The 62701-nt window shown below is 43.2% G+C and overlaps 7 non-coding genes and 1 pseudogene across 7 annotated transcripts; 4 read left to right on the top strand and 4 right to left on the bottom strand.

Annotated features, from left to right (window-relative positions):
* Positions 1-2638: 2638 nt before the first annotated feature.
* TRNAI-AAU (transfer RNA isoleucine (anticodon AAU)) lies at positions 2639-2712 on the bottom strand. Its single transcript has one exon. It is a non-coding gene; the product is annotated as a tRNA-Ile (tRNA).
* Positions 2713-26426: 23714 nt separating this feature from the next.
* Positions 26427-26499, bottom strand: TRNAV-CAC (transfer RNA valine (anticodon CAC)). The gene has a single exon. It is a non-coding gene; the product is annotated as a tRNA-Val (tRNA).
* Positions 26500-30882: 4383 nt separating this feature from the next.
* Positions 30883-30964, top strand: TRNAS-CGA (transfer RNA serine (anticodon CGA)). The gene has a single exon. It is a non-coding gene; the product is annotated as a tRNA-Ser (tRNA).
* A 69-nt stretch (positions 30965-31033) lies between these two features.
* LOC701936 (large ribosomal subunit protein uL16-like) lies at positions 31034-31484 on the top strand (annotated as a pseudogene).
* A 2665-nt stretch (positions 31485-34149) lies between these two features.
* On the bottom strand, positions 34150-34222 carry TRNAR-ACG (transfer RNA arginine (anticodon ACG)). The gene has a single exon. It is a non-coding gene; the product is annotated as a tRNA-Arg (tRNA).
* Positions 34223-35583: 1361 nt separating this feature from the next.
* Positions 35584-35656, top strand: TRNAR-ACG (transfer RNA arginine (anticodon ACG)). The gene has a single exon. It is a non-coding gene; the product is annotated as a tRNA-Arg (tRNA).
* Positions 35657-51221: 15565 nt separating this feature from the next.
* On the bottom strand, positions 51222-51294 carry TRNAV-AAC (transfer RNA valine (anticodon AAC)). The gene has a single exon. It is a non-coding gene; the product is annotated as a tRNA-Val (tRNA).
* Positions 51295-55834: 4540 nt separating this feature from the next.
* On the top strand, positions 55835-55917 carry TRNAL-UAA (transfer RNA leucine (anticodon UAA)). Its single transcript has one exon. It is a non-coding gene; the product is annotated as a tRNA-Leu (tRNA).
* Positions 55918-62701: the final 6784 nt, after the last annotated feature.

The following is a 62701-nucleotide window of genomic DNA, read 5'->3' as shown; positions in this document are numbered from 1 at the left end:
TAAAAATACAAAAATTAGTAGGGCATGGTGGCGGATGCCTGTAATTCCAGCTGTTCGGGAGGCTGAGGCAGGAGAATCACTTGAGCCCAGGAGGTGGAAGATGCAGTGAGCCGAGATCACACCACTGTACTCCAGACTGGGCGACAAGATGGAAACTCCATATAAAAAAAAAAAAAAAGAAAGAAAGAAAGAAGTTTTATTTCTGTACAGTATATAATGCTGTTTGAAAGCATTACAAGTGTTGCTAAATTAGACACCTCCAAGACATATCAAGTGAAAAAAGCACAATGTAAAATAGTATGTATAATGTTACATTTTCCATAACTAGAAAGGAAAAGTAAAATGTATTATGTATATCTGCACCTATTGCACAAAGAACACTGAGGAGAATACATAGGAAACTAAGAATTGTCATCATATATGGGAGGTAGTTCTGAGAATGCCAAGAACTGGGCAGATGTGGGCTATGAGGAAGAAGAAATTTTTCACTTTTAGTTACTGTTTATGTGAATGTATTAACTTATCATATATATGTATATATATCCTTAATTTTTAAGATCAAAAGAAGCTTTATTTTTCTTTTCATTCTTACTGTGTTGATGTTGAAAATTATTGTCTCTCATTTTAAAACCATATTTCATCTTACAATGCACTGAAGAGAGGAAGATAACCCAGGATAGACAGTAGGAAGTGTGGGTGGGTTAACAATTTCTTGTTTTGTTAGTTTTTCTATTACTTCTTTAACGAACTACCACAAATTCAATAGCTTAAAACAACATCCATTTATTATCACACAGTTCTGTGCATTATAAGTCTGGCAGGGTGTCATCAAACTAATACCAAAATGTCAGCAGGCCCTGCCATGTCCCTTATGGAGGCTCTAGGGGAGAATTCATTTTCAAACTCACTCAGGTCGTCAGCAGCATTCAGTTCCCTGCAGCTGTAGGACTGAGATATCGGTTTACAGGTTGTTCGCAGTTTCTAGCAGATGCCTGAGTTCTCTGGCTGGTGGCTCCCTTCGTTTTCAAAGTCAGCAACTGCCTGTGGAATCCTTCTTATACTTAAATCTGTATATATCATCTAATATACAATGGACTAAGTAGTAGGTACTGTTTATTAATTCATTCTAAATTAACCTTTTTCAGTCGCTGACTTTGAGCTACTTACTGTTCTTGACGTGAAAAATGCAGCACTGAGCAAAACAGAGGGAGCCCCTTCTCTTTGTGGTTCACCCACTACGTCCTTGGCGCTGTTTTTGAGCCATTATTTACCTCATTATTTATCAATATTGTTAATGTCATTTTCATAGCAACCCATGTTTTAAAATAAGAGAAGGGTAAAAATATGTTGGGAGGATGAGGAGTGAAGGAAGAAATGTAAATGAGACACGTGCCAGGCACATGGGGACCCAGTGACCAGACTCCAAGAAAAGCACAGGACAGGAAGAGCGAGATGCTAAGCCTTAGAGTGGCCCCAGAGGCTCTGGCCTTCCTATCTCCCACCATGTACTCCATTTTCGTCAAATTTCAAACCTATCGCTTTTATGATATATGTTCAAAAATTGTTTAATGAATTGTAAATGACTTGGTAAGGGCCACATCATAAATGGCTTGGTATGGTCCACATCGAGAACGGCTGTCAAATATAAGCCAAAGGCTAACCACAGATCCATTTTAATGCTGAGCAGTTCTGGTTGCAAGCCTGGAGCTTGGCAGAAAGCAATGTCACAAGTCTGGCTTTTTCCCGCATAGACTGAACCCTCACCCTCAAAGCTACAAACACAACAATTTAACCAACTAAGCGATCAACTAGGGGAAGAATCAATATGATCTCTTTCAAAAGCTTAAAATATGTCAAAATAGTATCATCTCAGAAAGTCTTTTTTGCAAAATAATACAAGATATTATTGAATTCTTATTTTCCCCATTCCTAAAATCACCCACGCACCTCACTGAATTTCCTTTAAAAACTCTCCATCCTGGCCTGGCACGGTGGCTCATGCCTGTGATCTCAGTACTTTGGGAGGCCAAGGCAGGAGGATGACCTGAGGTCAGGAGTTCAAGACCAGCCTGGTCAACATGGCGAAACCCCGTCTCTACTAAGATACAAAAATTAACCGGGCATGGTGGCACACTCCTGTAATCCCAGCTACTTGGGAGGCTGAGGCAGGAGAATTGCTTGAACCTGGGAGGTGGAGGTTGCAGTGAGCCAAGATTGTGCCACTGCACTCCAGTCTGGGCGTCAGAGCAAGAATCTGTCTCAAAAACAAACAAAACAAACAAAAAAAACCCTCTTCATCCTAACTGGTATCTTATTTCTTCAAAAGAACAGAAAACATACAAATCTAATGCTTGTCTAGCTATTGCAACCACATTTACAAATGTATAGGCAGAACTCCGGAGTTGGATGTAAGACCATAGTATACAAGCTAGGTGGGGTCGATTTAAAAAAAAAAAAAAAAAAAAAAAAAAAGTGAAGTAAAGAAAAAAATTCCTGTCTAGTTAGTGCAACTACATTTATAAATGGATAGGCGAGGCTCTGGAGTTTGATGTAAAACCGAACTTTACAAGGGACATGTGGTCGGTTTAAAGTAAAAACGAAAAAGGAAGGGAGGGGAAAAAAAGAAAAAACAACTAAGTGGCCCGTACGGGGATCGAACCCGCGACCTTGGCGTTATTAGCACCACGCTCTAACCAGCTGAGCTAACCGGCCGCCTTGACGTGATGATTTCTTCTTATGTTTACTTAAATCATATCCGATCCATGTCCTCTGATTTTTTTTTTTCTTTGTAACAGAAATGTTACTTTCCCTTTTATTAATAAAATATATTTTTTTAAGAAAAGGAGAACTCCTCCCTGTAGGCACAGGTAAACCATTCTTTTTCAGGGAAAACAATCTCAAACCACTGATTCTGACTGGAGAAAACTCAGATTCAACGACCCCAAGCAGGGCTTCCTTCCCCTCACCAGGTGAAGGACTCAGAACAAACCAAAAAGCAACTCCAAGCTTGCGATCGCTGCCAGTTCCTCACGGAACCGACTGCAGAGCCGCCGCAGGTTCGGAGGACTCGGAGGGTGCTGATTCCTCTCTGCTCCTTGAGACCGTTCCAGCCAGGTGGGCTCCTCGGCCTCGGAACCTAGGAAAGTGCACTCTCGCCTCCTGGCCTCGCTGTGGTTCCGCAGTCACCAGGACCCGAAATTCACAGCTGTGCTTCCTAAGCTTGAAGCTCCACAAACGATAAAATCAGACTTGGCCCTGCAGTCCCGGGCGCCGGGCACTTGGTGAGTGGCGGGCTGGGATCGGCGTAAATGAAAAGACCAGCGGGACGGCTCTTTTATTCAAGAGTCTCTGACTCCTTACGTCCCGGGAAGATCAAGGACCCCAAATCTAAGACAAGGGAAGTCACCATTATCTACACCCATGATAAACGCCGGTATCTGGGAGGAACTGAGCCCAGGGCTGGGTCAGGCAACTCAGCGTGTTTTCACAACTAAGTTCCTTTTCAATGACTCAACTTTCTGGTCATAAACTGTAAAAGTTGTACATCAATCCTACCCCCTCCCCCCCACACCTTCTTCTTTTTTTTTTCGCAAATCCAGTTTTTACCGTATTTGCAAAAGTTTAAGTCTTAGCCAGTCGAGATCAGCTTAGATTGTGTGGTCCAACCCCAGCCAATAGGGGAAGGACACAGAAACGGGAACTGCGTTAGGATTAAAAACTCCTTCCCTCCTTTGTTTGGTGTTCTCTTGCAATTGTAACAGGCAAGGAGCACCCTTCCGCAGAAGTAAAGGTGCCTTGCTGAGGAATCTTCCTTCTAAGTGCGAGTTTCTTATGGCTACACCGAGCACTTGTTTCCAGCAGATCTTAGGGACTCGTCCGGGATCCCATTCTCCTTCAAGAGGGGCTAGCGATTATCTTTCATGGGAAGACTGTCCCACTGCCTCGTTGTGGTGGCCCCGGGAGCGGAGGATCGAGTCCCACCCGAAGTGACGAATAAATCCAGACTCTTAGCAACGCGGGCAGTAGGGAGGATCCTTAAGAATTCTGTGAGACCAGTCTGGCCAATATGGTGAAACCCCATCTTTACTGAAAATACAAAAATTAGCCGGGCGTGGTGGTACGCGCCGGTAGTCCCAGCTACTTGAGAGGCTGAGGCAGGAAAATCACTTGAACCCGGGAGGCAGAGGTTGCAGTGAGCCGAGATCATGCCACTGGACTCCAATCTAGGCAACAGAGCGAGACTCCGTCTCAAAATAAATAAATAAATAAATAAATAAATAAATAAATAAAATAAAATCAAAAGGATTCCATGGCAACCACAGGTAACACTGTGCACAGACCAAGGTAAGAAAAGTCACTATTGGGGCGGCAAAGTATTCCTTGGTGGTCGGGGTCTCTGGAGGTTGAAAGTGTGTGAGTGAGACGCACCACTGGGCGAGTGTGGAGTCCAGACTTGGTTCTGTGGTCACCTCATACGGCTTAGAGCGGTTTTCCAATCAGGGGATTCTACCTACCTGCCAAGAGGACCTAAAATTCCCACAAGGGAAGCAGCCAATAAGGACGAAGTGAGTGCTCAGGTGAGTGCAAGAAACCCCCAGTGGGAAACGGGGAGGTTGAGCCTCTAAGACACTGGAGTGCAAGAGATCTCTACCCTAATATTATAGATTAAGCCTCACCAACCTCCAGGATGGGAAATACCCCAAGTAAGACAGAGACTCTAAAAGGCCAAGCAGACAATAAAATTCCCCTGACAGTCCCCTAGGCATTATGTTAAAATACTGGAAGGATAATGAAAGGACCAAACACGAGAAAAGACAGAAAATGATAAAGTACTGCTGTTTTATTTGGACTAAGGAACCCATCCTCAGACCTTCAGTCTTTTGGCCAAAGTTTGGGTCGGGCGAGGACTGGACATGCCAACTCCTGAGCCAGTATGTCAATGATAAAAGCCCAGTTTCTCAAGAGGAGATAGATTATGCTCTATGTTGGAGACAGGACCTGTCCTTCTCTACCCTCTAAAGGATGAAAAAGCAAAGCCAAACTCAAAACCCTCCAAAGACGACCTAGCTAAGTCATATTCTATATCCAAAGATACATGGGATCCTCTAGGCCACCTTGCCCCACCTACCCCTCCCCCCAAAACTCAACATCAGCCCTTCCTCCAGCTACCCCTCTGCCCCAAGCTGAAAACTCGGTCCCTCCCCCATATAACCCTTCCCCATGGGCCTTGACACCCCACACCCTGGCTGGACAGCCACTTGAACATGCCCCTCCCTTAGGAAAGCTCCAAGGGGAAATAAAACAATGCCAAAGGGATATTCAAAACTTTCCTTTTCTCTCTTCTTCAAAGAAGTCTGCTCCAACCTTTTTTCCCTTAAGGGAAGTACCACTAGGAGGAGTGAATATTGGCTTCGTAAATGCCCCCTTATCTGGTTCAGAGGTTAAAAATCTAAAAAGGGAATTCAAACCACTGTTAGATGACCCTTTTGGAGTCTCTGATCAAATTGACCAATTTCTGGGGTCACAACTGTATACCTGGGCTGAATTTAATGTCTATTCTAGGTATTCTCATCTCAGGAGAGGAAAGAACCATGATCCGCAAGGCCGCTATGATAGTCTGGGAGTGCAAGCACCCCCCTGGTCAGAATGTCCTTGCAGCAGAGCATAAATTCCTGGCCCAGAACCCTCAATGGGATAACAACAGTTCAGCTCACAGGGGAAACATGAGAGATCTCAGGGATATGATAATTAAGGGGATTCAGGAATCAGTTCTTCGAACCCAAAATATTTCTTGACCATTTAATGTACAGCAAGAGAAAGATGAAGGGCCCATGGGATTCTTAAACAGACTTAAGGAACAGATAAGAAAATATGCAGGTTTGGACATAGAGGACCCACTAGGACAAAGGATGTTAAAGCTCCACTTTGTCACCAATAGTTGGCCAGACACTATAAAGAAATTACAAAAGACAGAAAATTGGAAAGACCGTCCCATAGAGCAACTTTTAAGAGAGGTCCAAAAGGTATATGTACAGAGGGATGAGGAAAGGCAGAAGCAAAAGGCAAAAATTATACTGTCCACCCTACAACAGGGAACTTTTCAACAGGCATCCCAGGAAAATAGAACTTGTAAACCTTCTGAGTACTAGGCTGCCAGACCCTATAAAGGAAGCAAAGGGATGAAACTTGAGAATCAGGGAACCAGGAGGGAGAGAAGGAAAAACAGATGTTTCAGGTGTGGAAAGCCAGGACATTTTAAGAGGGAATGTCCTGAATGGGAGAGGGAAAAGAAAGTCCTTTCACTCATGACATTTGAAGAACAGTGGGCTCAGGGGCTCTACATCTTCCATCTTGAGTCCCACCAAGAGCCCTTGATAAATTTAACAGTGGGACCCAAATTGGAAATAGTCAGTTTTCTAGTCAATTAGGGAGCAGCTGGCTCCTGCCTGTTTTCTCCCATCAGGTTTATCCTGTTCAGCAGAATACCTTCTGTCTCAGGAGTTAAAGGGGAAGGATTCAGAGCAAATATTCTAGAGGAAACCAAAGTCAAATATAAGAATAAGTTGGTTGCTACTAAGTTCTTGTTAATTCCTGAAGCAGGAACTAATTTATTAGGAAGGGACTTAACGTTAAAGTTAAGCATAGGCCTATATGTTAATCAAGGAAAACACCTTACTTCCTTAAACCTACTCACCACTTCAGAAGAAAGCCGGATCCATCCCAACATATGGTCGAAGGAAGGGAATCGAGGAAAGCTATGGGTTCCTCCAATTCATGTCAAATTAAAAACTCCTGGGGAAGTAGTGAAAAGAAAACAATACCCTATTCCCTTGGAAGCCAGGATAGGTTTAAAACCTGTAATTGAAAGCTTTGTCCACTATGGGCTCCTTGAACCCTGTATGCCCCCTTATAACACTCCAATATTGCCTGTAAGGAAGTGAGATGGGTCATACCAGCTAGTGCAAGACCTCCGGGCTATTTACCAAATAGTTCAGACCACCCACCCTGTTGTTCCCAATCCTTACACCATTTTCAGTAGAATCCCGCACAACCACCAATGGTTCACGGTGATAGATTTAAAAGATGCCTTTTGGGCTCGCCCTTTAGCAGAGGACAGCTGGGACATATTTGCCTTTGAGTGGGAGGACCCTCACTCTGGTCGAAAACAGCAGTACCGATGGACAGTCTTGCCCCAAGGCTTCCCCAAATCAATATGATCAAATTTTAGAGCAAGTCCTAGAAAACTTCTCCCTGCCTTCATCCATATGCCTACTCAAATACGTAGATGTCCTGCTCATTTCAGGAGATAACAAGGATAAAGTAACAGCAATTTCAGTTAACTTCCTAAATTTCCTAAGGGGACAAGGATTATGGGTCTCAAAGAATAAACTCCAATTCATAGAACCTGAGGTAAAATATCTAGGACACCTAATCAGTAAAGGTGAACGAAAGATAGGACCCGAATGAATTGAAGGTATCGTATCTTTGCCTTTATCTGAAACAAAGCAGGAACTTGGGAAATTCTTAGGATTGGTTGGATATTGTCATCTGTGGATTGACTCTTATGCCTTAAAAACAAAGTCCCTATATCAAAAACTCACTCAAGAAGGACCAGACCCCCTCCTTTGGACCCCATCAGAGATCCAACAAGTAAAAGAATTAAAACACCTACTTGTAACTGCCCCTGTTCTAACCTTGCCCTCCTTAGAACAGCCATTCCACCTTTTTGTTAATGTAAGCAAAGGAGTGGCCTTAGGGGTACTCACCCAAAAACACGGAGGCCACCGGCAGCCCGCAGTCTTTCTGTCAAAAATCTTTGACCCGGGGATGGCCCGCATGTGTCTAATTCATAGCAGCAACTGCCTTGCTAACAGAAGAAAGCAGGAAAATTACCTTTGGGGAAAACCTCATCATAAATGCCCCTCATCAAGTCAGAACCATTCCTTTTTTTTTTTTTTTTTTTTTTTTTTTTTGAGACGGAGTCCGGCTCTGTCGCCAGGCTGGAGTGCAGTGGCTGGATCTCAGCTCACTGCAAGCTCCGCCTCCCGGGTTCACGCCATTCTCCTGCCTCAGCCTCCCGAGTAGCTGGGACTACAGGAGGCCGCCACGTCGCCCGGCTAGTTTTTTGTATTTTTTTTTAAGTAGAGGCGGGTTTTCACCGTGTTAGCCAGGGTGGTCTCGATCTCCTGACCTCGTGATCCACCCGTCTCGGCCTCCCAAAGTGCTGGGATTACAGGCTTGAGCCACTGCGCCCGGCCGAGTCAGAACCATTCTTAATCAGAAGTCAGGGAGATGGCTTACTGACTCAAGGATTTTGAAATATGAAGCTATCTTATTAGAGGGAGATAACCTAACACTAACCACTGACAATTCACTCAACCCCGCTGCTTTCCTAACAGGAAATCCAAACCAGGAGGAACATGAGCATAATTGCTTAGATCCAATCAGTTTTCAAACTACAGTCAGACCACATCCAGGTGCAAAACCCCCTTCCAAACAGGGTGTTACCTCTTTATAGACATCTCCCGGGTCATTGAAGGAAAAAGGCCCAACGGGTACTCCGTAGTTGATAGGGAAACCCTCACAGTGGCAGAGTCAGAAAGACTGCCAAATAAGTAGTCTGCCCAAACGTGTGAACTCTTTGCATTAAACCAAGCCTTAAAATCCCTGCAGAATCAGGAAGGAACTATTTACACTTACTCCAAGTATTCCTTAGGAGTAGTCCATACCTTTAGAAAAGATCTGGACTGAACAAGGCCTCATCAATAGTAAGGGCCAAGATTTGGTCCACAAAGAATTAATTATGCAAGTACTAGAAAATCTTCAGCTGCTGGAAGAGATTGCAGTTGTCCATGTCCCAGGACACCAAAATAACCCATCTTTTGAAAGCTGGGGAAATAACCTCACAGATTAAGTAGCTAAGCAAGCTGCCTCTTCCCAAGAGGCACCCATTTTCCATCTAACCCCTTGTCTTCCCCCTCCAGTTGTGATCTCCATCTTCTCCCCGACAGACCAAGAGAAACTTAAGAAAATAGGAGCTAAGGAAAGCCCAGAGGGGAAGTGGGTGTGAAAAGATGGAAGGGAAATGCTGTCTAAACCCCTCATGAGGGAAGTACTGTCACAGCTTCACCAAGGAACTCAATGGGATCCTCAAGCTATGTGCAATGCAGTCCTTAGAGTCTATGGATGTGTAGGGACATATACCCTCACTAGGCAAGTGGCGAATGGTTGCAAGTGGTGGATGGTGCAGAAAAACTAATAAGCAAACCCTAAAGAGGCAACCTCCTGGGGGAAGAAACCCAGGGATGAGGCCGTTCCAAAGCATCCAAGCTGACTACACGGAAATGCTCCCAATAGGCTATCTTAAGTATTTACTAGTAATAGTTGACTATCTCACCCACTGTTCCCAAGCACAACAACCAGTAATGCAGTCAAAGCCCTGTTGGAACATATCATACCCAGGTTTGGACTAATAAAGAACACTGATCTGGACAATGAAACCCACTTCACTGCACACATCATTAAAGGACTAACCCGAGTACTAGGAATAAAATGGGAATATCATACTCCCTGGCACTCGCCCTCATCAGGGAGGGTTGAAAGAATGAATCAAACTCTAAAAAAATCACCTAACCAAATTAATCTTGGAAACTCAGTTACCATGGACAAAATGCCTTTCCATTGCCTTACTAAGAATCTGAACTGCCCCTTGAAAAGATGTTGGCCTATCCCCTTATGAAATGGTCTATAGGCTGCCTTATCTAAATTCCACTACTGACTACATTTGAAACAAAAGATCAGTTTCTCCATTTGAAACAAAAGATCAGTTTCTCAAAAACTATATATTTGGTCTGTCTTCCACCCTTTCCTCCCTCAGGACTCAAGGCCTCCTAGCATAAATTCCACCCCTCGAATTCCCAGTTCACCATCACCAGCCTTATCAAAAGTTGGAAAGAGGGAAAGCTCGAACCAACCTGGGAGGGACCTTATCTAGTACTCCTAATGACTGAAACAGCAATCTGAATGGCCGAAAAGGGATGGACCCACCACACTCGAGTAAAAAAGACCCCACCCCTTGCAAAGGGGTCGTTCAACTGTCCCCAAACTAACATTCAAAAGGGTTTAATCTGTCTTTTTCTTCTTCCCTTAGCTACCCAAGGACGTCTTATCATCAATGTAACCCAATTACCCTCCCCCAAAACGATTACATTTGATGCCTGTCTTGTCATGCCCAGCAGGGATCTCCAAAGTAAAAGACAGCTAGCCTCTTCTGAAAAGTACCTTTGTCCCTCCAAGATAGACTGTACTGCCTACAAAACTGACACTTGCACGAACGGGCATGAACCTGGCATTGGTGGCTTTGCTATACTTGGGGAGATGTTATATGGACTAGCAAGTGTCAGGGCTGGACCTCCTCAGAGGGTTGCACCACCCTAAAACCCTACCTCCACTTCACCAAAGGAACCACCCCCTCTAATTGCCAATCTCACCATTGCAACCCAGTACTTATCTCTATTAAGACCCCTACCTCCACCAACCCTACACCCACTTTAGAGCGCTTTTACGGCCTAGGAGCAGATGTCATTGGAAAGGACCCTATAGGCTTCTTTGAAATGTGCTTTGCTCCTCCTTCTCCATCTTCCACCGTTACCCCCTCCCACACATTCGAACCATTTCTCCCTTCATGCCGAATGACAAAACCAAAGTAGCTATAGTAGACATCAAGGACTTGAAGCAAACCCTAGCCATAGAAACCAGGTATCAAGATATGAATGCCTGGCTGGAATGGATTAAATATTCCATTTGCATTCTAAATAAAAGTGATTGTTACACTTGTGCAACGGGCAGGCCATGAAACCCAAATTGTTCCCTTCCCACTCGGATGGGCCAACCAACCAGGAATGGATTGTATGGTAGGTCTCTTCCAGCACCCCACAGCCTGGGGAAACAAGTCATGCACCATCTTTCACTACTTTTCCCAAAGGTAAAGAGCCCTATGGAACAGCCCCCAAGGGCCCTTCAATCTCCAGCTCTCGATGCCAATTTTACCTTGTGTCTCTCACGGCAAGGGAAACATTTGACATTCCTTGGAAACCTGACGGGATGCAGTGGGCCTAAACTTTTTCAAGAACTAACCACTCAGTCAGCCCCAGTCTATCCCTGAGCAGATGTGTAGGACCTAGTCTATCCCTGAGCAGTATTGTGGGGGACCAACATTGGGTACACTGCCAAGCAACTGGAGCAGCACTTGTGCTCTGATCCAATTAGCCATTCCTTTCACCTTGGCATTTCATCAACCAGACAGGAAGCAAGTAACCCGAAGAAAAAGAGAAGCCCCTTTTTATTCTTTGACCTGCACGTTACATAGAGAGTATCGGGGTCCCACAGGGGGTACCAAATGAATTCAAAGCTTAAAACCAAATAGCCACCAGATTTGAGCCTATCTTATTCTGGTGGTCCACTATTAACAAAAATGTAAAGTGGATAAATTATATATACTGCAATCAACAGCAATTTGTCAATTATACCAGAGATGACGTAAAAGAAATAGCTGAACAGTTAGGCCCTAAAAGCCAGATGGCCTGGGAAACTAGAATAGCCCTTGACATGATATTACCTGAAAAGGGCAGAGTCCGTGTCATGATCGGGGTCCAGTGTTGTACTTTTATTCCTAATAATACAGCCCCCAGCGGGACAATCACAGAAGCCTTGCAAGGCCTTACCACCCTAGCAAGTGAATTAGCAGAAAACTCTGGAATAGATGACCCCTTTATGGGCCTGATGGAAAGGTGGTTTGGAAAATGGAAGGGACTCATGACCTCAATCTTTACCTTCCTCGCAATTGTTACAGATGTTCTCATCCTTGTGGACTGCTGTATCATACCTTGTATTCATGGGTTAACCCAAAGGCTCATAGAAGCAGCTCTCACAAAAACCTCCCCCACCTCTCCCCCTCTGTACTCAGTTAAGCTCTTGCTCCTAGATAATCAAGAAGAACAAAAAAATCCTGCTGAAGAAATTCGAAGAGGAAGAACTGTAAAACGGAAGAGGGGAAATGGTTGGGACAAACAAGTTCCTCTTCAAAGACTCAACTTTCTGGTCATAAGTTGCAAAAGTTGTAAATCAGTTCTACCCACTGCCGCCCCCCCCACACACACCCCCCATACCCCTGCCCCCCCGCACCTCTTCTTTTCATAAATTGCGGGTTTACCCTATTTGGAAAAGTTTAAGTTTTAGCCAATCAGGATCAGCTTTGATTGTGCAGTCCAACCCCAGCCAATAGGGGAAGGACACAGAAACAGGAACTGCATTAGCATTACAAACTCCTTCCCTCCCTTGTTCAGTGTGCTCTTGTGATTGTAACAGGCACAAGCAGCACCCTTCTACAGAAGTAAAGGTGCCTTGCTAAGGAATTTTCTGTCTAAGCGTGGGTTTCTTTGGGCTACAATGAGCACTTGTTTCCAACGATAGGGAGGAGGTGGTAAATATCTGACCTTGCAAGGGTTCTCCTCAGGCAAGGGCCTGATCCACCCGCCCACAGTGGTAAACCCAGAGAGGGGCCAGTAGAGCCCCTGAGTCACCCCGTGCCTGCTGTCTTGTGGACCCTACAACTCTCCCATTTCTTTTCTACTTTTCTACTCCCTTGATTCATCTGAAGTTATTGACTCATTTACTCTCCCTCTCTTTCTGTTTATATACACCTATGCGTCTCAGACTTGAAGGATATTTTTGTTTTGTTTTTGAGAAAGGAGAGCTATATCTTTCAATGAGCCAGGTCAACTATTTACTTATTTTTGTTATGTAACTTGTAAATTTTGTTTTTAATTTAAGGATAGGCACAAGATTGACTGGGCGCAGTGGCTTACGCCTGTAATCCCAGCACTTTGGGAGTCTGCGGCAGGCAGATCACGAGGTCAGGAGATTGAGACCATCCTGGCCAACATTGTGAAACCCTGTCTCTACTAAAATACAAAAAAAATTAGCCAAGCGTGGTGGCACGCGCTCATAGTCCCAGCTACTCAAGAGGCTGAGGCAGGAGAACGGTGTGAACCTGAGAAGCCGAGGTTGCAGTGAACTGAGATCGCACCACTGCATTCCAGCCTGGGCAACAGAGCAAGACTCCATCTCAAACAAACAAACGAAAACAAAAACAAAAAGACAGGCACAAGATCATGTTTCTTATCTTTAGCACACTTCATTAACTTTGTTTCTGCATCTACCATGTGAAATAGTAGTTGTCTTTATTTGCTTTGTTGACTAGTAGAAATCTGATGGAAGGTGAGTGGTAAAACCAAAATTATTATTTTTTTACTACAGTACTTCTCAGTAGTATCTTCTCTTCTCTTTGTGCTTTACTGCCCCTCCTCCAGCTTTCTAAACCCTGAGAGATCGAGCTCTGCTTACCCACCAGAGTGTCAGCTGTTTGGGTTGCTGGACAATCTCTTGAAGGTCTGTTGGGAAAAAACTTATGGGGTACCTGCATAAACTGGCAATAAAAATATGGGACAATAAGTTATGGAAAGTCACAAGAGGCCTCTGAAGAGGAAAGCCTTCCTATCACCATTAAGTTCCCATGCTCTGAGCACAACCTGCTCTCTTATCTATAAACACTGTGTTGAAGGAGAAAGACACTCCTCTGAAGCACTGGAATGTAGACAGACGTGCAGGCTCCTAGTTAAGCCTGCTCCCACTAGCTACTCTCTGATAAGTTAAAGATATGCTGTTTGAGCACAAAGGAGATTCATTTAAACCGTTATTGCTATAGGTTACGCTTATAACACACTGCCTCCCTTTCGCCATTTCACCCTAAATGTCTGCTTTTTAGATCTAAGTGATTGTACTCAATAAATAAGTGTAGAGACCAGAGCCTGGTGCCTTTTGCGGCCTCCATTTTGCAGTTGGTCCCCTGGCCCCCACTCTTTACCTGTCTCTTCTCATTCCTTTGTCACCACCAGACTTTAGGTACCCTACGGGTGGTATTAAGGCAGGTCCCCAACATTCTGGTGCCCAACATGGGGCTCGAAAGCGTCTGGTGAAGGAATGCTCCAGCACGTGAAACAGAGGGCTAATGGACAAAGGACTCCCGAGGACAAAAAAGTTTTTAAGCTCTGCAGGTAAGCAGGGCACTTGGAGAAAGCCAGGGACACAATGGGGAAAACTGAAAGTAAGTACACCATGTATATGAGCTTGCTAGGGCAGCTCTTGAAGCATGGTGGGGTAAAAGTTGGTACAAAAAATCTTATGAATTTATTTCATGTTGTGGAACAATTTTGCCCTTGGTTCCCTAAACAGGGAACTTTGAAATTAAAAGACTGGGAAAGAGTTGGAAAGGACTTTTAAAATGCACATAGAGAAGGAAAGGAAATTCCTTTGCCTGTTTGGTCAGTTTGGTCATTGGTACGTGCAGTACTGGAGACTTTTCAGAAAAATTATGAGGCTGAGTCAGAGAAAGAGAGAGAGGAGTTTGATTATCAGGATTCTGAAACGCCTCTACCAAGTACTAGCCAAAAGGAGTGTCCAGAAGTAATTTATGGCAATCCCCACGGTCTTCCTAAACCTATTCAGCAATTCATTCAGCCCACGGTTCCTCTAGAGGAATGTTCGGAATGGCCACCTCCTCCTCAGCTGAGTGAGCACTGGGAGAGGGAGCCCGAGACTCGGCTCGCCATGCCCATTATTGCCCGACTCACAGTTCATTATGGAGAGGGGGCAATTCAGGTTCACCCTGCAGTTCATTACGATGAAGGAGCAATTTCCCTTAAAATGGATGACCCAGCACCCTGTCTGGGTCGAACAGTGGCCTCTCCCTAAGGAAAAGTTGGGGGTGCTTTATGAAATAGTTAAAAAACTACTAGAAAAAGGATGTATTTCACCCACTTTCTCTCTTTAGAATTCCCCAGTATTTGTAATAAGAAAAAGTCTGGTAGATGGCACATGCTGACCGACTTGCGAGTGGTCAATGCTGTAATTCAACCAATGAGAGCCTTACATCCCCCACTATGGGCTCCCATCCCCCACTATGGTCCCTAAAGACTCACCGCTCATTATTACAGATTTAAAAGACTGCTTTTTTACAATTCCTTTAGCAGAGGCAGATTTCGAAAAATTTGCCTTTACCATCCCTGCCATTAATAACAAAGAACCAACCTGCAGCCAGGTATCATTAGAAGTTTCTACTCCAGGGTATGTTAAACAGTCCCACAATTTGTCAAACTTTTGTAGGCAGAACTATCCAGTTCTGGAATTGAGAGATCAATTTCCAGATGTGTACAGCAAAAAAAATACAGACCAACTTATTCGATGTTATTCATCTTTACAAAAGGCAATTACAAACACTGAATTGCTTATAGCACCTGACAAAATTCAAACAACCACTCCTTTTCAGTATTTGGGGATGCAAGTAAAGGATAGAGCCATTAAGCCTCAAAAGGTTCAAATTAAAACAGATTATTTAAAAACCTTAAATGATTTTCAAAAATTGTTAGGAGATATTAATTGTATTCGGCCCACCTTAGGAATTCCTACTTATGCTATGTCTAATCTCTTCTCAATATTCAGGGGAGATTCCAACTTACACAGTAAAAGAGAACTAACACCCAAGGCCATAAAGAGTTAAAAATAATTGAAGAAAAAAATTCAACAAGCCCAGGTCAGTAGGATTGACTCAGACTTGCCTTTACAATTCATTGTGTTCCCTACTTCACATTCCCCAATGGGGGTTATTGTTCAAAATAATGATTTAGTTAAATGGTCTTTTTTGCCACATAATACCATAAAAACACTTAGAGTATATTTAGATCAGATGGTAATTCTAATTGGAGAGGCTTGTATACACATTGTTAAACTTTGTGGCACTGAACCCAATAAGATTATAGTTCCATTAAATAAAAATCAGGTTAAACAGGCATTTATTAACTCAGTTACATGGCAAGTTAATTTAACAGAATTTGTTGGACGTATTGATAATCATTATCCTAAAAATAAAATTTTCCAGTTCTTAAAATTAACTGCATGGGTTCTTCCAAAAATTACTTGTGATGCTCCCTTGGAAGGAGCCGTGACTGTTTTACTGTTGGGTCTAGTAAGCACAAAAAAGGGACAGTCTGGTGGAGACCACATAATCCAATCACTAGATCTGAACTTACTAACATTCAAAAAGCTAAGGTTATTCTGTTTATTTATTAAAGAACTTTTACAGCCTTAAGTTCGCTCTGGAGCCCACTGTGTGTGCTCTTTTTCTTCAACTTCAGCAATTGCTAGACGAAGGTATACCTCCTATTTTCATTACACACATTCGAGCCCACAGCTCTCTGCCTGGCCCATTGGCTTATGGCAATAATCAAGCAGACCTTCAGGTTATGACATCACTGCTTGACCAAGCCACCCAATCACATCAATTTTTCCACCAAAACTGAAAAACTTATCTAAATAATTTCAACTTACACAGAGGCTGGCTAAGCAAATTATCCTACAATGCCCAGAGTACCAGCTCACAGGCATATCTCCTCCTTCAATAGGTGTTAACCCTAGAGGATTAGAACCTAATCCATTGTGGCAAACAGGTGTTAAACACATCCCTAAATTTTGGAAACTAAGATACGTACATATAGCCATTGTTACCAACACTCATCTAATTATTACACGTTAAAAAAAAGAAAAAAGTAAAGAAAAAAGACTAAAAGAGACAAAGATCAAAACAAGATGCAAAAAAAAAGACTATGAAAAAAATTAAGTAGAAAAAAGAAAAAAAAATTGGCTGGGTGCGGTGGCTCATGCCTGTAATCACAGCACTTTGGGAGGCTGAGGCGGGCGGATCGTGAGGTCAGAAAATCAAGACCATCCTGGCCAACATGGTGAAACCCCATCTCTACCAAAAACACAAAAAATTAGCCAGGCACGGTGGTGGGCGCCTGTAGTCCCAGCAACTCAGGAGGCTGAGGCAGGAGAATGGCGTGAACTCAGGAGGCAGAGGTTGCAGTGAGCCAATATAGTGCCACTGCACTCCAGACTGGGTGACAGAGTGAGACTCCGTCTCAAAAAAAAAAAAAAAAAAAAAAATTAAGAAAGTTATAAAAATGTACCTTTAGTTAAAAGAAAAAAAAGTTATAAAACACAAAATTTAAGATGTTAAAAATTGTCTGTGAAAATCATGAAAAATGTTGTTAAAAAATTTATACAAAAAAGGTTGTATAATTTTTGTTTCAAAGGTCTAAGCAGGCCGGGCGCAGTGGCTCATGCCTGTAATCCCAGCACTTTGGGAGGCCGAGGCAGGCAGATCACGAGGTCAGGAGATCGAGACTATCCTGGCTAACACGGTGAAACCCCATCTCTACTAAAAATAAAAAATATATATTAGCCGGGTGTGGTGGTGGTCGCCTGTAGTCCCAGCTACTCGGGAGGCTGAGGCAGGAGAATGGCATGAACCCAGGAGGTGGAGCTTGCAGTGAGCCAAGATTATGCCACTGCACCTCCAACCTGGGTAACAGAGCAAGATTCCATCTCAAAAAAATAATAATAATAAAATAAAAATAAAGGTCTAAGCAAATTTTAAACTGATAATTGTAAAAAATTCTGTGTGTAAACACATTTGCTAAAGTTAAAAAGGTATCATCCAGTTTTTCTATAAACTAAACATTAAAATAAAACACAAGTCTTTCTTTTTTTTTTTTTGAGACGGAGTCACGCTCCCTTGCCCAGGCTGGAGTGCAGTGGCGCGGTCTTGGCTCACTGTGAGCTCCGCCTCCCGGGTTCACACCATTCTCCTGCCTCAGTCTCCCGAGTAGCTGGGACTACAGGTGCCTGCCACCATGCCCGGCTAATTTTTTTTGTATTTTTAGTACAGACGGGGTTTCACCATGTTAGCCAGGATGGTCTCAATCTCCTGACCTCGTGATCCACCCACCTTGGCCTCTCAAAGTGCTGGGATTACCAGTATGAGCCACTGCGCCCGGCCCACAAGTTTTTCTTAAAACACTAACCTGCTCTTTAAAGACTGTAAAAAGTCTGTTAGCACAAGCACCACCCCTAAAACTTCCACTACCAGCTTAAAAACTATGTCTTCATCAAAGGATAAAAAGAGGAAAAAAAATTCGAGCCAGCTTAAAAAAGACCCTACAGAAACTGCAGCCTCAACAATGTGGCTTCTGCAAACAACACAGGCCCCAGACATTAAGCTGAAAAAATGGAAGACTAAGCCAAATAATTTATTCATTTTTAATCTTCTCATTTTGCCTACTACCTATACCTGCTACACTCTATTAAGCTCATACCTTAAATCTGCCTTTCTTCTGCCCTGTTACTTTAACAAACACCCCCTTCTCAGATTCTAATAACATAACTGCTTGGCTAAAATAAATTAACATACCCCCAATGGGGTTCCTCATTAATAACATATAGTAAATTAAGATGCCAAGTAACTCTACAGGTCACTTTTTGACTGGAAAAAAATGTTGCTAATTATACTCATGTTTGTTTTCTGTTATTTACTAATTCTAGGATGCAAAGCTCAAATAAGAGCAGTGACCTCCTCACCTGACAAACTTGTGGCTACAACAGACCAAAATTATACCTATTGGGCATATGTCACATTTCCGCCTTTAATTAGGCCTGTCACTCGGTTGGAACCCCCAGTTGAGGTTTATGTTAATGATAGTGTTTGGATGTCTAAGCCTACAGATACTCATAGGCCCTCTCACACAAAAGAGAAAAAAATGTTAATAAATGTGTCCATAGGTTATCAATTCCCCCCTCTTTGCATAGGGCTGGCTATTGGTTGCCTAAAAGGCTACCGACAACATTGGCTAGTTAAAATTCCACGTCATAATCAAAGACCAGTATCTTATTATTTATTTTCTGGCTAGAGCCTGGATCATTCACAGAGTTTGGTTCAATTGAAACAGTTTAAGCCCAAAAAAAAAGAGGTGTCAACAACTTCAACAATGGTCAAAAGATTTAGAAATATTAATTTTTTTTTTTTTTGAGACAGAGTCTCGCTCTGTCTCCCAGGCTGGAGTGCAGTGGCACGATCTCGGCTCACTGCAAGCTCCGCCTCACGGGTTTACGCCATTCTCCTGCCTCAACCTCCCGAGTAGCTGGGACTACAGGCGCCTGCTACCTCGCCCGGCTAGGGGTTTTTTTTGTATTTTTTAGTAGAGACGGGATTTCACCGTGTTAGCCAGGATAGTCTCAATCTCCTGCCTCGTGATCCGCCCGTCTCAGCCTCCCAAAGTGCTGGGATTACAGGCTTAAGCCACCGTGCCCGGCCAGAAATATTGATTTTAAAGAATTTGCATCACTAATCACACTGAGCTACTGCAAAATAATTCCTATGGAATCGTCATTAATTGGCCCCCTAAGGGGACATTTACAGTTAATTGTACCAATCAAATTAATAGATGCAAAACAAAACTAAAACAAATTTTATACTATCAAAGAAATGACACTACTTACACTAAAAATCGTGCTCATTTTCCCATAATTTGGACCAATTTTAGTATGGCCGGCCCACATTCAAAAATGATTAATCCAATAATAGGCCCTAAACATCCCAAATTATAAAAGTTAATAATGGCCCAATCTCATATTCCGGTTTAAAAAGAAAAATATTATCTTGATAGAGAAGGTGAGAGACTTCAATTTGTGTATCAGTTTTCTTCCAACCGAATGGTGCCCATTCAGAGTTGTGTCAAGCCTCCTTTTACATTGATGATCGAAAATATTAATATTCAACCTAATTCTCTAACTATTACTTGTCAAAACTGTCGCATTTCACCTGTATTGATTCCACATTTGGTGTGAAGACATCTGTGTTGCTGATGAGGGCTAGAGAAGAAGTTTGGATACATATCTGTGTCAATAGATGTTAGGAAGCCTCTCCTTCCATTCATATCGTCACAAGAATGTTAAGAGGAGTGTTTACCAAAACAAAAAGATTTATTTTTACCCTTATAGCAGTAATTATGGGCCCTATTGCAGTCACAGCTACTGCTGCGGCTGCTGAAATTGCTTTACACTCCTTTGTTCAAACTACAAAATATGTAAATAATTGACAAAAAAATTCCTCAAAATTGTGGAATTCTCAGACCCGGATAGACCAACGAGTAACAAATCACATAAATGATCTTAGACAGACTGTTATTTAGATAGAAGATCATACAATGAGCTTAGAGCATTGATTACAAATACAATGTGATTAAAATGCTTCTAATTTCTACATAACTCCCTGTTCATATAATACTACTAAACATCATTTAAAAAAATGTTAGACGCCATCTAGAAAAAAAGAAATAAAAATTTAACATTAGATTGTAGATCCAGCCCTACAGGGCCTGTGGGTGTTTTCTTCGTGTGCGGAGATGAGAGATCATAGAAAAATAGACACGAGACAAAGAGATAGAAGAAAAGACAGCTGGGCCCAGGAGACCACTACCACCAATGTGTGGAGTCCAGTAGTGGCCCTGAACACACTGAGAGAGAAATTCTCATTGGGTGCCAGATGTAGGGTCCAGCTCTACAGAGCCTGTGGGTTTTGTCTTTGTGTGTGGAGACAAGAGATACTAGAAAAATGAAGACACAAGATAAAGAGATAGAAGAAAAGACATTTGGGCCCAGGGAACCACCTACCACCAATGCATGGAGTCCGTTAGTGGCCCCGAATGCCTGGACGAACTGCTATTTATTGTATACAAGGCAAGGGGGCAGGGTAAGGAGTGTGAGTCATCTCAAATGATTGATAAAGTCAAGCAAGTCATGTGTTCATGTGACAGGGGGCCTTTCCCTTTGTGGTAGCCAAAGCAGAGAGGGAGGACAGCATATGCCAGCATTTCTTCTTTGCACTTATCAGAGAGATGAAAGACTTTAATACTTTCACTAATTCTGCTACTGCTGTCTTCTAAGAACTTAAAAGGAGGAGCCAGGTGTACAGGCAGAACATAAAAGTGGACAAGGAGTGTGACCTTTGAAGCACAGCACCCCAGGGAGATGTTTAAGCCTCGGATGACTGCAGGCAGGCCTGGCTAATGTCAGGCCTCCAACAAGAGCTGGTGGAGCAGAGTGTTCTCTAACTCCCCCAGGGAAAGAGAGACTCCGTTTCCTGGTCTGCTAAGTGATGGATGCCTTCCCAGGCACTGGCGCTACCACTAGACCAAGGAATCCCCAAGTGGCCCTTATCCGCGTGTGATAGAGGGCTCACACTCTTGTCTTCCAGTCACTTCTCACAATGTCCCTTCAGCTCCTAACTCTGTATGACCTGGTTTTTCTTTGGTAATAATAATAATACAAAGATTAACACTAAAAACTAATGATTGATAATATCTGTATATAATCATCTCTGTATTATATTTCTAATATAACTTTGTCTTGTCTTATCCTAACTATTTTCTTTATTATATTGGAACAGGTTGTGCCTTCAATCTCTTTTCTCAGCACCTGGGTGGCTTTCTGCCCACATTAGATATAGGCAAATTAAAAGAACAGGTTTTTAAAGCATCTCAGGCTCATTTAACTCTCCTGCCTGGGACTGACATTCTTACTGAAGCTACTGATGGACTTTCAAACATAAACCCTCTTAAATGGATTAAGAACATTAGAGGATCAACTATTGCAAATTTTGCTTTAATGTGTATCTGTTTATACTGTTTACTTTTAGTCTACAAATACAGAAGACGCCTCTGGAGAGAGACCAGACACTATGAACAAGCCTTAACAACAATGGTGGCGGTTTAAAAAAAAAAGTGCGGCATGTTGGGAAAAGGGCTTGTGGGGTGCCTGCATAAACTGGCAATAAAAATATGGGACAATAAGTTGTGGAAAGCCACAAGAGACCTCTGAAGAGGAAAGCCTTCCTATCACCATTATGTTCCCATGCTCTGAGCGCAACATGCTCTCTTACCCATAAACACTGTGTTGAAGGAGAAAGACACTCCTTTGAAGCATTGGAATGTAGGCAGACGTGCAGGCTCCTAATTAAGCCTGCTCCCACTAGCTACTCTCCGATAAGTTAAAGATATGCTGTTTGAACACAAAGGAGATTCATTTAAATCACGATTGGTATAGATTATGCCTATAACACACTGACTCCCTTTCACCATTTCACCCTAAACATCTGCTTCTTAGATCTAAGTGATTGTATTCAATAAATAGTGTGGAGACGAGAGCTTGGTAACTTTTGCAGCCTCCATTTTGCAATTGGCCCCCTGGCCCCCACTCTTTATACACTCTTAACCTGTCTCTTCTCATTCCTTCCTCGCCACCAGACTTCAAGTACCCTATGGGTGGTGATGAGGCTGGTCCCCATCAAAGATCTCTCTCCACTTAGAAAGCTTTGGAGGGGTTTCTCTCAGCTCTCCAGTCCTGGCACTTGGCAGCAGAAATACAAAGTGCCCTAGATTGACTTCTGTTAGTTTTATGGTCATGCTCCCCAACTTCAAAAGACTTTGCACTTGGGGATGCCTCAGTGGATATTCCTCTCTACTTTCCAGCCTGCCCCTTCACCTTCTTTTGGGATACTCTCCTCTAGCAGAGACAACTGGCAATGGTTTTTTGGCTACTTGGAATTCTGTTCTTGGGTCAAGTAGGCCCACAGGCAAATCTTAAACATCTTTTTGAGTTTTGATGGCTTTTTCCTCATTTAGTATTCAAGGGTTTCTCTTCCTCTGCTTGTCTGCCCATCTGCCAGGAACAAGGGCAGCTAGAAACCTCTTTTCTCATATGAAGACCTCTTTCTAGGTGGAATTTGATTAGATTTCCTTGTACCAATTCCCTGGTGGGTTCAGAAAATCTACTATTTTGTAACTTATGCTCTTGCTTTAGTTATTAAATTGAGAGAAACAGACTCTTGCAATTTTCTACAACTTAACTAGGAATGAAATTCAGTGGGGTGTATTTTTAAATATATTTCCAGATTTCTGTGCCAAAATGCCTTTTGTCATGTATTGAAACTATTTTCTTTAAGATATATAGCAACTGCCTCGCCACTCTCACTTAAAAAACTAATGGTTTGAGGGTCCACTTCATGCCAGATGCTTTGCATGTTGTTTTAGGTAAACTTTAAATCACACTTCATTGATCCAAGAGATATTAAAATAGCCGTTATTGTTCTTATATTTAAGTTATGCAAAGTCACAAATAATGTCAACATGATGACACAAAAACATCAAGAAGTAAAATGGCCAACTGCCTACAGCTGCGTTCCTAAGCTTTACTTAGACTTCTAGATGAACCTGCTAGGCACATGCAGAGTGACAGGATGTCACATAAGTGTTTGGATACATTTCAGAAAGTTACCTTTAATAGTATCCATTGACTACACTGATGTTTACTGAGAACCTGACATAATCCAGTCTAGTCTTTTTTTTTTCTTTTTTTTCTTTTTTTCTTTTTTTTTTGGAGACGGAGTCTTGCTCTATCGCCCAGGTTGGAGTGTAGTGGCACAATATTGGCTCACTGCAACCTCCGCCTCCCAGGTTCAAGCAATTCTCCTGCCTTAGCCTCCCAAGTACCCAGGCTACTGTCCAGCTAATGGGAAGGCACCCATTACTTAGCAGACTGGGAAAGGGAGTCTCTCTTTCCCTGGGGGAGTTAGAGAACACTCTGCTCCACCAGCTCTTGTTGGAAGCCTGACATTAGCCAGGCCTGCCTGCAGTCATCTGGAGGCTTAAACATCTCCCTGGGGTGCTGTGCTTCAAAGGTCACACTCCTTGTCCACTCCCACCATGCCCAGCTAATTTTTTGTATTTTTGTAGAGACAGAGTTTCACCGTGTTGTCCAGGCTGTTCTCGAACTCCTGAACTCAGGCAATCCGCCTGCCTCAGCCTCCCAAAGTGCTAGGATTACAGGCATGAGCCACCACACCTGGCTGATCCAGTTCATGGCGGAGGCCTCTATAACAAAATACAGATTAAACAAGAGGAGAGCATACAAGTGTATTTAAGATAAGTTTTGTGTGATATGAGAGACTAGAAATGAAGACCCAAAGAAACAGGGAAACATTTGTAGTTTTATGATAGGTTGACAAAAAGAAGATAGTTATGCAGAAGTGTAATTGTACAAAGAGGGTATGATGTAATGATAATAAACTGGGGGAACTTAGCAAGGCTTACTTGTTCAGGTTCTTCTGTGTGTCCCTGTGTCTTCAGAGAAAAACATGTTCCTTTCCTTCAGTTATAGGAAGGACACCTTTGGAATGAAGATTTCATGACCTGCTTTAGGGGAGAAGGGCTAGGGAAAGGTGAGAGTGAACTACTTGCTTCTGTGGTTTTGTCAAATGTCAAGATGTCATATCTCGGGGTAGCACGTTCTGAACCCCATCATCTGAATTATCTTATTTAGTTATTTACTTGGTGGTTGCAAGAAAGCTTCCAAAAACAGGAACTCTGTTTTATTCATAACTATAGATCCAGAGCTTTTCGCCACAAATTCCTATGTAGTGTTTGCATTTCTGACCATTTGCTTGAATGACCTCTACTATTGTTTATTCCAAAACCACTCCTTTGGCTTCTGTGACATCAGTTGTCCTGACTTTCTTTCTATTCCTCTGATACTTGTCATAGTCTTCTTCATAGGACCCTCTTCTCAAAAAACTGCAGGTTCAAAACTCTTTTTTCTTTTCTTTTTGAGACAGCATCTTGCTCTGTCACCTAGGCTAAAGAGTGTAGTGGCTCGATCTCGGCTCATTGCAACCTCTGTCCCTCAGGTTCAAGCGATTCTCCTGCCTCAGCGTTCCTGTGTAGGTAGGATTACAGGCACGCGCTACGACGCTCGGCTGATTTTTTTGTATTTTTAGTAGAGACAGGGTTTCACCATGTTGGTCAGGCTGGTCTCGAACTCCTGGCCTCAGGTGATCCACCCATCTGGGCCTCCCAACGTGCTGGGATTACAGGCGTGAGCCAAGGTGCCTGGCTGAAACTCCTTTTAAACCACTTAGATTGGAATGCTGCTGTTGAAATTGCATTGGGTGATATTTACTATCTCTTGAAGAGCTACTTTTAAAAAATAATAACAGTTGTATTAATCAGGATTCTCCAGAGAAACAGAACCAATAGGAGGTGTGTATGTACAGAAAGATATTTATTTTAAGGGATAGGTTCACACAGTTGTGGAGGTTGACAAAGATTATTTGTTTGGTCAAACTTTAGTCAGGCTCCTGAACTGTCTTCTGGGCCCATCTGTGCTATTCCTCGTAAAACCAGTTTTAGCAAGAATCCTGATAAATCAGTTTAGGAAGAATCCCCTACCCTTGATATCTGCTCCCACTCGATATCTGATCAGGTTCCTCATCCTCCACCATCCCCCAGGTAAGGTCTGATGGCCCTGGCCTGTCTTCAGCAAGAATCCTGCTAGGTCTGTTTAGCCAGAATCCCCTTATCCCTGATGCTTCCTCTTAGTAATTTTCCATCCACTGACCACCCACCACCCTGATCCTTGGCTATAAATTCCCACTTGTCCATGTAGTATTCAGAGTTGAGCCCAATCTCTTCTCTACTGCAAGACTCCTTTATGGACCCTATTACCTACCATGATGGTCCTGAATAAAGTCTCTCTTACCATGATTTAGTAAGTGTCGTTAAGCGAAGAGCCTCAGATCGCAGCCCGCTGCCACCTGCGTTCTGAGCTAAGAGGAAGCATCAGGGATAAGGGGGATTCCGGCTAAACAGACTTCTTGTTACCTGCCCGAGGTCCTTGTCAGTTCTTAAGGACAGGTGCTTTGCATTATCCTCCAGCACTCTCCCGCCCACTGCAACCTTCCCCTCTCACCATGCAGGCGGTAAGCAGATATTGGTTGAAAATATCTAGGGCCGGGAGCGGTGGCTTAAGCCTGTAATCCCAGCACTTTGGGAGGCCGAGACGGGCGGATCACAAGGTCAGGAGATTGAGACTATCCTGGCTAACACGGTGAAATCCCGTCTCTACCAAAAAATACAAAAAAAACCCCTAGCCGGGCGAGGTGGCGGGCGCCTGTAGTCCCAGCTACTCGGGAGGCTGAGGCAGGAGAATGGCGTAAACCCGGGAGGCGGAGCTTGCAGTGAGCTGAGATCCGGCCACTGCACTCCAGCCTGGGAGACAGAGCGAGACTCCGTCTCAAAAAAAAAAAAAAAGGAAAAAGAAAATATTTATCTAGCAAGAGATAAATTGCCGGATGGCGGGCTTGGGCTAATGTCACTGCCCGGGTAGTCGCCACTTCGCTTAAAGGCGGAGCTGTTGTTAGAAATCCAGGTTCCAAAAGTAAGTAACCGCTCCTTTCTGTGACACTCTTCCAATGACCCCTTTTAGACCAAGGGGAAGGCCCGCAGAAGTGAGAGAGAGGGAAAGTTGTTTTACAGAGGCGAAACCATTCGGCCACAAGGGCTTCTCACGGACACCTCCTGTTTTCAAAGTGTACATACATGTTTTTTGGAGTAGAAAATCTTTGACACCAAACGAGCGAAGAATGTTTCCGCCTGGTTTCGAACCGGGGGCCTTTCGCGTGTGAGGCGAACGTGATAACCACTACACTACGGAAACAACCTCTACGAGGGTTCTACCCTGCAAAGCCCTGCAGGGCCTGGCCTGTTCCTTGTATGTGTGTCTAGAAAATGATCGTTGTGGTGCAGTTCTCTCCTTTTACTGTTTTCGAAAACAAAAGCAATTCATAACCAAGCTTCCCCAGGACTCCAATTCCTGCACAAATTTCAAACATGGAAAGCTAGAACAGAATGCTAGAGAATTTTATTTCAAGACCTCCCTATGCTGTCTATGCACGTTACTTTATCTGCACAACCCACCCGGATAGTCATATCTTGGTGACTTTTGGGAAAACCATGAACGACCTGAGACCAGGAGATGATTGGAGGCCATCAGCACTTTCTGCCACAGCTGCTGTCAGCATTTTGTTTGCAGTCAATTAACTAGAAGTAGTCATGGCTTCTGGGAAATATTGGGAAGTAGATGAAACATGTAGAGAACACCACCAACTCTGCCACAGAATGCAAATGCAAAGAGATACAGTCTTTGCCCCCAAGGAAATCAGAATCTAGTAATGTCTTCCTTATAAGATCATGATGATATATTTTTTCTATTGTCTTATTGCCCAAAGATATACCCATTGCAGACAAGAATCAAAACAAGATTATAGTTCATCTAACTTTTGAATCTCATGCTCTTTCTAGCAAAATTGTATTGGACACATTATATTAAGGCAAAATATTTTAAGTCATCTTGGACTTCTAGCCTCAGAACTGTGAGAAAATAATTTTTGTTCAATCCACCCAGTCTGTGGTATCTTATGGCAGCTCAAGTTTACAAATACAGGTGTGTTTACTATAACGAATAAAAGCAGTAATCAGAATAGTCTGACTCAGAGATCTTTGACATTGATGAGGATACTATATAATGTCCCTAGAATTAAAATAAATGTGCAACTTCTTAATATCTTACTTGATCTATATAAGCAGAAAAGTCTAGTAGATAGAAGTCTGACCTGAATCAGCAAAACAGAGAATCATGGCCTCCCAACCAATTCCCAGATATGAGCCAGCTTTGACTGAGGAGAAGGCCAGCTTCCCTTGAGAAAGTATACTCGTAGCTTAGTACAAATTTATACTGTTATTCTTCCTCCCTTCTCTAAAGGGTCCTGCGTCCATTTACCAGAGTGACTGTGCATTGGGAAAGGGGAAATAGGCAGACATATCAGGAATTACTAAACAAAGATCCTGAACAGACATTAATTCCTGGAGATACTAAGCATCACTATTGTCCACCTGGCAAATTAGGGACTCAGAGAGGTCAGACAATCAATGAAATTTTGCCTCTGGCCCATTTCACCATAGGAACAGCAGATCCCTGAACCTACTCTGTAGTTATTTTCCCAATTCCAGACAGAATATTTATATTGTTTCCATGAGTGATAGATTGCAGGCTATTATGATATAAATGGCCAAGTGGAAGCCACTGGAAATTCCTCTACCTATGACAATTATAAACCAAAAGCAATATTGTACTCCTGGAGGGACTGCCGAAAGGATGGCACCATCAAGGACTTGAAATATGCAGGAGTGGTGATTTTTACCATATCTCTATTCCACTCATTATTCAACTGCAGAAGACAAAAGGATTATGGAGAATGACAGTGAGTTATTGAAAATTTGGCCAGGTAAATATTCCAATTGAATCTGCTATTCCAGATGTGGTTTTGTACCAGGATGAGCCGCAGACAAAACTCCTCAGACACTGGATTAAAGAAGGAAGAGGTTTTTTATTCGGCCGGGAGCGTCGGCAGACTCACGTCTTAAGAGCCGAGCTCCCCGAGAAAGAAATACTCGGCCTTTTTAAAGGCTTACAACTTTAAGGGGTCCACGTGAAAGGGTCATGATAAATCAAGCAAGCATGGGAAACATGACTGGGGGCTACATGCATCAGCTAACAGAACAAAAAGTTTTACAATGCTTTTTTCATACAGTGTCTGGAATTTACAGATACACAAGTAGTTTAGGCCAGGGGTTGATATTATTATTATTACTTCGTTTAACTCCTAGGGCCGGGTGGTAGTGCCAAGGTTGTCTGGCTATTTATCTTACTTTTGTTTCTTTCTCTCTTTTCTCCTGTCTTTGAACTAGGCAAGGTGGGGGGAGGAGGGCAGCAGGAGTAGTAGTGGTCTCCTCCCTTAGTTTCATTAGTAGAAATATTAACACATCTCCTGGTACCTGCTATGCTGTTATTGATATGGTTAGATCTTTTTTCTTTATACTTAAACATTAAGACCATCAGAAGCAGTGGTCTTTTAGCTGGCAAGGCCAGCAGTACACCTTATCTGCCCTACTGTTGCAGGACTTTTCCTTAGTTCAGCTAAAGGTGGGGTTCTTTCTTCCACGGCCATGAAAATTAGTGAGTAAGACAGGGTTTTATTGGGTGAAAAGGGAAAAGCGGGGAAACAGGGACTCTCGCAAGGCCAGAGTCCCTCCACTAGAGCGTTTCCACTTCCCGCCCAGCAGCTGGAATCCCAGGTTCCACATAGGAAGAGGAGGGGTCAGGCTCCTCCCAGCTGTAAACGTCATGAACTTTCTGAGGCTCCACCTCAGTGGGCAGGCTGGTTGGAATCCAGGAACCCCCTCCCACCTGACTGTCTCACTATCTTGGGGGTATATGGAGTGTCTAACCCCATGTCACCAACTAGTCCACAGGGACCTTTATCACCTTACCGTTCTATAGAACACCATACTGGTCTCTTACATTAATTTTATTTTTAGTGACAAGAAGGTAGCAACTACTCTATAACATTGGTAAGACATTTGTATGCCAGACGGTGGGAAATAAACCTCACAAAAAATCAGAGCCTTACTACCTCAGTGAAATTTCTAGGGGTCCAGTTGTCTGAAGCATTATGAGTTGGTGCATCTGATACCTTTCCTTATTAAGAAAGTGGGCCGGGCGCTGTGGCTCACGCCTGTAATCCCAGCACTTTGGGAGGCCGAGGTGGGAGGATCATGAGGTCAGGAGATCGAGACCATCCTGGTCAACACGGTGAAACCCCGTCTCTACTAAAAATACAAAAATTAGCCGGGCGCGGTGGCGGGCGCCTGTAGTCCCAGCTACTCCGGAGGCTGAGGCAGGAGAATGGCGTGAACCCGGGAGGCGGAGCTTGCAGTGAGCCGAGATTGCGCCATTGCACTCCAGCCCGGGAGACAGAGCGAGACTCCGTCTCAGAAAAAAAAAAAAAAAAAAAAAGAAAGTGGTGGCCGGGCGCGGTGGCTCATGCCTGCAATCCCAACACTTTGGGAGGCCAAGGCGGGCGGATCACGAGGTCAGGAGATAGAGACCATCCTAGCTAACACAGTGAAACCCTGTCTCTACTAAAAAAAAATACAAAAAAATTAGCTGGGCATGGTGGCGAGCGCCTGTAGTCCCAGCTACTCGGGAGGCTGAGGCAGGAGAATGGCATGAACCCGGGAGGCGAAGCTTGTAGTGAGCCTGGGCGACAGAGCGAGACTCCGTCTCAAAAAAAAAAAATTAAAATTAAAATTAAAATTAAAAAATAAAAAAAAAGAAAGTGGTACAATACTGAGTAGAACTCTTTGGATTTGGGAGGCAACATTTGGACACACTACACCAAACGATTTATCAAGTAACCTGAAAATATCCCAGTTTTGAGTTATCCCAGTTTTGAGTGGGGGCCCTAGAACGTTCTGCTACAGGACAACGTTGCAGCTCATGCGACTCTGCCACTGGGACCATAAGAACCAGAAGAGTTGATCTTGCTTAGTGTCGAAGAAGAGGGATGTTATCTGGAGGCTTTGGCAAATTTCTACAGGTGAATCACAGCACAGAACTTCAGAATTTCAGAGCAAAGTTATGCCATCCTCTGTGGGTAACTACTCTTCTTTCGACAAATAGCTTTTAGTTTGCTACCAAGTTCTTAGTACAGTTTGAATGTTTGGCCACATGCCACCACATTACCATATGGCCTCAGATCAGATGCAGATCTTGAACTGGATAGTGTGTGTTACCAAGACATAAATTTAGACATGCACAGCAGCATTTCATTATCAAATGGAAATGGGATGTATTAGATAAAGCTTGAGCAGGTCCTAAAGGCACAAACAGGTTGCATGAGGAAGTGGCACAGATGGTCATGGCATCTACCCTTGCTACATTGCCTTTTCTTTGTGTGTGTGTGTGTGTGTGTGTGTGTGTGTGGCCTCATAAGAGTTCTAAATGACCAGTTGACTGAAGAAGAAAAAACTCAAGAATGGCATATAGATGTTCTGTACAATATGCAGACATCACTTGAAAGTAAACAGTTGCAGCCCCACAGCCCCACATACAAATAAACAAGACAGGCTAGCAGTGAAAATTACAGCGCTCAGGGCCCTATGCATTTGTGTTTTTGACGCATAAATAGGCCCTTAGAGGGCTGTGATGGCCGAGTGGTTAAGGTGTTGGACTCGAAATCCAATGGGGTTTCCCCACGCAGGTTCAAATCCTGCTCACAGCGCTTCTGTTGTTTCTTTTTTTTCTTCCTGAATCACAAATCGCTGTGACTCTCAGTCTTTCTGGTGTCGCCATGGGCCGCCGTCTCGCCGGTTGTTACCGGTATTGTAAAAACAAGCCTTCCCCAAAGTCTTGCTTTTGCTGAGGTGCCCCTGAGGCCAAGATTCGCATCTTTGATCTGGGGCGGAAGCAAGCAAAAGTGGGATGAGTTTCCGCTCTGTGGCCACATGGTGTCAGATGAATATGAGCAGCTCTCCTCTGAAGCCCTAGTGGCTGCCCAAATTTGTGTCAGTAAGTACATAGCAAAAAGTTGTGGCAAAAATGACTTTCATATCCGAGGGCGGCTGCACCCCTTCCACGTCATCTGCATCAACAAGATGTTGTCCTGTGCTGGGACTGACAGGCTCCAAACAGATATGGGAGGTGCCTTTGGAAAGGCCGCAGGGCACTGTGGCCAGGATTCGCATTGGCCAAGTTATCATGTCCATCCGCACCAAGCTGCAGAACAAGGAGCATGTGACTGAGGCCCTAAGCAGGGCCAAGTTCAAGTTCCCTGGCCGCCAGAAGGTCCACATTTCAAAGAAGGGGGGGTTTCACCAAGTTCAATGCGAATGAATTTGAAGACATGGTGGCTGAGAAGCGGCTCATCCCAGATGGTTGTGGGGTCAATTACCTCCGGATCTTGGCCCTCTGGACAAGGGTGTGCCTTGCACTCATGAGGGCTTCCACTGTGCTGCCTCCTCTTCATACTCACCATAAATCCTACTTCCTGTCCAAAAAAACAAAACAAAACAAACAAAAAAAGCAGTGAGTAGAAATGAGGAAATTGAGACAAAAGGAGGATACACAACTTGGCCAAGGCTACAAGGAGGGAGTCGGCATAAAGGCGCCGTGCACTGTGGCTGCAGTGGGGCCCAAAACTGCCGAGCTTCTCACTTTCAGAGGAGAGGACCACCCACCCCCGTTTATAAATACTTTTGCATTTTCACGTGCCTATTTCGCCTACATTGAGTCCTTAAATAATATTTAGCCATTTAATGATGACTTATAATTTAACTTCGTAATTATATTAACTCCAAGTTTCTAGGTTGTTAATGAATTTTGTTCTTAAAATGTTTACCTCTTTTTTTTTTTCTTTTGAGACGGGCAGGGCGGGGGGGCAGCACCGTGTCTCGCTGTGTTGCCCAGGCTGTTCTCGAAATCCTGGGCTTAAGCGATCCTCCCGCCTAGGCCTCCCAAAATGCTGGGATTACAGGCGTGAGCCACTGTGCCCAGTCAAAATGTTTACCTTTATTGAATTGATATATCAATTTTACCTAATTTGGGGAAGGGGGATGTTTCTTTTCTTTCTTTTTTTTTTTTTTTTTTTTTTTTTTTTTTTTTTTTTTTTTTGAGACGGAGTATCACTCTTGTTGCCCAGGCTGGAGAGCAATGGCGCTATCTAGGCTCACTGCAAACTCCGCCTCCCGGGTTCAAGCGATTCTCCTGGGTCAGCCTCCCGAGCTGGATTACAGGCATGTGCCACTACGCCCGGCTAATTTTTTTTTTGTGTGTGTGATTTTAGTAGAGACGTGGCTTCACCATGTTGGCCAGGCTGATGTCGAACTCCTGACCTCAGGTGATCCGCCCACCTCGGCCTTCCAGAGTGCTGGGATTACAGGCGTGAGCCACCTCGCCCAGCCTGGGAGATGTTTCTTAAAATTTTTTCTGTTGCATAGAGTCTGAAATTATTTCCTCCGTAATGGTTTTGTGGTTATGGTTCTTTTGTTATGATTCTTTGGAGAATGAGATGGAAAACATATGATGTATACCCCAAGAATGTATTTTATTCCATTTTCTTTTTCATTATCTCAAAATTTAAAAGTATTTGGGTCTCTGACTACTGTTCCACACGAAACATCAGTATCCAACACAAGTATGTTTTTAAAAAATGAAATTATTTAATGAATGAACAGATGAACCGACTGCATAAATTAATGAAACTTTCACAAGTGCAATAGACACAATGGGGCGCTGGCTCACGCTTATTATCCCAGCACTTTGGGAGGCCGAGGCAGGTGGATCACCTGAGGCCAGAAGTTCGAAACCTGCCTGGCCAACATAGTGAAACCCCGTTTCTGCTAAAAATACAAAAATTAGCCGGGAATGGTGGCCCGCGCCTGTAATCCCAGCTACTGGGGAGGCTGAGGTGGAAGAATCACTTGAACCTGGGAGGTGGAGGTTGCAGTGAGCTGAGATGGCGCCACTGCACTCCAGCCTGGGAGACAGTGCCAGAGTGTGTCTCAAGAAAAAAAAAAAAAAAAGCAATTTCCGAAGAGACTTAAGGTCTCTCAAATTTCAGTTTGATGCTTAACGTTAAACCAAACTTAAAGTTTAGGATTGTGCTGTCCAGCAGTACGGTGCAAGGTGAAGAGCCAAATCAAATCAATTTTCTTCCAAAGGACTTTAAGAACCTGTTTCCGTCTTTTTTTGAGACGGAGTCTTGCTCTGTTGCCCAGGCTGGAGTGCAGTGGCGTGATCTCGGCTCACTGCAAACTCAGTCTCCCGGGTTCACGCCATTCTCCTGCCTCAGTCTCCCAAGTATCTGGGACTACAGGCGCCCGCCACCACGCTGGGCTAATTTTTTGTATTTTTTAGTAGAGACGGGGTTTTACCGTGTTAGCCAGGATGGTCTCGATCTCCTAACCTCGTGATACACTTGCCTCGACCTCCCCAAGTGCTGGGATTACAGGCGTGAGCCACCACGCCCGGCCCTGTTTCTGTCTTTAATTAGAAAACGGAGACCCGGGAGATGGAGGTTGTGGTGAGCCGAGATCACCCCATTGCACTCCAGCCTGGTCATCAAGAGCGAAACTCCATTTCCAAAAAAAAAAAAAAACCAAAGGCCGGGCGCGGTGGCTCACGCCTGTAATCCCAGCACTTGGGAAGCCGAGGCAGGCAGATCACCTGAGGCCAGGAATTCGAGACCCGCCTGGCCAAAATGGTGAAACCCCGTCTCTACTTAAAATACAAAAATTATCCGAGCGTGGTGGAAGGCGCCGGTAATCCCAGCTACTCGGGAGGCTGAGGCAAGAGAATTGCTTGAACCCTGGAGGCGGAAGTTGCAGTGAGCCGAAATTGCGCCATTGCACTACACAGCCTGGGAGACAGACCTAAACTTCGTCTGGCAGGGGGAAGAAAAGCAGTTTCCGAGCCAGCCAGGAGTCGAACCTAGAATCTTCTGATCCGTAGTCAGACGCGTTGTCCATTGCGCCACTGGCCCGTCGACAGATGCCTGTTGATTATCTATTCTTCATTAGGATCCCTAAGAAAATAGTTGATTTGCAATACAACCAGGCACACATTGAACAAGACTGCGGATTCTGGCAAAGTGCGATTTTCTTTGTGGTCAATTTAAACAAGTTTCACTCCCTTCAGATAGTTATATTTATAAAGAAATTTTCTGCTTTGGAACATCATGTACGTAATAGAGTTACTGTCGTTCGCATTTTTTTAATTGATGTGCCTGCTTCTTTCTTTTCTTTTCTTTTCGGTTTTTTTTTTTTTTTTTTTCTTTAGAGACGGAGTCTCCTTCTGTCACTTAGGCTGGAGTGCAGTGGCACGATCTCGGCTCACTGCAATCTCCGCCTCCCCGGTTCAAGCGATTCTCCTGCCTCAGCCTCTCGAGGAGCTGGGATCACAGGCGCGCGCCACCACGCCAGGTTAATTTTTTGTGTTTTTAGTAGAGACAGGGTTTCACCATGTTGGCCAGGCTGGTGTCGAACTCCTGACCTCAAGTGATCAACCTGCCTCTGCCTCCCAAAGTGTTGGGATTACAGGTGTAAGCCACGGCACTCGGCCTGGGAGATGTTTCTTAATGTCTTTTCTGTTGCATAAAGTATGAAATTATTTCCTCTGTAACGATTCTTTTGTTGTGTTTCTTTTGTTACGGTTCTTTGGAGAATGAAATGGAAAACATACGATGTATAACTCAGTAAAGTATTCCATTTTCTTTTTCATTATCTCAAAATTTAAAAGTATTTGCATCTCTGACTACTGTTCCACACGAAGCATCGGTATCCAACACAAGTATGTTTTTAAAAAATGAAATTATTTAATGAATGAGCAGATGAACTGACCGCATAAATTAATGAAGCTTTCACAAGTACAATAGACACAAGGGGGAGGTGGCTCACGCTTGTGATTCCCTCACTTTGGGAGGCCGAGGCGGGCGGATCACCCGAGGTCTGGAGCTGGAGACCAGCCTGGCCAATATGGTGAAACCCCATCTCTACTAAAAATACAAAAATTAACCGGGAGTGGTCGCGCGCGCCTGTAATCCCAACTACTCAACAGACTGAGGCAGGAGAACCGCTTGAACCCGGGAGGCGGGGGTTGCAGTGAGCCAAGATCGCGGCACTGCTCCCCAGCCTGGGCGAGAGAACGAGTCTCCGTCTTATTAAAAAAAAAAAAAAAAAGAAGAAGAAGAAGAAGAAGAAGAAGAGGAAGAGGAAGGGGAAGGGGAAGGGGAAGGGGAAGGGGAAGGGGAAGGGGAAGGGGAAGGGGACGGAGCAAGAGCAGCCGACACATCAACGATAATCGACAGATGCAGACTGATGGGCCAGTAATCGCAGACGCAACCGCGGGCCAGTGGCGCAATGGATAACGCGTCTGACTACGGATCAGAAGATTCCAGGTTCGACTCCTGGCTGGCTCGAGCGCTAATTTTGGCTTTTTTTTTTTTTTTTTTTGAGATGGAGTATCGCTCTGTCGCCCAGGCTGGAGCGCAGTGGCTGCATCTCGGCACTCTGCAATCTCTGCCTCCCGGGTTCAAGCAATTATCCTGCCTCAGCCTCCCAAATAGCTGGTACTACAGGCGGACGCCACCAGGCTCAGCTAATTTTTTGTATTTTAGTAGAGACGGGGGTTTCACCGTGTTGCCCAGGCTGGTCGCAAACTCCCGCGCTCAGGCAATTCGCCCGCCTTGGCCTCTCAAAGCGCTGGGTCTACAGGCTTGACCCACCGCCTCCGGCCTGGAAATTGCATTTTTTAAAATCTCTCCCTTTTTTTCCTCCAACTGATACTGAGAAATGGGTTAGCTCAAAGAGATCCCTGGAAAGACAACTCAAAAAATTCAAACATTCGACGACAAAAAGAAATAAAGTTCTAGATCAGGCGTGGTGGCTCACGTCTGTAATCCTAGCACTTTGAGAGGCCGAGGCAGGCGGATCACCTGAGGTCAGGAGTTCGAGACCAGACTGGCCAACACGGCTGTACTAAACATGGCTCTACTAAAAATACTAAAAGTAGCCATCTGCAATCCCAGCTACTCGTAAGGTTGAGGCAGGAGAATCGCTCGAACCCGGCAGGCGGAGGTTGTAGTTAGCCGAGATGGGGCCACTGCACTCCAGCCTGGGCTGTAGAGCAAGACACTGTCTCAAAATAAATAAAATTAAAAAAAATAAAGTTACAATACGTGCTACAAAGTGAATGAACCTTGAACATATTATGCTAAGGAAAAGAAGCCAAACACGAAAAGCTACATATTGTATGATTCCATTTATAGGAAATCTCCAGAATAGACAAATATGTAAAGAGAGAAAGTGTGAATATTTGCCAGGGGCTGGAGAAAGGGGAATGAGTATAAAGTTTGTTTGGGGTGATGAGAATGGTTTGAAATTAGATAATGGTGATAGTTGCACACGTCTGTGAATACACTAAATAGTGAATTGTACACTTTCAAAAGTTGGATTTTATGTTATGTTAATTATATCTTAATTTTTAAAATCCAAATTAAAAAAAAGGATTGACCGACCGACTTTTCTTCTTTTCTTTTGAGTCTGGATCTCCCTTTGTCGCCCAGGCTGGAGTGCAGTGGCGCCATCTCGGCTCACTGCAACGTCCGCCTCCAGGTTTAGGTCATTCTTATGTCTCAGCCTCCGGAATAGCTGGGACTACAGGTGCCCGCCGCCAGCCCTGGCTAATTTTTGTGTTTTTAGGAGGGGCGCGGTGGCTCACGCCTATAATCCCAGCACTCTGGGAGGCCGAGGCGGGCGTATCACTTGAGGTCAGGAGTTTGAGACCGACCTGGCCAACATGGTGAAACTCCGTCTCTATTAAAAATACAAAAATTAGCCGAGCTTGGTAGTGGGCGCCGGTAATTCCAGCTACTCGGGAGGCTGAGGCGGGAGAATCGCTTGAACCTGGGAGGCGGAGGTTGCAGGGAGCCGAGATCGCACCCCTGCACTCCAGCTCGACCCCCAAGAGCGAAACCCGCCAAAACAAAACGCAAAAAAAGGAAGGAAGGAAGGAAGGAAGGAAGGAAGGAAGGAAGGAAGGAAGGAAGGAAGGAAGGAAGGAAGGAAGGAAGGAAGGAAAAAGAATTTTTAGTAGAGACGGGGTTTCGCCATGTTGGCCAGGTGAGTCTCGAACTCCTGAACTGAAGTGATCCGCCCGCCTCAGCCTCCCAAAGTGCCGGGATTACAGGCGTAAACTACCGCGACCGACCGACATTTTTCTTTCTTTTTTTTTTTTTTACTTTTGTTTTGGTTTTTGTTGTTGTTTTGTTTTGTGTTTTGTTTTGTTTTGTTTGAGACGGAGTGTTGCCCTGTTGCCCAGGCTGGAGTGCAGTAGCGCGATGTCGACTCACTGAAGCCTCTGCCTCCCGAGTTCCAGCGATTCTCCTGCCTCAGCCTCCTGGGTAGCTGGGATTACAGGAGCATGCCACCACGCCCGGCTTTTTTTTTTTTTTTTTTTTTTTTTTTTTTTTTTTTTGGTTGGGGGGATATATTTAGTAGAGATGAGGTTTCGCCATTTGGCCACACTGGTCTCGAACTCCTGACCTCAGGTGATTCGTCCGCCTCGGCCTCCCAAAGTGCTGAGATTACAGGCGTGAGCCGCCGCGCCCGACCACTTTTTTTACTATTTTAAACCAAGCATCTTTTTGTTTGTTTGTTTGCTTATTCTGTGCCTATGCTTACCCAGACAATTTCTTCATTGATTTTCCCCCGCCTTGGGCAGATTTCCACTCTTCAGACCCTTTCCTGCACAACTTTGTCCCTGAGCATAGGTCCTGGACGAAAAAGAAGGGACATCGCCTGGAGAAATATTGCATCAAGAAAGGCGCGGCTGTGAAGAATAGATATCAGTGTCTCCCTTAGGCCCTCAGTTCGGCGATCTTGGTAATGCCCTGTCCCATGCCTGCGAACGCGATTCAACCTCGATCTCCCCGTCCCGCCCCATGATCGCACCAAGAAGAGCGTAAGAGCCTCCCTGCTACAGACTGACACTAAGAAACCAGATTTGAAAAGGATCACAGACAAACGTTAAACATGCAACAAGAGGGAGAGGGTGTAAGGAAGAGACATTCTTGGGGCGGTGTCTGATAAAACAGATGGTTGTCCTTTCCAGATGTTTCTGAATTTGATCCCCGACGCCTGGGGCATTGTGGAGGAACTTGCAAAGGAAATCAAGGTGTCGCAGGAAAGAGAACACGCACAAGCAAAAGACACCTTAATTTGTGGTATTCTCAATATTTATCTTACCGAAGAGTATCGACGATGGACAATGTGCGATGTGATGGGTGCTGGGAACTCAACGAACTCTCCACGCGCCTAGACCTCATTGGATCCACTTTCTCTTGGCTGTGAGCCAAAAAAGCGGTGGGTGTGGGGGACGGTCCAAAGGATTCGGAGCTCGGTAAAATGCTACTCAAACTTTAGCATGCTGGAGAATCCCTGAGAAGGAGTATTATACCCAGTTTTCTGGGACTTACCTCCGGTGATTCTAGGTCGATTCTTTGATGAGGCCCATTAATTTTTAACTGGGTGATGCCGAGCAGACTGTAAGCAGCACTGTATTCGTGCGTTTTCTTTTATCGTCCACTTTTCGCAACTAACACCAACAGAGAACTTCCACAGTAGAAGGCGAAAAATTGAGCGTCTACCAGGGGTGAGACTCAGTCTTATATCGCTGGGCTTTAACCAACCGAGGTAATTCCCTTCTACTTTCAAGATTTTTATTTTTGTTTTCGTTTTTAATAAATTGTAGGTTTCGTCGCATTGTTTTGTTCTGTTCTGTGGTGGCTTCATAGAAAGACAATACCAACCTGGGCGTGGTGGTGTGACCCTGATACCCAGCTACTCAGGAGGCTGAGGCGGAAGGATCGCTTAAGGCCGGGAACTGAAGGCCAGCTTGGACAACAGAATGAGACCCTCGTCTCTAATCAAATAAATAAATTTTTTGAAAAAGACGTCTCCCCCTTAAACAAAATGTTCTCTTCTGAAATTGCATTCTCTTAATCTCCTGTCTTTTACTGGCACTGAGAAAAAAGTTGGCTGAAAGAGATCTCTGGAAAGACAACTAAAAAAAAACTCAAATAAAGAGTATTATTCGACCGGGTGTGATGGCTCACGCCTGTAATACCAGCACTTTGGGAGGCCGAGGCAGGTGGATCGCCTGAGGTCAGGAGTTCCAGACCAACCTGGCCAACATGGTGAAACCCGGTCTCTACTAACAATACAAAAATTAGCCTGGTGTAGTGGTGGCCACCTGTAATCCCAGCTACTTGGGAGACTGAGGCAGGAGAATCATTTGAACCTGGGAGGCGGAGGGTGCAGTGAGCCGAGATGGCCCCACTGCATTCCAGCCTGGGCGATGAGAGTCAAACTCCGTCTCAAAAAAAAAAAAAAAAAGTATTACTCGACTATAAAAAGAAATGAAATTCTTTTTTTTTTTTTTTTTTTTTTTTTTTTTTTGAGACGGAGTCTCGCTCTGTCGCCCAGGCTGGAGTGCAGTGGCCAGATCTCAGCTCACTGCAAGCTCCGCCTCCCGGGTTCACGCCATTCTCCTGCCTCAGTCTCCCGAGTAGCTGGGACTACAGGCGCCCGCCACCTCGCCCGGCTAGTTTTTTGTATTTTTTAGTAGAGATGGGGTTTCACCGTGTTAGCCAGGATGGTCTCGATCTCCTGACCTCGTGATCCACCCGTCTCGGCCTTCCAAAGTGCTGGGATTCCAGGCTTGAGCCACCGCGCCCGGCCAAGAAATGAAATTCTAATACAGGCTACAACATGAATGAACATTGAAAATATTATACTAAGGAAAAGAAGCCTTTGACCTTCGATATGTTAAGCACATTGGGCCCCCATCCCACTCTGCTGAAAAACTACAGAGATTGTATTTGAAGTTAAAATACTTTATTTTCCCCTGAGTATTCTAGAGCAGCACTGTCCGCAACAGCCGCTCACGCATATTTCAAAAACGTAGCACAAAAACAGAAAGAAAAAAGAAATCTCATATTTTCTTGATAACATGTTTAAATGATAATATGAGGAGTTAAAATATATTAGAAGTACCTGGGCGCAGTGGTATGCTCTTGTAATCCCAGCTATTCCAGAGGCTGTGGAAAGGGGGATTTCCTGAACCTAGGAGTTTGAGACCATCGCGGGCAATACAGCGAGCCCCCTTCTCTTAAAAAAAAAAAAAAAAAAAAATTTAAATTAATTTCACTTGCTTAACTCTACTTTCTTATATTACTAGAAAACTTAAAATTACCCACTATATGATATTGTATGTTAATTCTCACATCTTCTTGTGGTTATTGATGTGGTAACATCAGTAAAGTACTATCAATTTACCAGGGGCACAGTCCCTTTGAGCAGACTCCAGACTCTATAATGCTGTCGTATTGCATTTGTTTTTCATCAATAAATACATATTTTCTTCTCTTAAACCAATTTCTTTTTTTTCTTTGTGTGTGTGTGTGTGTGTGTGTGTGTGAGAGAGAGAGAGAGAGAGAGAGAGAGACGGAGTCTTGCTCTGTTGCCTAGGCACTCCATGGTGAAATCTTAGCTCACTGCAACCTCCGCCTCCCAGGTTCAAGAAGTTCTCCTGCCTCAGCCTCCTGAGTAGCTGGGATTACAGGTGCCCGCCACCATGCCCAGTTAATTTTTGTGTTTTTTAGTAGAGATGGGGTTTCACCATGTTGATAAGGCTGGTCTCGAACTCCTGGCCTCATGTGATCCACTCGCCTCAGCTTCCCAAATTGCTGGGATTACAGAAGTGAGCCACTGAGCCTGGCCTCTCTTACACCAATTTCTAGTGTGTAAAAACGGTAAACTCCTCATACTAAATTTCTTTTCCTGCTTTTCTTTTTTCATTCAAGAGAGCTGTATGGGTTGGCTAGTTAAAGAGCTTGCTTAGTAAACTGAAGATACTGGATTTCAGTTTGGTAGGGCTTTCTATAGGCTTTGTAAATTTTACAAGTGTAGCTCTATCTTTGTAGAATACAGTTTAAGGAATTTATTATTGATGACATCTGTGTTATTCATTTGTTATATGGTGTGGAAAACTAAAAAGCCTGAGGTCTAGTTCATCAATTTAGTTTTTGAGGGTGGCAAGAAGTCTTCAAGGAAAACAGGAGGAAAGACTGGATGGAATATGCTACATGATGGAAGCCATGTGAACAATCACTTCCTACATGGTGTGACTAAAGCACTGTCAATTATTTATTGGGAACAAAAAAAACTTTAGAATTTTCAGGTCTGGTGCGGTGGCTCATGCCTGTAACCCCAGCACTTTGGGAGGCCGAGGCGGGTGGATCACTTGAGGTCAGGAGTTCGTGACTAGCCTGGCCAAAATGGTGAAACCCTGTCTCTACTAAAAATACAAAAATTAGCCAGGCGTGGTGGCAGGCGCCTGTAATCCCAAGCTACTCGGGAGGCTGAGGCAGGAGAATCACTTGAACCTGGGAGGCAGAGGTTGCAGTGAGCTGAGATGGCAGCCACTGCACTCCAGCCTGGGAGCAAGACTCTGTCTCCAAAAAAAAAAAAAAAAAAATTAGTGTTTTCATCTGATGACAATGTCCTTGTCTATACAATAATACAATAAGATTATCAATGATTTCTTTTGCAATCATTGAATATTTTGTCTTTTATTTATGACTTTACCATTTGAGAACATGCAATAAGAACTTCAGTAGTTACTGGAAATCAACATTTTCAATTTTGTATGATCTCCACAATTTTTTTTTTTTTTTGAGACGGAGTTTCACTCTTGTTGCCCAGCCTGGAGTGCAATGGCACAAACTTGGCTCACCCGACCTCCACCTCCCGGGTTCAAGCGATTCTCCTGTCTCAGCCTCCCAAGTAGCTGGGATTACAGGCGCCCGCCACCATACCCAGTTAATTTTTTTTTTTTTCTGTTTTTAGTAGAGATGGGGTTTTGCCATGTTAGTCAGGCTAGTCTGGAACTCCTGTCCTCGGCTGATCCACCTACCTCCGTCTCCCAAAGTGCTAGGATTACAGGCGTGAGCCACCGCACCCGTCTCCACTTTCTTTTCTCCACTTTCATGGAAGTCAATAGAATAGAGCTGGACACTGCAGAAGTTGAGAGGTCCGCAGGAGCTGCTGGAACCAGAAAGCAAAACTCTCTTCCTCCTACAAAGTCTCTCCAGCACCCACAACTGACAAAATTCAGTGCCAGCTGGCACAAGAAAAAAAAAAATTAAAGGGCCCAGATCCCATTTCAAAAAGCAGTCTAAAAGGATGAATTGCAGGTTGAGACGTAATAAAAGCAATCATTGGCACAGATGGCTCCATAATGAGTAGGGTCCCAGAGCAGTGCCCCCAAACAGTATCTTCCAACTCATAACACCTGAAAACTGCTAACTAGATACCATCAATTATGCACATTAAAATAGTGAGTGATCCACATATGTGCTCTTGTCTTTTTCTTCTGTTCTTTTTGGTTTTTTTGGTTTTTGTTTGTTTGTTTTTGACAGACGGAGTCTTGCTCTGTCCCCCAGGCTGGAGTGCAGTGGCAGGATCTCGCCTCACTGCAATCTCCGTCTTTCTGATTCAAGTGATTCTCCTGCCTCAGCTTCCCAAGTGGCTGGGATTACAGGCACCTGCCACCACGGCCAGCTAATTTTTGTATTTTTTTTAGTAGAGACGGGATTTCACTATACGTTAGCCAGGCTGGTCTTGAACTCCTGACCTCAGGTGATCGACCTGCCTCGGCCTCCCAAAGTGCTGGGATTACAGGGGTGAGTCATTGCACCCCACTTGTTCTTTTGTGTCTTTTTTGTTGTTGTTGTTTGTTGGTTTGTTTTGAGACAGAGTTTTGCTTGTCTTCCAGGCTGAAGTGCAATGGCGCAGTCTCGCTCACTGCAACCTCCACATCCTGGGTTCAAGCAATTCTCCTGCCTCAGCCTCCCAAGTAGCTGCGATTACAGGTGCCCGCCACCAGGCCTGGCTAATTTTTGTATTTTTAGTAGAGATGGGGTTTCACTTTGTTGGCCAGGCTGGTGTAGAACTGACCTCAAATGATCCGCCCGCCCCAGCCTCCCAAAGTGCTGGGATTACAGGCATGAGCCACTGCACCCAGCCTCTTTTCAATGAACTTTAGGTATTTCTGGATGATTGGTTTATCCTCCCCTCCTCTAGTTCTCTTTTTTTTGGGCTAAGCCACATATATGTCCTTTAAAGTTGCCAATCTGACTGAACCTGAAACACCACATGCAGTTTTTGTATACTCTATCATCAAATACATTTACTTCTATTTAAATTATTTCCTATTAACATAATTTTGATTTCCAAAACCTCTTTTTTGGGTTTTTGTTTTTTTGGTATTTTTTGTTTTTTTTTTTTCTGAGACAGAGTTTCGCTCTTGTTGCCCAGGCTGGAGTGCAATGGCGCGATCTCGGCCCACTGCAACCTCTGCCTCCCCGATTCAAGCGATTCTCCTGCCTCGGCCTCCTGAGTAGCTGGGATTACAGTCATGTGCCACGATGCTGGGCTAATTTTGTATTTTTAGTAGAGACGGGGTTTCTCCATGTTGGTCAGGCTGGTCTCAAACTCCTGACCTCAGGTGATCCGCCTGCCTCAGCCTCCCAAAGTGCTGGGATTACAGGTGTAAGCCACCGCGCCCATGCTTTTTTTTGGTTTTATGAAAGTTTTTCTTCATTGGATCCTAGTCCTTGTTATTGGATACAGTATTGTTTCTCTCCCTTCTGAAGATATTAGTGAGATATGATATAATATGATATATGGTGTAAAGTTTTTGCTGCAGTCTGTGTCCTTAAATTGTATTTTAAAAATCTCTTTTTGTATTCTTCCTCCCTCCCTCCATCTCTCTCTCTCCCTCACCTCTCTCTCTATATATCTTTGGTGATCCTTGCACTATACACATTGTATTAGTTATCACTGCCATAACAAAGTACCACAGATCATGTGATTTAAACAACAGACATTTATTTTCTTACATTTCTGGAGGCTAGAGGTCAGAGATTATGGTGTCAACAAGATTTGTTTGTTTGTTTGTTTGTTTTATGCTTCTCTCCCTGGTTTGCAGATAGCCATCTCCTCCATGTCCTAACATCGTCTTCCTTCTGGGTGTGTCTGTGTCCTAATCTTTTCTTGCAAAGACATGTCATACTGGATTATGGCCAATTCTAAATACCTCATTCAAAGGCCCTATCTCCAAAGATAGTCACATTCTCAATTAGTAGGTATTAGGACTTCAACATATGAATTTGGTAGAGAGGGGAGGACACAAATTAATCTTTGATACATATATTTAAGAATAGGAGACTAAAATGCTGATTGAGGCTGGGCGTGGTGGCTCACGCCTGCAATCCCAACACTTGGGAGGCCAAAGTGGGGATATCACTTGAGGCCAGGAGTTTGAGACCAGCCTGGCCAACATGGAGAAATCCTGCCCCTACTAAAAATACCAAAAAAAAAAAAAAAAAAAAAAATTAGCCGGTTGTGGTGGCACGTGCCTGTAATCCCAGGTACTCAGGAAGCTGAGGCAGGAGAATTGCTTGAACACTGGGAGACGGAGGTTGCAGTGAGCTGAGATCCTGCCACTGCACTCCAGCCTGGGCGATAGAGTGAGACTCTGTCTCAAAAAAATTAAAATAAAATAAAATGCTGATTGAGAAGACAATGTAGTCATATTGTTCCTATCATTCCCACCAAACACAGTTAAAAACCCTGGACATCATGTATAAAACAAACATAGGAAGACTTCGAAAAATGGAGAGAAGGCAAACTAGCGGGAGACCTTTCAACCAGAGGAAAGAGACGGTGGTAAATTTTCTAATTCTTTTTTTTTTAATTTCATGTATCCTGGACTGAGTGCGGAGAAGCCAACAACCCGTTAATACAGACAAAAAAGCCACAAGAAAGCCAGCTTTCTCTAACCAAATGACAAGGAAAAGAGCAGCCTAGCAAGACAGAAAACTTGTAGACAATAATTCTCTATTCCAACAGAACACTACAGAAAACGCTGAACTCCAATACCCTTACTCCCTCATTCCCCACCTGAAAGGCCCAGTCAGGAGCCCAAACTCTCACCTTTGACCAGCAGCTGAGGTGGTTTCAGAGAAGGCCAAGTGTGGAACTGAGATCTTTATCCTCATTTGGTAGTATCACTGTCCACCTTCACACCTGCTAACCCCGGCCTGATCAGAAGCTCAGAGCACTTGAGTGTGGTTCTTAAAAGGAAAAATAACTTTTGATTTACATGGCTGGAACACTGTGGTTGAGAGAAACCTCCACTGTCAGGGAATCAGTAAGGATCAGTAAGAGGGTTGAGCAGATTTCCAGAAATTAACTTCCAGTCAACTGGGAGATCATAGTCCTAAAAATGAATTGGAGACAAAATAAGGTAAAGTTCCATTACTTTGTAGGATGTTGTACACCTTTCAAATTTGTTAGTCCCCTCCAGGCTAGTGAGTGTCCATGTTACTCACTTAATAGAATCGTCTTCTAAATATTCTGCTATAAATTTCCTTCATATTCTGAAACTGAGCAAGGGGTTATATAACTCTAAATTTCCTCATTAAATTAAACGAGATCTATTTTCAATCTCCTGTTCACTACATGTACAGAAACACCACCAATTCCTGAAATTTTGGGGGTTGGCTTTCACAAGGTAAGTTATATTCTTCTTTGGCTTTTCCCAATTCTGGCTTAAAGTGAAACTTTCCTTGTGTATCACACTAACCATCTGCTATTTAGTTTTCAGAATTTTGCTACTGCTTTCTCCTTTCCCATTATTGTCCTTCTGTACTTATGAACGGCTCTCTCTCCTTTTTTTCTTTCTTCCTTTTCTTCCTTCTTCTCTTTCTTCTCTGTCTCTGAATTTTTGGCTAGAAAAACATCAGATGCCTGTCTTCAATATGCCATTATTGTAAACAAGTCTATTACTAACTTACTATGATTCTTCATAATGCTTGATATTCAGAGGATTAGCAAAATAATACAGTAGACAATGAAGAGGATGCTATCCTTTATGCTCAGATTAAAATCCCAAAGGGACTCCAGCCTCTACCTAGAATGTAGAAAGATGGAAAGAATATTGCTCCTAATCTAACAATGAAAAAGTCCAGATAGGCCAGGCATGGTGGCTCACGCCTGTAATCCAGCACTTTGGGAGGCTGAAGTGGGCAGATCACCTATCACCTGAGGTCAAGAGTTTGAGACCAGCTTGGCTAACATGGTGAAACCCTGTCTCTACTAAAAATACAAAAAAACTAGCCAGGCATGGTGGCGCACCCCTGTAATCCCAGCTAGTCAGGAGGCTGAGGCAGGAGAATTGCTTGAACTTGGGAGGTGGAAGTTGCAATGAGCCAAGATCGAGCCATTGCACTCCAGCTTGGGCAATAAGAGTGAAACTCCATTTCAAAAAAAAAAAAAAGAAAGAAAGAAAGAAAAAGAAAAAAGAAAGAAAAAGTCCGGATAGTCTAGAAAAGCATAATTTTCCTTGAACCCATGAAAGAGTTGAGGTCTCAGAGCAACCACGTAGCCTGAAATCTATGGAAAAATAGGTGCTCCCAAGTAGAAATGGGAAATGAATACTGGCTCATTTATAGCAATAGGATGATGATGAGGCCTCCATGCAAGAGGTTAAGAAAAATTCAGCAAAAATTCAGTATTTTATGACTTGCTAAATTTAGTCTAAGTGTCTATGTCTGAGAAGGAAATTCTAGAACCCCTAGGATCAAGTACTCAAGAAGAGTTTTCACACTTTTGCAGGCTTCTCTTCACAATTCTCAAAGAACTACTGCCCTCCATGTTCCAGGAGAATTGGTTCCAGGACCCCCAAGAATACCAAAATCCACTGATGCTCAAGCCCCTTATATAAAATAACCTATGCACATCTTCCTGTATACTTTAAATCATCTCTAGATTATTTATAATACCAAATATAATGTAAATTCTATGTAAATAGTTGCTATACTTTTTGTTTGTTTGTTTGTTTTTTTACTGTTGCATTGTTGTTTTTAGTTTTTTCAAATATTTTTGATCCTTGGTTGGTTCAGTCTACAGATGTAGAACCCGTGCTCATAAGAAATGATGGAGCAGGGCTAGGGATCAGAGAAAGCCCCTTTCTTTTTTTTTTTTTTTTTTTTTTTTTTTTTTTTGAGACGGAGTCTCGCTCCGTCACCCAGGCTGGAGTGCAGTGGCCGGATCTCAGCTCACTGCAAGCTCCGCCTCCCGGGTTCACGCCATTCTCCTGCCTCAGCCTCCCGAGTAGCTGGGACTACAGGCGCCCGCCACCTCGCCCGGCTAGTTTTTTGTATTTTTTAGTAGAGACGGGGTTTCACCGTGTTAGCCAGGATGGTCTCCTGACCTTGTGATCCGCCCGTCTCGGCCTCCCAAAGTGCTGGGATTACAGGCGTGAGCCACCGCGCCCGGCAGAAAGCCCCTTTCAGTGGAACAGGGCTGACAGAGAGAATAGCCTGTCCCTAAAGAAAGCAAACTTGCCGGGCGCGGTGGCTCACGCCTGTAATCCCAGCACTTTGGGAGGCCGAGGCGGGGCGGATCACAAGGTCAGGAGATCGAGACCACGGTGAAACCCCGTCTCTACTAAAAATACAAAAAATTAGCCGGGCGCGGTTGTGGGCGCCTGTAGTCCCAGCTACTCTGGAGGCTGAGGCAGGAGAATGGCGTGAACTCGGGAGGCGGAGCTTGCAGTGAGCCGAGATCGCGCCACTGCACTCCAGCCTGGGCGATAGAGCGAGACTCCGTCTCAAAAAAAAAAAAAAGAAAGAAAACAAACTTAAACACTTAGGGAGTAGCAGCAAACATGGTTATATCCAGAGAGCAGAAAATTCACAGGAGCTGAAGAAAGTAAAAAAGAATGAAAATTTCTACTTTAAAGGAGTATTAGGTATAGAATATTAGAGAATGTCAACTTCTGGGAGCAGGCAGAATGACTAAGAAAGTCCAACCTCAGAGACCCTGATCACGGAGTCTGCCTGTCTCAGTCTGTTTTGGGTTGCTATAACAGAATACCTAAGCCTGTGTAATTTATAAAGAAAAGAGGCTTATTTGGCTCATGATTCTGGTGGCCAGAAGGTTCAACCACACGATCATCTCAACAGACGTAGGAAAACATTCAACAACTATTTATGATTTTTTAAAAAATTCAGTAAACTGGGAATAGAGAGGAGCTTCTTCAACTTGATAAAAAGCATCTGCAAAAAAAAAAAGTAATATCATACTTAATGGTGAAAGACTAAATGACTTCTCAATATAGGAAATGTCTAACAAGAATATCTGCTCTTACCACTCTTTTTTTTTTTTTTTTTTTTTCTTTTGAGACGGAGTCTCCCTCTGTCGCCCAGGCTGGAGTGCAGTGGCATGATCTCGGCTCGCTGCAAACTCCGCCTCCCCGGTTCACGCCATTCTCCTGCCTCGGGTAGCTGGGACCACAGGCGCCCGCCACAGCGCCCAGCTAATTTTTTTGTATTTTTAGTAGATACGCGGTTTCACTGTGTTAAGCCAGGATGGTCTCGATCTCCTGACCTTGTGATCCACCCTTTTCGGCTTCCAAAGTGCTGCCATTACAGGCAGGAACCACCGCGCTTGGCCTCTTACCACTCTTATTCAACATTGTTCTAGAAGTCCTATTTAACGTAATTACACAAGACAAATAAATAAAAACACACAGTTTAGATTGTAAAGGAATAAATAAAACTCTTTCTAGTCATAGGCAACATGATTGTCTATAGAGAAAATGCAAAAGAATCTAAAATAAAAAATAAATATAACCCAAAATAAATATAAATAAATGTAACCTAAAAATAATAAAATAACTAAAATAGAATAATAAAAGAATATAGTAAGAGTGTGAGATAAAAGGTAAATAAATAAAAATCTATTGTATTTCTATGTACAGAGGTACCTCCACTTATGGTGGAGTTACATTCCAACGAACCTATTTCAAGTTACAGGCGCGGTGGCTCACGCCTGTAATCCCAGCACTTTGGGAGGCCGAGGCGCGTGGATCACGAGGTCAGCAGATCGAGGCCATCCTGGCTAACACGGTGAAACCCCGTCTCTACTAAAAATACAAAAGAATTAGCCGGGCGTAGTCTCGGGCGCCTGTGGTCCCAGCTACTCGTGAGGCTGAGAAAGGAGAATGGCTTGAACCCGGGAGGCGGGCAAGATCGCGCCACTGCACTCAAGCCTGGGCATAAAGCCAGCTTTATGATGGGATACCTCAGGGCTTGGTCCTTGGACTTCTTTCCTATATACACTCACTCATCTATTTTCATGGCATACATAAAGTTTATATGACTACCACTCATAAATTTGAATCTGCAATCTAGACCACTCCATTAAACTCCAGATTTGTGTATTCAAGTGATTCCTCAGCATTACACTTAAATGTTTTATGCTATACCAGTTAGCATGTCTAAAACAGGACTCTCATTTTTTTCTCGTAATAATCCTGCTGCACCCAGTCTTCTCTTTTTCAGTTAATGGCAACTACATCCTTTCATTTTTTCAGACCAAAAAACAAAAAACAAACAAACAAAAAAAAACCTTCAGAGTTATCACCAATTCTATTATTCCACTCTTCACGTCCATGTTCTCTGAAATTCCTCTTGATTCCATCTTTAAAATATAACCAGACTCTGACTACTTCCCACCACCTCAACTGCCACCATACTGTTCAAGTCACAGTCATCTCTGATGAAAGGAACTTAACAGATCTCCTTAATTCCATTCTTTTCTCTCTACAAAATATTCTCCACTGAACTGTCGAAAGAGCTTTTAAAAACTTAAGTTACTGCACTAACTCTCCCTGCCCTCAACAGAAGAGTACTGCATCTCTTCCTATAGAAGGCCAACGCCAGCGGGGCGCAGTATCTCTTTTTTATTTTTATCTTTATTTTTATTTATTTTTTTGAGACAGAGTCTCCCTCAGTCGCCCAGGCTGGAGTGCAGTGGGATCTCGACTCACTGCAACCTCCACCTCTCAGGTTCAAGTGATTCTGCTGCTTCAGCACCAACAAGCACAGCTAATTTTTATATTTTTAGTAGAGATGGAATTTCACCATGTTGGCAGGGCTGGTCTCGAACATCTGACTAGAGATGATTAACCCGCCTAGGCCTCCCAAGTGCTGGGATTAGGTGCGTGAGCCACCACGCCCGGCCGAGGCATAGTATCTTTAATGGAACAGGTACTACGTGAACTCGAGTATCTGTTGAGGGCTGGGTGAGAGGGCTGGGTGAGAAAATCAGTCTTAGCTCTGCTCTTGTTATATTACTATTATTTTAATTGAAAGTTCTGACTGACAGGGCGCGGTGGCTCACGCCATAATCCCAGCACTTTGGGAGGCCAAGGCGGGCGGATCACCTGAGGTAGGGAGTTCAAGACCAGCCTGACCAACATGGAGAAACCCCACCTCTACTAAAACTACAAAATAGCTGGGCATGGTGGCTCATACCTGTAATCCCAGCTACTAGGGAGGCTGAGGCAGGAGAATCGCTTGAAACAGGGAGGTGGAGGTTGTAGTGAGCTGAGATCGTGCCATTGCACTCCAGGCTGGGCAACAAGAGTGAAACTCCGTCTCAAAAAAAAATATATATACTATATATACATGTTTATATATGTATAAAATGTGTGTGTATACATAGACCCACACATATAAGTAAACAGATTCAGAATTTTACAAAGCAACTATAGGCCGGGCGCGCTGGCTCACGCCTGTAATCCCAGCACTTTGGGAGGCCGAGGCGGGTGGATCACGAGGTCAGGAGTTTGAGACCATCCTGGCCAACATGGTGAAACTCCGTCTCTACTAAAAATACAAAAATGAGTTGGGCGTCGTGGCGCGTACCCCTAATCCCAGCTACTCGGGAGGCTGAGGCAGGAGAATCGCTTGAACGAGGGAGTCGGAGGTTGCAGTGCATCGAGATCGCGCCATTGCACTCCAGCCTGGCGATAGAGTGAGACTCCGTCTCAAGAACAAAACTGCACACTGTTTCCGCCCGGTTTCGACTCAGGGACTTTTCGCGTGTTAGGCGAACGTGATAACCACTACACCACGGAAACTTACTTGGTGTGAGAGTGTTTCACCTTCAAATTAGTTATAATGAACTTTAAATTTATCTGTTCCTTCAGGGTATATCTTTGGCAGAGGGATAATATTTTCCCCTATACGTTCTAATTCTTAGAATCCATAGTTTAAAATCCGACAACTCGCAATCAAGCAAATGCTTCTCCCGAAGCTTCAATTCCTTCAGCAGCACAGGGCAGGGAAATAGGCAGTCCCTTGGGAAATTTTATTTCAATTCATTTTTTGTGGTATGTTCTATGCTCTCTGCTCTCATAAGACGCTCTAATGTTCATCTCCCCGATGACTGAAAATTAGGCAGGACATTAGTGCCCTTGAGTATTTTTTTCTTCATGCTAGCAGCCTGTCAGATTCATTCAAAGTCCCGCTTACTCCTAAATGAGACTCTTTCTTGAGGTTTGAAACGAAAGGCAGAGACAGTGTTCATGAAAAGGCGTATAACAAGAAATAAATAGCTTGGGTATGTATGGGGAAGTTTAAAATCAAGACAGAACAACTGTATTCATTAGAACCAGTTACCAATGAGCAAATATCTATATATTATACATGGTAATTGGTAATAAATATATATGTATTTACACATATGTATATATGTATATAGGTTTCTCACACTATGTATTTTTGCTGTTTTATATATATATATATATATATATATATATGAACATGAGGATAAGCTTCCTCATCCATAATTATCTCATCTTTAGCATAGTGAAAATTATCTAGGAGGCCAGATTTTATAAATCCTAAAGAAGTGATAAAGAGTTCTGCTAATTATGGTAAAAATTTTCATCAAAAGATAGCATATTTGATCATCCACTGCTATTTGATAGGAATTAAAACAAATTTCATGACGAAAAGGATATTTTGTTTGTTGTGTTCACTGCTTTATTCACAGCTACTTAACAGTCTCTGGCTTAGGACTTTTAGTAGAGAATTAATTAACATTCCTTTTGTGAATGAATGAATGAATAAATGAGAACAAGTAACAATCAATAGTTCCGTTTTGGATATCTAAACTTACCTTTTCTCAGTGTATTCTAATTGATGGGTCTTTCAGACTTGTGCCAGTTGAGATGCATATAGAATTGTTTAGCACTTAAAATACTCTCTTTACTTTATCTTGTAGTGAGACTATCCCTGGATTTTACTGTAGCCATTTTTTTTTCTAGCATTTGTACCTGTCATCAGCTATGATATTTTGTGTTAGTGTAGTGATTATCACTATGTGTTATATGCAGAAGATCATGGTTTTGCTCTGCAGGAGATGCAGAATAAACCAAGGACTGATCCCTTTATCCTGCTTTTTACATTTCTTAATAGAGAGACCAAAGAATTGTTTTACAGTTGTTACCATCTGGTTGCCTGTTCCAGCAGACTACAGGGTTCTGGGGGCTGGCTAACATTGCCTCATTTTTTTCCCGCCTCCATAAAGGGCCCTCTAAAAGCATTTTCTACAAAGCCCAAGTGCTTACAATTGCCAGACATTCAGAATACAGAATTAACAGCTGATTTCTGAGACTATCGTGGAAGCTGTGAAAATGTAGAAAGATGCCAGCTTCAGCCAACAAAGAGAAGGCCAGGGATTCAGATGGCCTGAGAAGGCCTTGAGTCCAGAAGCCCAGGAATAGAAAATGCCCAGGATAGAAAGGCATTTGTGTCTTTCTAGGGGAGCTCATGTGGGTCTGGCTTTTAGCTCTATATTCTGAAAAGTTGGAGCGGTAAGGAAGGCAGAATAGTAGTAACTGAGCCAGCATTTGTCAGAACGTAGGAAGAGTGGTCAAAAAAATAGCAAGTAGCTTGCAAATGAAGTTCTGCCCTGGATACGATATTTGTTCTTTCAACTTAACCTCAATAGATTGAAGTGGTGAAATGAGAGAAAGAAAATTTGATGTAAAGATTTATTTTCTAGACTCTTTGGTATTTGACCCCAATAAAATGATGGTTCTCTATCTCCATGCACTATTTTACCAATCCTTAGGATTCCATGGTGATAAAAAAACATAGTAAGTCACAGATAGACCTAGTTATAATGATGGCAAATTAAGCACAGCTTTTGTTTTCTCTTTATTCCAAACTACATTTATACAAAGCATTAAGGGTGTTTAAAGACATAAATGCACAGGGACGAAAAGATGAGAAAACAAAGAGCAGTAGCAAGTAGCAAGATTTTGAATGCCAGAGAGCAGAATGATTAGTGTTAATATAAGGGAAAATCTTTTGGTGTTAAGTATCTTTTTTTAAAAAATTACTTTTTAAGATTGGTACATGCGGCCACGCACTATGGCTCACGCCTGTAATCCCAGCACTTTGGGAGGCCAAGGCAGGCAGATCACAAGGTCAGGAGTTCGAGACCAGCCTGGCCAACATGGTGAAACCTCATTTCTGAATTATGTGGGCATGGTGGTGTGTGCCTGTAATCCCAGCTGCTCAGGAGGCTGAGGCAGGGGAATTGCTTGAACCAGGGAGGTGGAGGTTGCAGTGAGCCAAGATCACACCATTGCATTCCAGCCTGGGCAACAGAGCGAGACTCCATCTAAAAAAAAAAAAAAGAAAGATTGGTACATGTACATATACTCCAGCACATCTCATAGTTGCATAATATTATGTGTTTACCACACTTCACCTATCTACTGTTCAATGTTGGCTTCAAGGCTGAATCTGATTCTGGAAGAGGAAAAATAGTGAGACAATTAACATCCATATATGATATAATCTGTATCTTTGTGACATGAGGGGGAATATATACCTAGGAGCCGAATACCTAGGTCATTGGGTGAGACAATCTTAACTTGAGTAAAAAGTATTAGACTGCTTTCCAAAATGGCTGCATTAATATAAACGTCCATCAGCAGGATATGAGGGCTTCCGCATCCCCATTTCTGCAATAATGGACACATTAAGTTTTCTAATTCTTCCAGTCTAACGTAGGTTGAGTAATAACTTATTTTATCTTGCATTTTATAAATTAATAATATTAAGTATTTAAAATGTTAATCTTTTCGGGTTCTTCTTATCATGGGTTTGATGAGGACCCTGTCCCTACTCTTTACACATTTTTTTTTCTTTCTTTTTTTGAGACAGAGTCTCACTCTGTCACCCAGATTGGAGTGCAGTAGTGAGATCTCTGCTCACTGCAACCTCTGCCTCTTGGATTCAAGCAATTCTGCTGCCTCAGCCTCCCGAGTAGCTGAGACTACAGGCTCCCGCCACCACGCCCTGCTAATTTCTGTATTTTTAGTAGAGACGGGGTTTCCCCATATTGGCCAGGCTGGTTTCGAATTCCTGACCTTGTGACCCGCCAGCCTCGGTCTCCCAAAGTGCTAGGATTACAGGCGTGAGCCACCGCGCCTAGCTTCTTTACACATTTTCTATTGAGTCTGCTGTTTGATCTTGCTGATTTTAATGGCTTCTTACTATATCATGTAAATTAAGTTATTTTCATTTGTAAACATTTCAAGTATCTTCTACTTTGGTTGTATTTGTCTATTTACTTTTCCATTGTGGCTTTCTTTGATTTGGGTGCAGCAGACTATATCAGTGTTTTGCTTTACTCTGTGTGTGTGTGTGTGTGTGTGTGTGTGTGTGTGTTTTGAGACGGAGTCTTGCTCTGTTGCTCAGGCTGGAGTGCAGTGGCACGATCTCGGCTCACTGCAACCTCCGCCTCCCAGGTTCAAGCGATTCTCTTGATTCTCCTGCCTCAGCCTCCTGAGTAGCTGGGGTTATAGGCACATGCCACCACCCCCGGCTAATTTTTGTATTTTTTAGTAGAGACGGGGTTTCGCCATGTTGACCAGACTGGTCTCGAGCTCTTGACCTCAGGTGATCCGCCCGCCTCGGCCTCCCAAAGTGCTGGAATTACAGGCGTGAGCCACCACGCTCGGCTTATTGTTTGTGTTTTTAGTTTTGTTTGTTCGTTTGTTTAATGTTCTTCTGTCCCCTAGATAATAATGCTATTTTTCTACATATGTTTCTATTATTTTTTATCAGTCATATGTAGGCATTTAAACTATCTTGATAAGTATATTTTACAAAATCCACAGATGATTATACTGTATAGTGCATGTTTAAAAAAATCACAACATTAGAATAATTAAAAACTCTTCTGTATGTCAATGTATGGGAGACTCTTTTCTCCGACATGTTCTTTCCTGCACCCAGCAATCGCCTGAACCCGGGAGGCGGAGGTTGCTGAATCTTTAGAATTCAGCTCTGATCCCAGCATTGACAGGCGTGGATTTCCCTCAACATGCCTCATTTTAATGGAAGTCCAAGGAATCAGGGATGGTTCGTCTTTCCCCTAACACCTAGTATAGTGCCTGTCACAAATTAGTGATTAAGCATACTTTTGGAAATATATCTTTTCATTTGTTTATTTCCAAGCAATATTAGAAAGATTTATTAACTTTGTACACTCTTTTAAACATGGTCCTAGTTTTCACGGATATAACATTATTCATAGTCTTCCAGAAACTACAAATTCTAGCCTAGTAAACGTTGACAAGGACAGTATGGCTTATCACCGGGATGGCCGAGTGGTTAAGGCGTTGGACTTAAGATCCAATGGACGTATGTCCGCGTGGGTTCGAGCCCCACTCCCGGTAGGTGCTGGTGCATGTTTTGACGTTTGTGATTTCTGGCACAAAGTTGGAAGCTAGGTATGTTTACACAAAGAACTAGTATGACAACCTTCTCACTTTAAGTGTAATAAATGCTTCAAAACATAACGAGGGTTATTAAACAATATTCTGCCCAACACATTTTTTTTTTAATCTTCAAAGAAATTGCTTCCTGAGCAGTATTAAGTAGGAGGTGCCTCTTCCCACAATTCCTATAGCCTAACAGCACAGTGTATTCAAGTCCTGAATACATTTCTATCACTGTGAGATGTATTCCAAGTACATTGACACGTCTGTAATCCTAGCACTTTGGGAGGCTGAGGCAAGCGGATCACTTGAGGTCAGAAGCTCAAGACCAGCCTGGCCAACATAGCGAAACCCTGTCTCTACTAATAATACAAAAATTAGCCGAGGGTAGTGGCGGGCGCCTGTAATCCCAGCTACTCAGGAGGCTGAGGCAGGAGAATCGCTTAAACCCGGGAGTTGAAGGTTGCAGTGAGCCGAGATCGCAGCATTGCACTCCAGCCCGAGTGACAAGAGCGAAACTCCGTCTCAAAAAAAAAAAAAAAAAAAAAAGAGAGAAGAAAGGAAGGAAGGAAGGAAGGAAGGAGAGAGAGAGAGAGAGAGAGAGAGAGAGAGAGAGAGAGAGAGAAAGAAAGAAAGAAAGAAAGAAAGAAAGAAAGAAAGAAAGAAAGAAAGAAAGAAAGAAAGAAAGAGAAAGAAACGAAGGAAGGAAGGAAGGAAGGAAGGAAGGAAGGAGAGAGAAAGAAAGAGAGAGAGAAAGAAAGGAAGGAAGGAGAGAGAGAGAAAGAAAGAAAGAGAAAGAAAGAAAAGAGAAAGAAAGAGAAAGAAAGAAAAGAGAGAAAGAAAGAAAAAGAAAGAAAGAGAGAAAGAAAGGAAGGAAGGAAGGAAGGAAGGAGAGAAAGAAAGAGAAAGAAAAGAGAGAAAGAAAGAGAAAGAAAGAAAAAGAAAGAAAGAAAGGAAGGAAGGAAGGAAGGAAGGAAGGAAGGAAGGAAGGAAAGAAAGGTAGATCAGCGCAGTGTGGTGGTGCGCTCCTGCAAGCCCAGCTACTCCGGAGGCTGAGACGTGAGAATCGCCGGAACCGGGGAGGAGGCGGAGGTTGCAGTGACTGAGATCGCGGCACTGCATTCCAGCCTGGGCAAGAGAGTGAGACTCTGTCTCAAAAAAAAAAAAAAAAAAAAAAAAAAAAGGAATTGTGGGAAGAGGAGAGCCTAAGTGGATGTTCTGCCTAAAGAGACCTGAATTCTGCAGGCAATTCAGTTCCAAAAGAAAGGAAATTGTGAAATATTTTGCTTTTAGGTTCTCTTTGTCACTGAGGCAGGCAAAAGTGAATCCTACATGCACTGCTTCTTTTTGTTGCCAGAGAGCAGGACTCAGAGAAGCCCAACTCCACTAAGGTTAAGGCTCTCAATATTCCTTACAAAAATCAGACTCAGGTAGGAGAAATTATCCCAAATGCGAGCAAGATTGTCGAATGTAAATAGTCTTTCAGACTAGAAATGTTCAGCTAAGACATTATAGGAAAGCATCAATAAGTAAATAATGTACTTTTAAATTTACTTCAACGAGCAAGAGATAATTGGCCAACCTAAATCAATATTGAAAAGAAAATGAAAGGAAATGATCTTCAGTGTGGTTATAGTTTTATAAGAGAAAAATATGTGTAATCCGACTGCTGTATATACTTAGTGAGAGAACATCCTTGCATCTGATGACTGCAACCAATTGTTGTTTGAGTTCTGCTGTTTTTAGAATTCTCTCCTGTCCTTCTTCACAGTGATATTGGACCTTCATGTAATGTTTATCACTTTTGTATTACAAGTTTCATGAGAAACTGCTGACTTGCTTTCCAAAGCAGTCATACCGTCTTAAATTTCCGGCAACAATTCATACCGTTTTAAATTCCCAGGAACCATATATATTAGAGTTTATGTTCCCCCTCATTCTCACCAATGCTTGTTTTCAATTATTTTTTAATTTTGTAGCCATTCTAGCAAAAATATATTAGTATCTTACTGTGATTTTGATTTGCATTTCCCTAAATATTAAAGTATATTTTCATAATGTATATGTGTTTATCTGTTGGCCATATATAATCTTTGGCAAAGTGTGTGCTTAAATATTTGTTATTATTTGGTTTTCTTGTTTTTGAGTTCTGAGAGCTCCTTATATTTTCTGAACAAACCACAACAATCAGATATGTGTTTTGTTTGTTTGTTTGTTTGTTTTTGAGATGGAGTCTCGCTCTGTCGCCCAGGCTGGAGTGCAATGGCGCAATCTCAGCTCACTGCAACCTCCGCCTCCCAGGTTCAAGCGATTCTCCTGCCTCATCCTCCTGAGTAGCTGGGATTACAGGCGCCTGCCACCATGCCTGTCTAATTTTTTTGCATTTTTAGTAGGACGGAGTTTGCCATGTTGGCCAGGCTGATCTCAAACTCCTGGCCTCAGATGATCCAGCCGGGATTACAGGCGTGAGTCATGGCGCCTGGCCCTAATTGTTCATTTCTAATACAGTAACTGACTTACCATAGTTTGCCTTAAATTTTCTAAACTTTGTGATGTTCTTTTTTGGGGGGAGGGTACTAAATGCATTTTTGACTTATAGTCTTTTTTTTTTTTTTTTGGAGTCCTGTGGGAAGAGGGGAAACAAAGGCTGTTGACAAGGAAGAGCCAGTGAGAAAGACAGAAAATCAGGAGAGCAGTGTCTTGGAAATCAAATAAAATGTTTTAAGAAGAATAATGTGCCTATTGCCCCTGAGAAGTCAAGAAAGATAAGGACTTGGGAGTGATCATTAATTTTAGACATGTAAAGGTCATTCATGATTTTGACCAGAAGTTTCCATGAAGTGCTGATACCAAAAAACCTAAAGGTGGCGGGTTTCCAACAGAAAGGGAAGAGAGAAACTGCAGATAGTAAATCTGAATAACTGAATATAGGAAATTTTTAAATAAAGTCATCTGAGAAATGGGGCACTAACTAGAGAAAAATGTTGAGCCAAGAGAAGCTTTTTTTACGATAGGGGTCAAACTCCTGACCTCAGGTAATCCGCCAGTCTTGGCCTTCCAAAGTACTAGGATTACAGGCGTGAGCCACAGCCTGGCCAACGTGATGAAACTCCGTCTCTACTAAAAATACAAAAATTAGCTGGGCATGGTGGCACAAGCCTGTAATCCCAGCTACTCAGGAGGCCGAGGCAGAGAATCGCTTGAACCCGGGAGGCAGAGGTTGCAGTGAGCCGAGATTGTGCCACTGCACTCCAGCCTGGATAACAAGAGCAAAATTCCGCCTCAAAAAAAAAAAAAAAAAAAGGTTGGGGTCAAATGTCATATTTAAATGTTCACAGGAATAATCCAAAAGCTAGGAGAAAATTGCTGAGTTCAATGTAGATAAAATTCTCTTTATGTCATTAGTAATTCACTGATGGGAGTATGGGAAAATTACTTTCCCTTCAGGAGAATAAGGAATTTTTCAAAGCTGTCTAACAGCAACAGGTCACCAGTAAATTTTGATTTCATGCTTCTCTTCTGTTATTTTTTGTTTTCAAGACAAAGATACATGGAGACTTATTCTAGAATAGCTATGCTAAAATTTAAAGTGGTGGAAAGAATCATGAGAAGTCAACTATGGAGCAACAGACTTGGCAATCCACTAGTTTGCCATGTCATTGGTGTCATTTAATGAACACTGCTCCACCTCCAGCCTATCACAAAAGTGATCTATATTCTTCAGAAGTGTCCATATTTTCTAACATGTAATGCTGACTCTTAAGCTCAGGTCATATGTAATTGCCTTTTGTAAAGGCAGTTAATCCATTGGCTATCAAGTAATCTGTGAGGAGATCTATGAGACCTTCAGTTAAAACAAATAAATAAATAAAAACAAAAGCCCTTCCCAAAAGGGATTCAAGTATTTAGATAGGTACTCCACATGGATTCTTAAAGGGTACATTGAAACTGGAAAAACTAAAGATAATCAGATAGTAGACAGACATAATAGATTCAAAGAGAAGATGACGCTGAAAGATTTATTGATTCACATTCATCCCCAATTGATAGAATATAGATCAATGAATTACTGCCCTTCAGTGGGTTTGAGATAATCTAGATTTTCCATAGATCTTAATAAATTAAGAGATACTTTGAGCTGGAATATAGATGATCTTATTGCTAAAACCTAATGTGGGTAACTCCAATCACACCGGACAGGAAATGTAGGGAGACAGCTTACACCAGGTAGGTCCTGCTATGAACTTTCAGAAAAGGAAAATGGATTGTTCCAGTGTTAATGACACAACATATCTGAAGTCCCAGACCTAAGGTAATCTTTGCTTCTCTCTCCCAACCTCTCTTCAAGCATGTGTCCTCTTTTCTTTAGACAAAGAAGAATTTGATCACTCATTCATTCACAATAAGTATTTATTAAATGCATACTATGTGTCACATACTGTACTAAGCACTGGGGTAACACCAATGAACAAAATATAAAGAAATTTTTCCTTTCTAATGGCAGGATTAACATGCTTTTTTAGAAAAGTAAAGCATAGACCAGGGGCGGTGGCTCACACCTGTAATCCCAACACTTTGGGAGGCTGAGGCAGGTGGATCACGAGGTCAGGAGTTCAAGGCCAGTCTGGCCAAGATGGTGAAACCCCATCTCTACTAAAAATACAAAAATTAGCCAGGTGTGGTGGCAGACGTCTATAATCCCAGCTACTTAGGAGGCTGAGGCAGGAGAATCGCTTGAACCCGGGCGGCAGAGGTTGCAGTGAGCCAAGATCCCGCCAATGCACCCCAGCCTGGGCAACAGTGAGACTCCATCTAAAAAAAAAAAAAAAAAAAAAAAAAAAAAAAAAAGAAAGTATATATAAAATACATGATGTGATGACAAATGTTAAAGAGAAAAATTAATCAAGGATGGACATTAGGGTTGAGTTTTTATTTTCAGTTTCTAAATGGAGTAAATGTTATATTTGAGCAAAACTATGAAGAAAATGAATTAGCCATGGGGATATCTAGGTAAAGTCATTCCAAACATAGGAAATCATGCCCACAAAGACCTTGATGTGTTTCTCTTATGTATTAGAATAGTAGCAAAAAAGCTAACTTTGCTGATGTAGAATGAATGATATTTTAGTGTACATATCAGTTATCTATTGCTACAAGTATACTTCTTAATAAACCACCTCAATAGCTTAAAAAAAAATGTAGATCTATTTAGCTCACTAGTTCATAGCTGATAAGTTGGGATTGACCAGACAGTTTGTGTCCCAGCTGGGGCACAATAATCAATCAATCTCCATATTGCATTATATATTTTTCCAAACCCATAGAATGTACAATTCCAAGAGTGAACCCTAATGTAAACTATGGATTTTGGGGGATAATGATGTGTCTGTGCAGATTCGTATGTACAAATGTGCCACTCCAGTGTGGCTTGTTGATAGTGGGGAGGCTGAGGAGGATTAGCCAGAGTATATATGAAAACTCTCCCTGTACTCTTTCATCCAATTTTGCTGTGAATCTAAAACTGCTCTAAAAAATAAAGTCTATTTAAAAACAAGAAAAAAAGAGCAAAGGGCTTACTCAAGAATCTTCTTTGTCGGGGCCGTGCGCGGTGGCTCACGCATGTAATCCCAGCACTTTGGGAGGCCGAGGAGGCAGGATCACGGGGTCAGGAGAACAGACTATCTTGGCTAACACGGTGAAATCCTGCCTCTACTAAAAATACAAAAAATTAGCCAGGCGTGGTGGCGGGCGCCTGTAGTCCCAGCTACTCGGGAGGCTGAGGCAGGAGAATGACGTGAACCCAGGAGGCAGAACTTGCAGTGAGCCGAGATAGCGCCACTGCATTCCAGCCTGGCGACAGAGCGAGACTTCGACTCAAAAAAAAAAAAAAAAAAAAAAAAAAAAACTTCTTTGTCATATTTGCTAACGTCCCAAAGTCATGATGCTTAGCTTAAAGAAAGAGTGGAAGAGCACTACAAGGTCACCTGAAGAACAGCATGGGTAAAGGTGCCGAGACCAGCTTGATCGGGGAGACCCTAACCCAAGGGCACTAGAGGAATTAAAGACACAGACACAGAAATATACACGTGTGAAGTGGGAAATCAGGGGTCTCACAGCCTTCAGAGCTGAGAGCCTCGAACAGAGATTTACCCACATATTTATTAACAGCAAACCAGTCATTAGCATTGTTTCTATAGATATGAAATTAACTAAAAGTATCCCTTATGGGAAACGAAGGGATGGGCCGAAGTAAAGGAATGTTGTGCTACTTAACATGCCCTTAAGGCACAGATCGCTCACGCTATTGTTTGTGGCTTAAAAATGCCTTTGAGTGGCTTTCCGCCCTGGGCGGGCCAGGTGTTCCTTGCCCTCATTCCCGTAAACCCACAACCTTCCAGCTTGGGTGTTAGGGCCACTATGAACATGTCACAGTGCTGCAGAGATTTTGTTTATGGCTAGTTTTGGGGCCAGTTTACCGCCAGATTTTGGGGGGCTTGCTCCCAACAAAAGGGAAGGGAGCATGGTTGGGGTTTGTTTGTTTTGAGACGGAGTTTTGCTCTTGTTGCCCAGGTTTGGGAGTGCAGTGGCGCCATCTCGGCTCACCATAACCTCCGTTTCCCGGGTTCAAGCGATTCTCCTGCCTCAGCCTCTGGAGTAGCTGGGATTACAGGCATGCGCCACCATGCCCAGCTGATTTTGTATTTTTAGTTGAGATGGAGTTTCTCCGTGTTGGTCAGGCTGG

This window comes from Macaca mulatta, chromosome 4 (genome assembly GCF_049350105.2).
Source record: "Macaca mulatta isolate MMU2019108-1 chromosome 4, T2T-MMU8v2.0, whole genome shotgun sequence".
NCBI classification, from domain to species: domain Eukaryota; kingdom Metazoa; phylum Chordata; class Mammalia; order Primates; family Cercopithecidae; genus Macaca; species Macaca mulatta.
The sequence above is the reverse complement of the archived record's forward strand: the minus strand, read 5'-3'. Positions and strand labels throughout refer to the sequence as shown.